The following is a 62,439-nucleotide window of genomic DNA, read 5'->3' on the forward strand; positions in this document are numbered from 1 at the left end:
TCCCACAGGGACAGTTTAAAAGGATCAAAAGAAATTGCACAGAGGACCAGACTTATAGAGATCAAACTGCAGTAATGGCTCAAAAATTTAAGGAAAGCGGATACGACCCAGTGACTATAGATAAGGAGAGAGAAAAAGTGGATAAAATTGAACGTGCTGCTCTACTACAAAACAAAGGGCCTCAAGTCCAGGTAGATAACAAAAAGTATGCCTTTATTACTAATTACAGCCAACAACATAAGCAATTGGAACACTCCATTAAAAAGAACTGGAACCTATTAAGAAGGGATCCCATCATAGGTATGGATCTCCCTGAAAAACCATCTTTCGTCTACAGGAAGGTGGCCAATCTGGGTAATCATTTGACAAAAAGTATGCATCCATCCAATTTGGAGAGACGTCAAATAAGAACCAAGGGATTCCACAGATGTGGAAGTTGTTGTGCATGTATTAATATCAAAGGGGATAGAAAGGTGGAAAAAGTGAACATCAATGGAATGGAACATCAGATTAGTAAATTTATTACGTGCAATACCAAAAACGTGGTATATGCCATTGGGTGTACATGCAACTTATTCTACATTGGTAGAACATCCCGGCCACTTAAGATCCGATTAAGTGAGCACATCAGGAATATCAAGAAGGGAATAGAAACGCATTCCCTCCCTTTACATTTTAAAACACACCACAATAGTTCCCCCAATGAAATCAAGATATTCCTGGGAATCAAATATGTGGAAGGACACTGCCGCGTATCCAACTGGCCAGGATAGAAATGCAAACTATTTACAATTTTAATACTTTAAAACCCAATGGCATTAACTCAGATTTCGAGTTAAAATGGTTTTTATAAATGGTTTTAAATAGATCTTAATCATGTCTTTTATAGTATCTTTATTATGTATTTATTCCATTCTTCATTTCTTTTTATCCAAGGTAAATTGCGTATGCCCACAGTCTGTATGGGTGGAAGTCAAATATGTATTAATGGCATCATCTCCCGATCATGTGAGAGTGGCAGTGATCACATGACCGGGTATAGGAGAAGCCTAGAATAGCGTAGATGAAGGAAGCTATTCGGAGCGTCATCACAGAGTGACGCGGACGCAACTACAAACGTCAGCGCGTTTACGCGAACCCGGAAGTAACGGGATCTCGCGTATCAATGCGTGATGACGGGGACACCGCCACACACATCATCGCGGTGCCGCGAACCCGGAAGTGCCGGGGTTTTCGCGTAACACCGCGAGATTTGAACCACATAAAAAGACTGGACATATGCACACAAGGATAAGCCTTGAAAAAGGACTCAGATCGAGTCTGAAACGCGTCGGCGGGCAGAGGCATTGGACTGGACTGGGGGACTGTTATCCTGCAGCAGCGTGTGATCCTGATTCTGCCCGGGCGATCGTGGAATCATTCTTGCATGCTCACTTTGAACTATATTGATTTATGGTTCACTGGCCATCTGGTAACTACCTCCAAGTTCTTTAACTGATGCACTAGCCACTTTGGAATTTTTTATTGTGTGCAAATTGTATATCGATGTTTTGATGTTTTTATATGTATGTGATATCCCCATGTTATAGATTAAACAGTATACACTATGTCATGTATATGCTCTTTTTTCATGTACAAATGAATACAAGTTGAGCAGAGGAAACGCATGATATATACAAGTGTATACAGAGAAAGTATTATACCCACAGAAGGGAAGTACTATTTTATTTATCCTATGCTGGTGGTGGTTGAACCTTTCTTACTGTCCAACCACGTGCCCAGTGGCGTAACTAGATACATGTGGGCCCCATAGCAAAAGTTTGTAAGGGCCCCTATTTATCACCTAATGCTGAAAAATATATACAGCACGTGTAACTTTGACAGGCAAAGTGGGCCCCTCTCAGCTCTGGGCCCCATAGCAGCTGCACCCCCTGCACTAATGGTAGTTACGCCCTTGCACGTGCCCACTCTGTCCACTCTGGGACTGATGTCACAATATGTTGTTATATATTCTGGCTACGTTTGTAGCAGAACAGGGGTGGTCTCCTGCATGATTCTCCCAATGCAGGGTCTGTACTTAGGATGTGCCAGTGCGCCATTATTGCAGCTCTTACTTTCCCAGATGTAATCGTATATGTGTTGGAAAAGACCATCCTATCCATCTTTTCCTCCTTTTTGGTCGCTTTCTTCAAAAGATCGTCTCTATTCAGAGCCAAACACTTGGATTTAGCCTCATTGATCTCTTTGAGGCCATATCCCTCTATATATATATATATATATATATATATTGGCTCTATGTTTTCATTGTGTTTTGTTTTCTTTTAATATACTTGCATACAACAAAACTATTCACAGTATTCATAAAATGATGTGCTATGTTTATGCAAATATTAAAAGTACTGTATGTGGCCAATGTCACACTTGTCCTTTCTTTATTTTTTCTTTAAACAGTAACAACTCTGACGTGGTCTGGGTCTGACCTAATGTCTTTTGGCAAACTTATATATATGAAGTCAGCAAAATATGATTGATGATTTCCTGGTCTATGATGAAGTCTTAAGCTGAGAATTGTGTATCACAGAGAGAGTTTCTTTCCAGTCAGACCAAACTGTACTAGTTGCCTGGCAATGGGGTGGAAAACATCATACAACCACTGCAATATCAGCATTATATAATTTCTGTATAAAGATGGAGGCGCTCCATCTGACTGGGATGCGCGAGTGTTTCACACTCACGCGTGTCCCAGTTTTTCGGCAGCGGGGGATGGAAACCCTGCCCGTCTCTGTTTCAAGGAGACATGCATGGTTAGGAAGAGGGGGGAAGGCCGCGGGGAGCTCCGTCGGAAGGGGACGCGCAAGTGTCTCTTGTGCCCGCGCATCCCTTTCCGGTGGCTGACAGGGGCTGGTGGGTGGCGATCCGACAGGCAGGGGAAAGGCAGGGGGCTGGCATAGGAAAAATGCAGGGGGATGTATTGGCGGGTGCCCTTCAAAGGTGCACCCACAGGATGCCGATGTCCTAAGATACTTGCAGGGTGAGGCGGCACTCCAGTCATAAAAAAAAAATACTGAAAGCCGAAACTTGGTAGACAACATTTCAGCACCTTGTATGTGGTTACCTAAGTTTACCACACCATATACCCCTTATACAAATCATGCAACACAATATTAACCCCCTTATACTGTACTTGCCTCTTACACATTATGCCACATGAATGAGCCAAAATTCACACCGACTGAGCCAAAATTCACACTATGGCACACAGATTGAGTCAAAATTTACGTTATGCCTCACATATTAAGGCAAAATTCCCATTTTGCCACATGGATTAAGCCAAAATACACACTATACCAAACAGATTGAGCAATAATGCACAATATGATTCATAAAGAGGGGCATTCTGCGCCAAAGGCGCGCATTAAAAATTTACACCATAATGCCCATTACATGTTAAGCCACACACCATAATGTCCATTATGTATTATGCCAAACACCATAATGCCTATTAAAAATTATGCTACATAAGTGCTGCTTACCTACATGCTCATTGCCAGGGGTTCCACATATTCCCTTTAGAATGTAAGCTCTCACGAGCAGGGCCCTCTCCCCCTAAATCAATGTTGGGTTTCAGGAGTAAAACCCACTTTATCTAAAATGTAAATATTACTACCAACTATTGTCTGTAAGTAATTGTGTTTAATCCTGAAAAAAAACATTAATTTATATCACTTTCCATCAATTTTAAATTGATTTAAACTAATGTAAGTAGACCATTAGTAAATAAACCCCTAACAATAATCAGCCATGTGACATAGCATCTGTGAGCTAAAAGCACATTCATGTGATGACAGCATTTTAATCTATGGCAGTTATTTTTAAAACACATCAGTTTATAATTTCCCTGCACAGATTCCAGCCAATTCCTAACTACAGTACTTCAAACTGATATCTATATAGCAGTGTAAAAATAAAGCAGCCAGTATTTACCCTGCACAGAAACAATAAAACACCCGTCTAACTCTCTCTGCACATGTTACATCAGCCCAGGGATGTTGACTTATACAGCCTCCTCTCCGGGAGAAGCCTGAAGAGGAGACTGTCAGCAGCACTACTGGGGGCGAGGCCTGATGGAGACATCATTAGTCCCTGCCCCCAGTAATGCAAATCCCGCAATTCTCGGGTCTCCAGGAGGGGCTAAATTGGCATAATAATTGTGCCACAATTTGCATATTTAACCTCGTCCGAAAAGCCGTGAATCGCGGCAATAACTCTGCCAGTGGGGAAATGTGGGAGTCCACCGGTATCCGGGAGGGTTGCCCAGCTTTCCGGGGGGCCGGGAGGGGGACCCGATTTTCGGGACCCTCCTGGCCATTCAGGGAGGGTAGGCAACCCTGCATCAGCCCCACCAGCAGTGCATATGATTTTGTCCAGGGGGGGGGGGCCAGGAGGAGACCCGATTTTCGGGACCCTCACAGACATGCCGTCTGGGAGGCATCAACCCCACCAGCAGAGCATATGGTTTTGTCCATTAGTGAGTGATTGTGCCTTTCCGAGTGAATCAGAATAACCCCCTGGTGTGCGTTATTAGTATGTGTAGTTTACAATTACTACTTATTGAATCATGTACTGTGAGCACAGGTGAAGTAAATATGAATTGCTGTTAGGAATGACATTTGTGTCTTTGTTTTCATATCTAGATCCACCGCTGTCAGAGTGGGGAAACTCTGGAGGAAGAGCTCATTCCTGAAAGTAAGCTAATAATACGTCCCCTTACATTGCTCAGCACTGTGTAAGACACATCATACATTACAGAGGTTTTATATGGGATGGTATGGGGATCCCAGGACTTGGAATGACGGCAGTCAGAAGACCGACAGCAGCCCCCCGATGGCCAGGATCCTGATACCTTTTAGTTAATTATGCTAACCCTCCCCTTATCCTCCCTACATGCAGCCTAACCCTAGCGCTCCCTCCTTAGTGCCTAACCCTAACCATCGCTCCCCTGCAGCCTAACCCTAGCACTCCCTCCTTAGTGCCTAACCCTAACCATCCCTCCCCTGCAGCCTAACCCTAGCACTCCCTCCTTAGTGCCTAACCCTAACCATCGCTCCCCTGCAGCCTAACCCTAGCACTCCCTCCTTAGTGCCTAACCCTAACCATCTCTCCCCTGCAGCCGAACCCTATCACTCCCTCCTTAGTGTCTAACCCTAACTATCGCTCCCCTGCAGCCTAACCCTAGTGCTCTCTCCTTAGTGCCTAACCCTAACCGTTGCTCCCCTGCAGCCTAACCCTAGCGCTCCCTCCTTAGTGTCTAACCCTAGCCATGCCTCCCCTGCAGCCTAACCCTATCACTCCCTCCTTAGTGTCTACCCCTAACCATTGCTCCCCTGCAGCCTAACCCTAGCGCTCCCTCCTTAGTGCCTAACTCTAACCAACCCTCCCCTGCAGCCTAACCCTAGCGCTCCCTCCTTATTGCCTAACCATAGCTCCCCTGCAGCCTAACCCTAGGCTCCCTCCTTAGTGCCTAACCCTAACCATGCCTCCCTGCAGCCTAACCCTAGCGCTCCCTCCTTATTGCCTAACCCTAACCATCCCTCCCCTGCAGCCCACCTCTAACCATACCCTCTTAATCTTAACTGATCCATCTTCCGCCAAGAGGTCTTCCCCCCTTCTGTCACTACAATGCTCTTTAGGCAAGCAGAATTGGAGTGAGATGGCTTCCTGAAAAAAGAGGGAATTAGAGAAAGAGAGAGCAGAGTGGGGAGGAACAAAAGTGAGAAAGGACTGTGTGTGATCAGGAGTGAGAGAGAATGTCACAGGGTGTCGATGAGAGGTAGAGAATGAGAGAGCGGGTGTTAGGCAGAGATAGGGGGTGGCAGAGAGAGAGAGAGATGAGAGATTGAGAGGGTGTGTCATGGAGAGAATGAGGGACAGGGAGAGATAATTAGATAAAGGGTGTTGGAGGGAAAGGGGGAGAGACAGGGAGAGAGAGAGAAACAGCGCCAGGTAAGGGTGGGGGAGAAATGGGAAAAAGAGAGAGGGGGAGTGTGGGGGAAAAAGGGGAAAGAGGGGGGCAGGAGGTGGGAAGAAATGTGGGGGAGGGGAAGTGAGAGAGAGGAAATTGAAAATTAGTGGACACAGAAAAAGAGGAGAGAGGGGACAGGGTTTGCAATGGTTGAGACAGGCATCATCTTTTAACAACTAACCCCCCCCCCCCTTCCAGGTACATTATATACCTTGCACTGTCCCCTCCTCCAGTGCAAGCAGTGCTCACTGCTTTGTACCTGGTCCTGCAGCAGTGATGGCCGGTGTCTTCCTCATTGCTGGGTCTTCCACGCATCTGTGCCGGGTCTCTGGTCCTCTTGCACATCAGTGTCGGGTCTCTGGTCCTCCCGCACATCGGAGCCATGTCTCTAGTCCTCCCGCTTGTCGGCGTAGGGTCTCACTGTCTTCTGTGATTCCGCCGTGGCCTAGATCCTGCCATCCAGCTCGGCAGCGCCAGAACAGGGTATCCGGTAATTTCTTTACCTTCGAGCCATAAGGAAGCTCTCCATATGGAATTTTAAAGACATTTCACTGTTGAAGAATTGTTGTTTGTGTACGAGTGTTGTACCTTTTGTACTTTAATTGTACTTCACTATATCTGCATTTCTTCCTGCATGGTACCATCCATACAAAACGGCGGAGAGGCATAAATCGTTTGATCCAATCAGCGCCTGATACAAGTTATGCATTATATTTTTCTGCAAAAAATAGCTCCTGATGAAGGCATGTGAACACGCCGAAACGCGTTGAGCAACAGCACCCGTATTCCAGCTCATCTTTGGAGAGAAATCCCATTCCACACCTTTCTCCAACTTTGGAGCCATTATACCAGACCTAATACGGACCAGTTCTCTGCCATCACTTTGGACCTCATTGGTGACTCCACACTGCGGGACTCAAGTTGGGTATAGTTATTCTACAAAACTGCACCATTCCAAATTGGAGTATCATTATTGGCATCCACAACTGGGCAATCCCTGGGACCTTGTATAAGCCCTTATTCAATCAAGGACATCCACCATTTCTGGTAATTATACATTCTATGGTGTTCCTGGGATAGCAATTGACTCTCTCCAACGCATTTGACTCTAGATGGAATTCACTCACAGTTTTATATTCCCCCCATTGTGTTTCTTGAGAATTCTCATATGAAATATACTTTGTGATAATTTTATTGATGTATTGTTTTTAATTTATTTGTAATAAATTTGCTATAATAGAAACCTAGCGCTGTATCATAGATTATTCACTTTTTGCTTTCGTACTTTTTGGGAGCCTCACACCCTCCCAATACAGCTGCTTTAGCAACACCTGTGGTTCACCCTCCTTTGCAATTATATTTTTCTGCACCTATTTCTATGAGGGGATAAGGAAATACCCTCCATACACAACCAGATAGGCTGCTGTGCGCACTGTTGGAGACCACCATACTGTGTCCTTACATCATTATTGTATGCTGCTGCCCCTAGGCACATCCTTATTGGCCCTTGCTGCCCCTAGGCACATCATTATTGGCCTACGACGAAAGAACAAAATTGCTGGCGCTTGACTCCGTGATGTATGTTAAAATATGATCAATATAGATTTTTGTTAATAAATAAAAAAAAGTATGTAAGATACCACAATTTGTATAGATGTAACACAAAGTGGAGGGTGAGGGAGGAAGGTTGATTCTCAGTATGGGTAAAGACCCGTGTATAAAGGTTTCTTTATGTTGGGACACCTTTACCGTTTCTCCAAAGGAAGAGGAGTTGTTAGGTTGCGTACCGTACTCACAATGCTATATGGTTTTCACCTCCCATCAAGGTACTGTATCTTTATATTTGTCCTCCTATTCTTGGAATCAGGTTTGATTAACTCGTTTTTAGGATGTGTTTTAAAAGGAGAAATAAAGCACTTTTAGATTGCAATCCTTAATTGAAAACCATATTGTTCAGGTCTAAGGAACCCATATACTGTAGCATACCAGACTCACAGGTCAATGTTTAACACTGTGTCTATAAAGGTTTCTTTTTTAAAGGATCACCAGCAGTGTGTAGAGGAAATTTATTCACTGGATGCATACCGTACTTACAGTACAAGATGTGTAATAAATCCTATCATGGTATCTTTTTGCAGACAATGTTCCTCAGTCTGCTCCAATAGCTTCATATGTGAGGCAGAGCTGGATTAAGCCTTCGGGGGGCCCGGGGCACTTTAGAAAGGGGGGCCCCCTCCTACTTGTCTTTACCGGCCGCAAACTGCATGGGAGACCTCTGTAGGAGCCCTGACAGGCTCAGCACTGCCTCTAATTAAAAACCCTCCCATGACAAGGCAGCTGCTGCTGCTATCCTACATGGGCCCGAGAAGCATATGATGAGCTCCACCAAGCAGAGCTCAGCACAAGCCTCTCAGCCTCTGACCTCTTGTGCAAAGTGTTATGGGACTTAGTCAACTCCCAGTAATGCATTGTGCAGACAGTGTGCCTTGACTCCTGATGCTCAACATCATTAATCATTGTCACATTGTCAGATAGGTGAAGTTGCAGCACTACCCCACTCCCATGCACAAAACCATTAGCTAAAAAAAAATATATTTTTTAAATACTTGCCAACCACAGGGGGGCCCTAGATAGAGGGGGGCCCAGGGTTACTGACCCCCTGTGCCCCGATTATAATCTGGCCCTGCACACAGTAGTGCAACTTTATTCACACTATATCATGCAATGGTGTCCCTTATTCACGTTGCATCACACAGTAGTACCACTTTACCTTATATACATTACTCCTCACATTATTCACATTATACCCTTAGAAAATAATCCTGAGAAAATATTGTATTTTAAGCACCTCCATGGCCACACTGCAACCCAGCACAAAGCAGTGTGTGCTGGGTAGAGGAGAAGAGCTGCAGCTGCTGCTGTCACTTAAGAGGAGGGGGCCTGGGGCCCCCACTGGGCCCTTCCATCAGACTTTGGCCTGGGTAATTTGTACCCCCTACCCCTTTCTCTCGGCACCCCTGATAATACCACACAATAATGCCCCTTACACATGACACACATTATTAATGTCCTTATAAACATAATGCCCCTTACACATTATGCCAAACTTTATTAATGCCCTTCATACACGTAATGACACACATAATGGCCCTTACACATATGTTGCACATTATTAATGCCCTTATACACATGACACACATAATGCCTGTTACACATATGTCTCACATTTTTAATGCATTTATACATGACACAAATAATGCCCCTTACACATATGCCGAACACTATTGCACAACCAACCCACCCGGAGACAGCACTCGCACAGCCGCTAACACTGTGACCTCTGCCTCTGCTTGGATACAGGTGTTTCCTCATACATCTTGCCTCAATAGGCCATGCAGCTCCTGGCCAGTTCTGCTAACGTTGGGTGCCTTATTTGCATTGTTATGTGACCAAGACACACAAGGAGCTTCTGATGATTAAAATTATATGCGGCATAAATATATTCTGTGTGCGACTGTAGCTGTACCTGCATACGGAATGCTATGTTACAGTGATTTCCATGAATACATTATTTCATATGCAGATACAGCCTCAGTCACACACAGAATATAGGTATGCAGTATATAATTTTAATCTAGGCATTCCAAACTCCCTAGGCATTTGACTAGTTTGCCTATGCCTAGGGCCCGCTCTGCTTGGAAATTCATAATCACAATAACAATCAGATGTGAATATATGTATTTTTGGTAGCTTCCTCCAGCCTGAGGGCTCATACAGTAGACCAACAAGAAATATGTTGAATCATAATGAGTACATATGCTTTCAGTTTTACTTCCAAGAAAACAGTTGATTTAACTAGATGAAAGGTTGTAAAGATGAAGAAGCAATGAACACATTAATACAATGAGGGGGTGCTGTTCCCATTACAACCCCTGTGCTCCCCTTTCGTGGGGTTGCTCTCAGAATGGCCCGTAAGGTATTTTATTGGAATAGATGACATTTTTGAAGTATGATAAGACTCTGGGCATAAATAATACTGTACTTCCATTAGTATTATTTGTCATCACTTTTATTTGTTACATCTGCTTTTAACAAAAGTTTGTGCTCTCGTGAGGATTCGTGGAAGGCTACAAATATGTGTATTTTATTATGAAAGACACCAGCATAATGAAATACTTGAATGCAATACTTTTCCAAGGCTCCATTTCCCATTCATATATACTGTACACATTAGCTATGAAAATAAAAATGACACTGCAGTATTCACTGAGTGTCCACTTCATTAGATAAAAGTGAGGGGGAACTGGGAGGAACTGAGTTCCACCACCTCTAATGGTAGGGGGAACTAGTTCCACCTCCTGCATGGCCCTGCACAGTAATTCCAACAGAAAAGACTGTCCCCTCGGCTTTCTTTTCTGGCACAGCATATGTGATTTCAAGCTGTCGCAAGGTACTTTTGCTGTGGGAATTATGTGTAAGGGGCTGTACTACTATAGGCATTCTGTAGAAGCAGCGCTACTGTGTTACATACATGGTATACAGAGTACTACTGTGCAGTGTAAAGTGAGTAAGGGACACTACATGTGGTGTAATGTGAATGAGGCTTTGGTACTGTGTGAAATAATTAAAATTGGGGATACAATTGTATGAACACTGTCCCTCCATAAAGAATGGGAGGTAGGGCATAAACTTATAGTTTTGAAAGGGGGTACAAAATCCTGGCACTGGCCCAAGTTCGCCTAATTTGAAGGGGGGGGGGGGGGGTGTTGATGACAGTGGAAAGGAGTTCCACCACCTCTCCATGACCACCTTAAGCCCCGGATAAACCTATAAAACTGTATCATTAAGGCAAATTAATAAAAGCATTTAAAAGTGATCAAAAGGTTATTTTGTTGTTCAGATTAAACTGAACTGCATAAAGGGCAAGATGTGATCGCTGTGACTGAAGTTTACAGATAATTGTGTGGAAAGTAAAAAATATACAATACTGGACAATAATATAAAACCTCCAACCTCGCGTTGGCTTGGGTAAGTGCTGCCCCTCACAAGATGGCCACACCCTCACAAATATTGAGGCAATGGCCTCCTTATCATCAGTAATCTGCTGTGAGGGGGCAGCTATTTTGCAAGGGACATTTTCATGGTCACAGGAGGGCACCAGAACTGCAGACAAGTAGATCTGCAGGTCCTGGCTAGAGATGCGGCTGCAGCAGACAGACGGAGGAAGCGGAGTTGGGGGGCTTAACTTTTCTGGTGGTGGGGCGCCCAGTTTTTGTTATGCCACTAATGGGCCTGATTTAGAGTCAGTTGCAGTTTTGCAGCAAGATGCAACTGCAACTGCTTTCTCTAACATGCACAACTATGGTAGCCCCCTGCCTGAGCCAGCCTAGCTTAGAGGGCAGGCACAGGAGCGCCATTTTCCAATGGCTACATGTGATCATCCACTGCAATCCCCCTGCAAAAACGGTCTGGACACACTTGCATTGTCCGGACCTGCCCCCCCCCCCCCCCCCCCCTTCCCCCCACACTGCGTCACTGTCCAGCTAATTGTACAAAAAGTGTGAAATAGTCACATTTACACCATTGTGGGCCAACCTGATTTAACCCTATATCTTGAAGCTTGTAGTGGATGGGCTACAGCATCAGACAACTCCTAGTTCCACTTCTGTCAGCTAAAAACAGGAAAATGAGGCTACAGTGGGCACAGGCTCACCAACACTGGAAAGTTGAAGACTGGAAGCCTGTTGCTTGGTTTAATTTTTGCTATAACAAGCAGATGGTAGGGTCAGAATTTGGAGTAAACACCATGAATCCATAAACACATTTTACCTTGTGTTAACAGTTCAGACTTGTGGTGTTGTAATGGTGCTGGAAATGTTTTCTTGGCACACATAATGTAGAATCTTGCACGTTGTTCTTATTTTGTGGTTTAAATGTGATCTTTGTGGTGGGAATGATGTGTCCAGTAGAGTAGTCCATCTCTCAGAGTATTTCTCAAATCAAAGTGTGCATTAAACATGGCAGAACCATTCCTATAGCATTTGTCTAACAGGAGCTTTGCAGTAGGTACTGCTCTTTCTACTAATCTGCTGGACTATGGCTAGTGAGGTGACATCTTAGATGACCGATTCACTGGTGAAAGAGTTTAACTCCCCTTGGCATGATGTGCAAGTAAACATTGTAGGGGGAACAGACAGAGAAAACCTGCTTAATGTCAACAGCCATAGAGGTCCAAAACAGGGCACCATAGCCCCTGGTAGGCAAATCTCCTTTTCATTTGGGCACACCTTGTATACCATCCGCGGTCCCTGCCGTGTAGTGTGTTTGGGGCTTTAGTCAGAAACAAGGGCTGAAAGCAACAATCCAGGCTAGTGCCCTGTAGGAGAAGAAAGACTTGAGGTCATGAGATAGCAACCTCAAGGAAAAAGAAAACCCATGCAGGACAACACAAGACAACCACTGGCAACTGTCATCAGTCAGTTTTGCATCACATGCAACTCCATGTGACTAGAGTAGAGGACATGCTACTCCATACGACTGGAGTAGAGGACATCAAGCTCCAGGGCATCCAGGTCCACATCTGCATCAGGAATACTACTTCTGGGACGTGAGCACGTGATAAGGTGTCAGCAGCATTGAAATGGTACTAGAGCATAAAACATTGAATTCGTATTAAGCAAATATGCAGAGGTTTGAGGAGAATGGTGATCAGAGGTTAGTGGTCTGTCTTAACCAGCTCTGGATGCCCATAGATAATTATTTTTTTTTGAGGTCATCATAAGTCAATAACAAGCAAAAGGGTGTAGGAGGGAAGACCCCTAACTGCAGCCAGATGAAGTCCTCCTGGGTTTACCACACCCACTACAGAATATTTGGAAACAGGAAACCCAGCTACATGTGATATCTAGCAAAGGCACACAGCACCATTTGAATTACTGAGGAGAGTTCCGGTCCGAATGCTCATATATATATATATATCACAAAGAAGGAATGTGGCCCTTTATGTTGCGCTATAGTATTGGCAGCACCTCGATAGAACCTCGCTGTTAATGAGGGCCAAGTGAATAGATATAAAAGAAAGGTATAGAAGTGCGCTCTAAATGTTCACCCTATAGATGGAGCCAGCTCCATCTTTGCAGTGGATGGCGATTCTGCCGCCATCCACTGCCAGTGGCCGGCTACCAACAGGGGCGTGCACGAGATGCTCACGCGCCCCATGGCAAAGGAGCTTGGCGGGGGTCCCCGCTTACTCCCCACTGGTCCCTCTCGCCGCCCCGACACCCCCCCTTCCCCCGAACCGGGCAGTGTCTCCCTGAATACTGGGATGCGCGTGCTAGTGAGACGCACGCGCATCCCAGTGTCTATCGTCAGCGCGCCAGAGAGGAGTCTCTGGCGAGCGCCGGGCAAAGATAACGCCGGCTACATCTGTATGACCAAAATGAAGGAACATTTTTTTAGTTTTATTTTAGTCTAGTTGACTTCAAATCATAGACGGAATCCAAATTATATATATACACCCGCAACTACTTCCTGTTTATTGGGGAGATTTTTAATCAGAAGCGAGGGTGTGCGATGGGTTCTTGCGTGGCACCGAGCTACGCTAATGCATATATGTTTAGTGTGGAGCAAACTGTCTTTTTCTCCGATCCCGATATTGCGCAGCATCTCACGATGTTTTGTAGGTACATCGATGATATCTGCATTGTGTGGTCAGGAGATAAAACATCGCTTGTTAATATGCTTTCCAAACTTAATGACAAAGACACTGACACGAAATTTACTTTTGAATTTAGTGATAAACAAGTTCATTTTTTGGATGTCAACATTCTACTTGACCAAAACGTAATATCTACATCCCTCTATCATAAAAAAGTGGAACGAAATACCCTCCTACAGGGTGGTAGTTATCACCCACCGGCCTTGAAAAAAGGTTTACCCTTTTCTCAATTTTTACACATTTGGCGTATTTGTACAGACCCCCAGGTAGCCGAAATTGAGATGGATGCACTTCTAATCAGGTTTTTGGAGAGAGGCTACAGTAGATCCAGCCTTCTAGAAGCTAAAAATAAAGCCAAAAATCAACCGAAGATTTGTCCCCCCAAATCAGTGGATCAGGATAGGGTAAAGAATAAAACTATTTCCCTGTCAATTATGCCACACATGCAGAAGATCTGGTAAATAAGGCCAAAACTTTATGGCCGGTAATAAGTGGAGATTCTTCTTTACAAATGTTCAAAGACAAGCAAATCATGCCTGGGTATCGTAGGGGCAAAAATCTTAAACAATGGTTAGTTCATAACGATATTACTGACTTATAATCCAGCCCCACACTTCCTCTCCCGCAAACCAGGCAAATACCGTTGCCTGGGATGCATTACTTGCAGTGCTCTAGAAGTAGGTAATACTTTTTCTCATCCTGCTTCAGGTAAAAAATTTTACATCAGGTACCCTCTCACGTGTACTAGTACCTTTGTTGTTTACTATTTAAAATGCCCGTGCGGGAAATTATATGTAGGCAAAACAATTCGTATGTTTAAAGAGAGATTTGCCCTACATAGATCGCATGTGAGAAAAGCACTTGAAGGCTCGGCGAATGATCAACCAGTGGCACGCCATTGTAAGGATTTTAATCATTCTGTAGCCTCCCTGAGATGTAAAATCATCGATTGGGTCCCCCCGTCTATTAGAGGGGGTGATCGCAACAAAATTCTGCTTCGCAAGGAAGCGCAATGGATAGACAGACTTCAAACTGTCGCACCAGGGGGGATGAATGAAATGCTGAGCCTCCGCTGCTTTCTCTAAACTCTGTCTAACTAAACATTTCTTTTACAGGACTCTGTGTATTTTAGCGTTAGGACAAGTTGCTGCTATGTCTCCATCTGCACTGTTGCACTTTACCATTTGCTGTAAATCTTTATCTGATCGTTTTTTTGTATTTATATGTATTCACGATTGGTTTTGTTATTGGTAACCATAGGAACAAGAAGTTGCTGGCAAACACGCCTACCGGGGCAGTCAGCTGAGGCGCAACAACGTGCTGCACTTTGATGACGTCAGTCTGACGACCGCCGGGATCGGCGCTGCCGCACGAGGGAGGAGACATGGTATGTTTGCTATTTATTCTGTTTTTTTTTACACTGTTGTTGTATGTCCTGACGAAAGAGGTATTAAAGTGACCTCAGAAACGTTGACTGCAGCCGACATGGTGTAGTCTACATTATTATCTTGCGTCAGTCTCTGGAGTGCCGGCCTGGTCTATTATAGACCCATCTGCAATTATTTACATTTATGGCAAGGTCACCACGAGCAGCTGATTATTTATCCTGAGTGCCGGACCCCTGGATCCCCTTTATATATATATATATATATATATATATATATAAAGTGTAATAGGCTGGCACTCCTCTCCTAATAACAACGTTCAGGGCCTGGTGCCTTCGGCAGGGGTGCAGCGTGTGCTGTCCCAAATACAAGCAGGGGGTAGCAGCGGCACTCAGGTCTTATCCAATCAAACAAACGACTCGTAGCCTCTCAAGGTAACATTGACGTTTCAGCCCTTCCGGGCTTTTATCAAAACAGCTTACATAAGTGAACAAGGTAAGCTTACCTCTATATATAGTGCAGTATCAGTGCTGTGAGCAGGGACCGCGGTCACTCGTGGACGCCGGGGGCGCTTCATTAGTGACGTTACTGTCGGATGGACCGTTGCCATAGCAACGCGTCTGTTCGTGAAAAGGAATCAATAAAGTTTTGTTGAAACTAAGAAGAAAAAAATGGTAGAAAGTGCTTTTGAATGCGTGAATGAGTAAGCCGCTGTCATTGCTCAAAACAAAGGTGCCGCATAGTACAAAAAAAACAAATCAACTGTGTTGTAACAAACTAAAGGGACAGCAGGCTACAAAATATACAATGAAAAATAACAATAACTTAAATAAACATACGAAACAGTGATAATGAGCTAATTAGTATAAAACTATAATTATTTTTATTTGTGATGGAGCGCACTATTTGCAAACGAGGGGCGTGGCGATGGGGTCCAGTGTGGCCCCGTCGCTAGCCAACGCCTTTATGTACGAAGTGGAAAAATACCTCTTTTTTAGTGATGTTGATATAGCGAGAAGAATTCTGAAATACTTCCGTTATATCGACGACATTTTGGTCTTCTGGCTAGGCACAGAATCAGATATTCAATTGATTATAGACAGGCATAACCAAACAGATAGCCCTGTCAAATTTACTTATACCACCAATCTCACAACAATCAATTTTCTGGATGTTCAGATTTCCATAGAACAAACCACAATCAAAACAGGCCTAAATAGAAAGCCCACAGACCGGAATAACTTTGTTCTGGCTAACAGCACACACCCCACACATAGTAAGGCATTCTTACCCTATAGTCAATACTGACGAATATTAAGGATTGTCAGTGAGAAAGAAGAGGCACTCAAGGAACTGTCTATTCTGACAGATAAATTCATTGAGCGGGGTTATAAACGCGAAGACCTTATACAACAACAACAGAAGGCCCTACTTAAAACCAGAGAGGAGTTGTTGAACTCAGTCAAAGACCCAGACAAAAAATCAGATAAATTCATATGGGTGAATTTGTTCACCAAAGAATCGCATAATAAGATCCATAAAGTTAAAAAACTCTGGCCGATTGTCAAAACCGATCCAGAACTGAATCTGGGCAACAAAGCCCTGATGCCGGCATACAGAAAAGGGAAGAGCTTACGAGACCACCTGTTAAAAACTGATATAACCAACATGGGCAAAACAGCGGTTAATACATTCCTTGGTAAAACAAGGAAAGGGTGCTAAAAATGCCCCAACTGCACATCGTGCAGTTTTATGCAAACCAGTTCCTACATTTCACACCCATACACAGGTAGACGTTTCCCCATCAAGCATTTCCTTACTTGCACAACAAAATTTGTTGTGTACATTATTTTCTGCCCATGTTCCCTGGCCTACATAGGCAAAACAGAGAGAAAATTTAAGGAGCGAATGTCTCAACACTGCTCCACCATCTTGGCAGCTATCAAAAAGGGCACTAGTGACCAACCACTTGCCCGTCATTATGCTCAAGCCAAGCATCCCTTATCTTCTGTTAAATACATGATCCTAGACCATGTGCCGCCACTAGTGAGAGGGAGAGACAGAGGGAGAAAGCTGTTACAGCTTGAGACCCGCTGGATCCACAAGTTGGGAACTATGGCTCCCAGAGGTCTCAATGAGCAGTTGGGACTACATTGGTTCTTGTGAGTTTAGTATTAAAAGATGCTCATTAGTAGGATTTGGATTGTACCAATAAAGCTGGTGCTGAGTAGTCTGAAGGTTAGGTGCAATATTATTATTTTTTTTTAAAAAGTACATATAGTATATATCACCCTTCATAGGTATAAGCTCAATTTGAGCTCAAAGATATATAACATTGAAAAATATTATCACAAAAGTTAGAATACATAAGATCTCCCTATGGTTAAAGGTTTTTCAGCAGTTATTAGTTTTCAACCAATAGAGTTATCCGCGCTTACATACCTGATCAATTCATTATCAGCAGTGCAGCGTTCTAGATTATGGCTGTCCTACAGTAATAATTATAGTTTTATACTAATTAGCTCATTATCACTGTTTCGTATGTTTATTTAAGTTATTGTTATTTTTCATTGTATATTTTGTAGCCTGCTGTCCCTTTAGTTTGTTACAACACAGTTGATTTGTTTTTTTTTGTACTATGCGGCACCTTTGTTTTGAGCAATGACAGCGGCTTACTCATTCACGCATTCAAAAGCACTTTCTACCATTTTTTTCTTCTTAGTTTTAACAAAACTTTATTGATTCCTTTTCACGAACAGACGCGTTGCTATGGCAATGGTCCATCCGACAGTGACGTCACTAATGAAGCGCCCCCGGCGTCCACGAGTGACCGCGGTCCCTACTCACAGCACTGATACTGCACTATATATAGAGGTAAGCTTACCTTGTTCACTTATGAACGTCAAAGTTACCTTGAGAGGCTACGAGTCGTTTGTTTGATTGGATAAGACCTGAGTGCCGCTGCTTCCCCCTGCTTATATATATAAATAAATTAAGAGCTATCTACCTTGGAGAAACACCACTGAGTGAGACGGCTGAAAATAGTCAGATAGCTGAAGATAGCATAATGATTTATGCACATGTGCAGGGTCCATGTGCAAACTGCTTCGGCGACTTGCACAGTCGCTAAACCATTCATACAGAGCAACAGACCGGTGTCGCCCATGGGAACGCCCATCTTTTCATGGTCGTCCCCATGAAAACGCTGGGTGTTCCCATGGGATTGTGGGTGAGACGAGGTGGACCTGGGGCGGGTGGCTGACGTCACCTGCAGTGCACATGGTTTTGCCCATTTTGAGAACAAATTTGTCCTGTGATCAGCTCTGAATTAGGCCCTTTGTGACTGACAACAAGTAAAGTGATTTGTGTGCAAATCACCACAGGACTTTAGTAACTGAAAGTCATGCTAAACATGGTATAAATATTCAGGCTAGACAGTTATTGAGGATAAAGATTAACAGGTACTTCAGGGATAATGGATGACATAATCATTTTCAACTGTAGTCATTAAACTCCCTTTACTTAGAAATAAAATGAGCTGTTGTCACAGCACATACTACAATCCAACAAATTACTCAGTGTTCCAGAAAATATGGTTGATATCAATGTCAGAAATTATCCCATTTGAGAGCTACTTCTTAAATAAAATGTTTTCTATTGCAGAAATTTAAGTTATTGCAATTGCGATTGTACCTGCCCCCTTCATCAGAAGCGTTTAACATTGTTTATTTAAAATCAGGGTAATCCCCTCATACCAATTCTGCACAAAGCAAGCTTACTTTTTTATGGCAGCCCAATTTGTGGGCTCACTACAACTTTAAGCAGCTCACAGAGCCGGCCCTAGGCATAGGTAAAGTATGTCTGGCTACCCCTAGCAAATATGGCTGCTGGTGCTGGATAGGGCTGTTGCGCATGTCCAGCTGAAGCAGCTCCTCCTCTCATGTGCCTTTGTGGATTCCCTGCTAGCCAACCCCATAAAGCAAAGTAAAAAAGAGCAGCAAAAACATTGCAAGGGTGGATGCACAGGCAACCAGACAGCTTTTAAATGTAAGCTTTCTAAAAAATAATTTTATTAAAGTCAGCTCAGCATGTACAAACATATAACTTTATCACCTCCTGGGACGCCCAGAAATTTGGTTGCGTGGCCTGGTGACAAGGGGGCTTGGCCTACAAATCCCATCTTTCCATGAGGCCACTCCCCCATTTTGCCGCTGTGGGGGTATGACCAGAGGCTCTGTAAGCTTCTAGCCATGCCCCCATCCCTGATGGCTGTGGGAATAGATGCAAAAGACAGGACATTCCCTCAGAATGCGGGAAAGTTGGGAGGTATGGCATGTATGAGTGAGGGGTGCTGAGCTGACTGCTTTGAGGGATTCTGGCGCAGTGTGCTGGCCAGGTGATGAGCGATGGGTAATTAATCAGTGTTGGGCATTGCTGGCTGCTGCACCCTGTGCTGCTGGGTGCAGGTGCTGTGTAAAAGAGGGCAAATGGCTTCTGTATAAGGGGTGCTGTACTGGGTGAGGGGTTCTGCATGAGTATTTCCTTGGGTGTGGGATGCTGGATGTTGCTGTTCTGATATGTGCTTCTGGATCGTGAGTGCTGTACTGTACTGGGCGAGGAGTGCTGGGTCAGAAGTGGAACTGGCAGCTGTGCAGCTGGTGCATTGTCCTGGGGGTTCACCACAATGTGATTCTGACTCATTATACTCTGGCAGCTCACCTTGTGGACTCATTAATACTTTAGGGCAGCTTGCTCTGTGGGCTCAGTTTTCCAGCATTTCCAAGCAAATGGTCAACTTTCATCCGTAACCATGGATTTATCTGAAGATAAATCTGCGTGTGTATGGCCACCTTTAGACTCACAAGGTTGAGCTGTCTGTAGAATGAACCAGCATTCACCGATGGGTCCCATCTCACAGTAGAGGCTGAGCAGTAACAGGCAGGAGCCATCCTTTCCTCTATTGCATATGGTAGCAGGGCTCCTGAACTGTTTAACCCTGCAGTGAGAGCTCTGCAGATCTCCAATGGGATTCCGCTGTGAACCAGCAGATGCCCCTTTAGGGCTTAGAGCCCAGAGACAGGAGTCTCTGTTGCCTCTGGGAGTTATACCTTGCATGTCAAGTTTTATTCATGTCCTGTCTTTTTGACTGTCAACCTAGACACTGTCAACCTAAGGACCACAGCGGGCAGTATCCTGTGCAGCTATACACAGTAACATTGGGCTGTGACAGTTGTTGCAGAGGAGACTGGGACACACAGCCTCAAAGTGTGCGTCCGGTTGCTCCACATCCATCTCTGTGAGACCATTTGCACCAATGCATACAGAGGCAGTGAGCCTACACATTTGGGAACTTTATATCCTTATATCCTATACCAGAGTTGCATACGTTTGCGCTGCCCTCTCTGGGAGAGGGCAGCCAGTTCATTGAGGCAGGGGGGTGGGGCCACTGATGTGAAGGGGAAAGGGGCAGGACATGGGTGGGGCTATAGAGATAAGATACATTTTGGGCTAGTGCAAGCGTGTCCTCATGGCCCGGCCCACCCTTGCAATGCCGGTATTTCAGGAATTGCATGGTGGGGGGCAGGGCCACAATGACGCAAAAGTGTAATTTGGTCCCACCGACCCCCTGCTGATGGGAGGGGTTCGGGAGAGTATCAGAAATATGGGAGGCTTACCCCCCCTTTCCGGGGGGCCCAGAGGGGGTCCCGATTTCCTGTTATATACCATGAACAGTAGACAGAGCAGACTGTTGGAATCTGAGTACATCTGCCATTTGGAAATGTATCCATCAGGATATTTGCCATCTTTTCACCTGATTGATTTCAGTGACATGAGCCTAGTACTCAGGTACTTAGTTGTTTGGCACTTTTAATTGATATATTGATTATACTGCCTCCTATTCATAGAATATCCAGTGCACAGCTGTTTTATGTATTTATGTCTATGAAATTGTACTGTGTAACCCCGGGAGGCTTATTACAGTGTATTTTTATGTAATAAATATCATGTAATAATGAATATTGTGTTATATATACTGTATGTATTATTAAGCACCATCTGAGTTGTATGGTTTTTTCTTACTTTGGTTTTGCCTTGTAAATGTAAATTACCGCTTTATAAATACCGGCAGACTCGATGGAAATTCCACACAGCTTGCAGGTCTTTATGTTAATTTTAAGTAATTTTGTGAAATTTCGGAATTGCATTTTGTCTATAATGATCAACATTGTTACTTGGGATGAGGTCACATAGGATATTATTGGTACACAATGCAGGGGTTTTAATGAACTGCGGTGCAGTAGCACATTTTCATTTAACTTTTTCTCTAATTCCCATTTGAAGCCATGTGGGTTAAAAGAAAGTTGTGTTTATAGTAAAATGCTGCCTCTCAGTGTTGAATCTGGCAACTGCAAGAAATGTCAACGGAAAAAAACATCCACAAGTTGAGTATTCCTTATCCAATATACTCGGGACCCGAAGCATTTTGGATAATGGATTATTCCATATTTCAGAAAATGTTTAGATTTCAATGAGCTATCTTGCAGACAGGACCCATGTGTGAACACAAAATAAATGTATGGGTACTTGTGTATTATCACGGCGCCCATCGCATTGCATCGTATACCACTACTTAAGGTATGCGATGGCATGCGATGGGACCGATTTTAGCCTTTCCCCGGGCTGAGTGTACAATTTTAATATTGCGTTGCATCGCATGCCATTATAATGGCATGCGATGCGATGCGATGCGATTTTGGATAATTCCCATGTTAAATGCCCACGCAGACCCGATTTTTAATTGTATACCCACCCTGATGGGTACTGCGATGCGATTTTTGGTTGTACAATGCCCTGCGATGGAAATCGGGGGCGCCGTGATAATACACAAGTACCAATGTATGTTGCACAAACAAATCAAATACATGAAATACAATATTTTATTTGGGTACTTATGTATTATCTGGGCTCCCATGTTAAATGCACCCCATTTTTTCATACCCCTACTATCCAACTACGCATGGAGTTGATTTTATATAGTGTGGCGAGCGCAGCGAGCCACCGTGCCCCGCGAGGGGACACGGTCTCATAAGAAAAACGGGAGTCCAGATATTACATAAGTACCTTTATTTGTGCATGAAACAAGGTTTTGAAATATGAAACAAAATGTGTGTACAATCTCAGGTACTGAATTTGAATGCTAAGCAATCATTTTCATGCACATATTTAGTGCCAGTTACATATCATGTCTCCAGTAATGCCATGTACAGATGTCCCCAATAGTGCTGTTACAGATGTCTCCAGTAGTGCTAGTTACATATCATGTAATCAGTAGAGCTAGTTACATATCATGTTTCCAGTAGTGCCATGTAAAGTTGTCCCTAACAGGGCCGGTAAAAGCCTCCCCCCGCCCCAGCAAATCCCCCGCCCGCCGCACGATGAGCGGCGTCCTACATCTCTGCACTTGCTGTGTCTCTGATCTCTGCAGGAAGCTGCTGTGAACTCCGCGCTCCTCTGCCCTCCTGTGCTGCTGGCTCCATCTTCAATCCCGGCGGTGGGTGAGTTTGTGCCAGTACAGAGTTGAGATGCTGTGACTCCCTGTGCAGCATCCTCCTCGCTCTTCCAGGTCGCCCTTTGGCCAGCATTCACCACTGATGCGCGCTGCCACGGGCTGCGTGGAGGTGGCAGCTCAATCTGATTTCATGGCCTGTATGCTGCACTTGGTGGCTGCTGTTCTCCTCAGTGGCCTGGCATCTTTGGAGCTTAGATCCTTGGTGGTTGTCCACTTGCTTTGCATCTCTACCTGACGTGCTGACTGGAATTCGCAGCCATTTTACAATCTCCTGCCCTGCAATAGTGGTGAGCTCTGGTGGTGTGCTAGCCACTGCCATGTTACTGCTACAGGGGATAGAGAGGTGGAGGGAGTGAGGTGTGATGGGGATGGGGATGGAGGGGGACATATATATGTACACTCACTGTATATAATGTGTATGTGTGTTGTTACTGTGCAGGGGAGAGCAGCCTGTGGTGTTCTGTTATTGTGCAGGGGGAGCAGCCTGTTGTTTCCTGTTATTATACAGGTGGAGGAGCCTGTGGTGTTCTGTCATTATATAGGGGGAGCAGCCTGTTGTGTCCTGTTATTATACAGGGGGAGCAGCCTGTGGGATCCCAGTATGTGTCATATTCTGTAATGTGCATTGGGGTGTGTTCCATAATGTGTAATGTCTCATTTTTGTGATGCCACGCCTCCTTTCCATGAGACCACGCCCCTTTTTCACCGTAGCTACAGATGTAAAGGAGAGTTTTTTCTTCTCTTTTTCCTTTACTTATTGTCATTAAATAATTCCTTTACTATTGTGTTCATACAATTATCTACAACCTCTAAAAAAACTCTTACCATGTGCTAATTAACAGTATTATTACTGTCCTACTGTGGTTCTATGTGAAAGAGAACAGTCTATTGACTTATAGCCATCAGGGTGTAATTATGTTTATTGAAGTCTCAGATACCAAGCCATCGGGTTGGGAAACTATTTAATTCACTGACCCATTAGTACCTTAGGGTCCTTTAAAAATTAATATTTGAAATCATAAGAAATGCTTACTGCCTAAACAATTCTCTCTGTTAAGAGTGGTCACTAGAAGAATATTAAGCAAACATACTTTCTGGTTATAATGCAACACAATCCATCTGGCTAATTGTAGCGAAGTGCTTGTTACCTAGAGCACAACAGATGGACTCAATTGTTGCTTACTGTAACAGAATTTTGTGCTATCTATTGTGATACTCCTAACCATATCTTCAGAGGAGCACAATAGATATCCAGAATATATAAGAAGATATTTCGCTAAACCCTCAAAATTAAGATCAAGCCCACCTGCCCAAGACCAATTTGGAGGCAGAGTGGTGTCATTGTTCTTTAGTTTTTTCTTTTTTTGACCCTGTTCTGCCTAGGGAGATATATTCACCCTGGCAAAACCTTGCATGTTTCATGTTTTGTATGTGACAATGTTTGTGTGATAATAGTTGGCTCATATATTTTAACTTAAATCAATAAAAGTTAATTTTTAAACTACATTCATATTATTCAAAAGTTGTGCCCCAAAAAAAGAGAGAGTCCTTTTCTGTCTTCCCCATGAGGCTATATATGAACAGAAGTATACATTACAGCCATGACATCCCTTTTATAGAATAGACCAGGGTTCAATGATCTTCACAGTAACTCCACTTATTGAAAGATACATGGTCAACTCCATGGGCAGATTTCTAGTTTGAGTGATTTGAGTTTATCAGGTGGTTTTTTGGCCACATAGCTGGAGCCTTAGTGCAAGTAAAAGTTATGTTGCTCCTGTGTTGATAATAATGTAAAATAAATTATAGAAATTTATCCTGACATCATTTTAAACCTATTTGCATGTTATGCATTGCATGTAGTTATAATAACTGGATCAACTCTGTAACTATGGTGACTGCCACCCCCCATCCCCCTTCATTATGTTTTTGACATACATGTACTGTATATATTTGTATCAGAATACATTTCCTTTATATATATATGTTGTGAAAACACTGTGCGCCTCTTACATCCGTTTTATATAAAATATTCCATTGGTGTGAGGGACACCACAGTGTAGGCACCAAGGCAACACAAAAAGGAGTGCTAGGAGGTATATTCAAATTAGACAAAACAAATTCCAGTATAAACTACTTGTATCACAAGTTCCAATAGTTGAGCTGGCCATACATTTATAGGATTTGGGCCCTTTTCACCCAATTCCGAGGTATTGGGCTGAGAAATCGGGTGAAAAGTGCCCAAATCATATGTGCCTTATCTATTCCAATCTGCTGCATTGTCTTTTGCGCATCAGACCCGATCCAGATATGGCAAGTGCTGCACATAACATTTATCGTATAGAGCAGGATCCGGCAGTACTTGCTGGGGGTCACAAACAATCAGGGCAGGCGACGGGGGGTCAAAGGGGACACCTGTACCGGGCCTCAAGCTTGTTAGGGCCCCCAAGGTTCTGAGGTGCTCATGGGCTGTTAGCATAGCTGCAGCAGTGCAGTGTCTAGCAATGGTTTATAAAGGCACCCCCCTGGTTCCTGTAAGGGTACTTACTCGAACCCTCCTCTGGAATTAGTGAAATATTGTAACAATTTTTTTTTTAAAACATTAAATTCGCAGTATACTAAAAAAAATTTGCTCAAGGGGGCGGGATTAGGGGGGCCCGCTAGAGATATTAGTGTACCGGGCCCCAAGATTTCTGTTGCCGGCCCTGTATACAATACATAGTATGCTAAAGGAACGCATGCAATGTATCGTATGCGTCCCAGCCAACGGCCAACCTGGTGGGCTCCCTGGCAGCAGTTGCCAAGATATCTCTTGTAAGGCTGCATGCGATACCTCGGAGTAGTGTATGAGGGCCTTTAGATTCCTTCTAACTGTGATGTGTGAAATTATAACTTTAGTACATATTTTTTGTTTTAAATGATGTTATGTTCTGTCATGTGACACTTGCCAATGACATCTGAAGGGCAAGTCCAAGAAGAGGAAAATGTATACAAATAAATCTTGTTTATGAGATACATTTATTTTGCTTTTTAGTGTCAAATGGAGCTTCTGACAATGACTTTCTTAACAATAGATTAAAATAAGCACATCTTTCTCCTACTCATTCATTGACTTCTTGTAACCCATAATTGTATCTGACAATGGAGAGTAATTTAGAGAAGTTATGTCAGGCTAAATGTATAATTAACGCTCTTGGATGTCATTATGACTAGCTGTTGCCAGGATTCCAGACAACACTTGGGGAGGATTATAATTGTATAATGCAAAGTGTGTCAAAGGCCCTTGCATTAAAGGGCACATACTGTAATGTATCCTTTATTTGATTACAATGAACTAACCAATCAGAATCTAATATTTATTTATTAAGATAATAAATAGAATCTGATTGGTTGCCCATAGCAACATCACATCTTCAATAGATCTCCCATCTTAGTAAATAAACCCTGCAGAGGTGGCAAGTAGTCCTAGACTTCATGGGCACATGTTAATTTGTATTTGATTTTGACAAGGAAACACCTTCCAATCTTTTTTCTAGCAGAACACATTGTTAAAGATCAATAAAATATCAGTCAAATTAATCAATTGAATAACTTAAAGAAATAGTTTTCCTTGTGTGTTAACACAATTGTATTTCATCAGCAGCACTAACCATAACATGTTACAGCAAATGAGGTCCCATGTGGTTGCTTTGTAATGGTGAGATGTAACCGCTTGTTGAATTAAAATCAGTGTATTCCCATAAAGACTCATAGTACAATTGGATATGTCTGATTATTGAAAGAAGTCTGAGATCAATGAGAGTTGCTTAGTCACAATCAATGCCAATGCAATACTCATTTTATACATTAGATATACAGAACTTAAGTTATCCCAATACTTAGGGGGTCTTCAATCTCCCGCCGCTATTCCCGATAGATTTATAGATAAAATATCTATAGAATTTTAGACTGTGGAGATAACATCTATTCTGTTGCATTCATCTAGGAATTGTACGCTATATCCTCACCAATTAATAATTTTTCCTAGATGAATGCAATAGAATAGATGTTATCTCCACAGATATTTAATTCTATGTGGAGTTTTCTTTAGCTCCCTGAACATGAACGAATAGCTAGATTCACCAAATAGAAACTATATACAGTAGCACAAATGAAAAACAATTTATTACTGCTCCATAGTAATCTCATATCATCGTATAAGCACTTTATAGCAATACCTTAGTAAATATGACTTTGTTAATTCTTTACTTATATTTTTTTCTAAATTATTTTTTATTATATTATTTTCTATTTGTCATTGGTGTATATGTGTCACGTGATCCGGTGACGTGCGGTGAGGTCAGTCACTGGTGAGGCTCTGTATTTTGTATATGAGGAGAAATTGTCTCAGTCTATGAAGGCATACTAATGAATATATTATATATATATGTCGGTAAGTTCTGGCACTCACTAATACAGCTTATCGGCGTCCGTTGCCTTCCGTTCAATTAGGAGTGTAGGACCTCCACAGGTAGCAGCAAAGGTACGGCGGCACTCGGACACTGGCCCTTATTCTGATTCGGTCGGTACGGCCCGCGTGCGGCCGTACCGCCGATGTTTGGACTCTGCACATGCGCAGAGGTCAATCTGCGCATGTGCAGCCCCCTTCGCCGCAGACGTATTTCGTCCGCCGCAAAGGGGGCGTATAGGGGCGTGAGAGGCTTCATGCCCTCATTTCCCTATGTGTACGCCCCGCGTTTCATGGGCGTTCCCATGCAAACGCGGGGCGGATGCATGGTAATGAGGGCTTGACGCCCTCATTACCATGACATGGGGGCGGAAAGCTGACGTCGCCGGATGTCAGCTTTCAGCCCCCATACAAGCTACCACACGGACGATTGTCCGTGTGGTCTTAGCTTGCGGGAGCTGCCGCGGCGTGCGGGCCTGCCTTCGATGGTCGACGACCATCGAATGCAGGGGGCAGCTCCCACCATGGTGGAGGCGTAGCCTCCACCATTTTAATGCGGATCGCCAGCCGTCCGTGTACGGACGGCCGTGGCGATCCGTCTGGTGGGCGGCCCTTGGTTTGTGCGGTCGGAGCCCCGTGTGCGGCTCTGACCGCACCAACCAGAATAAGGGCCAATGAAACAGTCAGACACAAAGCGTAGATGCCAACGTTTCAAAGAGGTTTACTGATGAAAAAGAGTAAACCTCTTTGAAACGTTGGCATCTACGCTTTGTGTCTGACTGTTTCATTGTCCGAGTGCCGCCGTACCTTTGCTGCTATATATATATATATATATATATATATATATATATATACATACACATTTGGTTCTGTGCTGTCAGGACTGTCTGACTGGTGTTCTGGAAGATCCGCTGTGTCACTACCCAGAGGGACATGATATGTGTGTGGTGTAAGGCACCTTCTAAAGGCCATGCAACTACACTACTGCTCATTGCACAGTGGGGTTAGTCCAACACCATGATGTAATGTGCATAGATACACAAGGCTGAAGTTAGCTATACAGTATACATACTGGGAGGAGCAATACTGCAGAGTCCTATAGGAGGAGGCTGAGCCATACCTGGGCTCACAGAGGCCGGTTCTCCTCCTGGTGCATTGTTACTCCTTCCTCGGTCTCCTGCAATCACCTTTCAGGAACAGCGGTTACCAGTGATCAGCTTAATGCACCCGGCAAACGCATGCTGTGCTCCCCCAAGCTGCTAGCACAAAGGACGAGGAGTGCTACCATCTTGGCCCCCGCTCTGTGTGTAGACTGTGATGTGCTGCCCTGCGCTGTGAATGAATCCCGCTGCCACTACCCACCGCCGCCGGTGCTCCGACGTTGCAGGTCATACCTTCTGGGGGGGGGGTGTCTGGTGATGTGTCACCTCTGGCTGGTCCAGCAGCTGCAGGCTCTGATCAAGGCAAATAGGGCCACCTCTGACCGAATACAGGCTGTCTGTGCGTGACAGACTGTATCCGCTGTCCAATCACATCTGTCTCAGTGACAGCCCTGTCACTGATGCAAATGTGTCGGTGCCGCCTTCCCCGTTGGTTTCTAATGGGCTTTTCAGACACTTTTTTTTGCCCGTCCTAAGCTCTGCCCCCTGCTGCTGACAATTTTCAATTGTCAGCAAAAGGCACAGCTCCCGCTGCCTCCCAGACTCCCTAAAGTGTCCCACCACATAAATTAAGATATTTATTACACAGTATACTGTATGTGTCTTAAATATCTTCGTATTTCTTTTTAATCATTTATTTATTTATTTACAGTTTCTTATATAGTGCAGCAGATTCCGATGCGCTTTACAATAGTAGACAGTGATAAAACAAACTAGGTATGCCTCCCCTGACTGCACATCCCTGACGTGATCAGACATAATATCTAAGTCCTTTCCTCTAAACATGCCCCACTTCCTACTCAATACTCAGGTGACCGGATAAATAGTTTCATTTATTCCATTGCGGCCTCACTGTTAGAGGGGCCTCTCTTTTGGGTGCTACTCTTCCGGTCATGTGACCGGGCTGCGTTGTGCTTACTGGCTCCATCGCTACTGCAATGTACAGCGGCGCCTTTCTGCCACGCTTCCGGGCATGTGTTCGGCCAGTTGCTCTCTGCCGTACTTCTGATCACATGACCGGACGGTCCGTCCAATGCTCCGCCTCATTGGGCCGCGGGATGGTGATTGCTATAGCATTCTCAATCTATGTAGTTCTGCCACTTGTTGTGGAGATGCCCCACCTCCGTGATTTGTAGCCTAATGTAGAAGCGCCCCACTTCCAGGCACGATCCTAATAGAGCCAATAGTAATGTTCCTTACTTAGGCTATGTCTATATTTAGAGCATTATTTAGCCAATGAGCTATTAGTTCATTTAGATAGAGTCACTGACCAATGAAAATTATTCATATCCCCTGACATGTGACCATTACCCACCAATGAATGAACTTAAACAATGAATTACATTTATTTTTTTGCTTAATGTTTTTCATGATATTCAATTCTGTTATAATATAATTAAACTCCTAACTATAGATTCTGCCTCCTCCTCCTATTTTTTATATATTTTTTATTTTGATTTCCCCACTCTGTGTAGTCTCTGAGTAGCCCAGGGCTTACTCAGCGGCTGTGATGGAATCAGCCTGATCGGGGCCGGAGCTGACATCACACGCCTTCCCATAAAATGCATGGGCACATCTGTGTTTTTCCTAACAGTCCCTGAAACCGGTAGGTTACCACCCAGAAAAGGCAACTTCCTTTCAATCAGCTTGCGAACAGTCTGCAATGAAATGAAGTAGCAGGATTTCATTGCACATGTGTACTCGACCCATATGCACGCACAGTCCATCGATAAGTAGTCACCACGCAAATTTGCACAGCAGCGATCTAAACCAGGCCCTATACACAGATGTGCATATGCAATTCTTGATAACTAGGCCCCTAATAGAGGGAGAGTTCTTCCCTCAGAATAATGATGGTGGAATTGGTCACATGTGCTCCAATGCAGTTCCAACAACAGATTCTCCCTCAACTTTATCTATGTGAGACGCACTTAATCCGTAAGTAGAGATGTGCTTGGTACGCCCATTCTTATGTGGCTGTGCACATGTAGAAATGTCATGGCAATTTGCATGGGTACTTGTATACTATCATGGCTCCCATCGCATGCCATCGCATGCCATATGTAGTGGCATGCGATGGCATGCGATGCGATTTTTCCGGGTTTTTTATGCATTTGTTGTAAAAATCGCATGCCATGTGATGCCATGCGATGCGATGCTATGAGATGGCATGCGATTTTGATCACAAATGCATCCAAATGCATTTCAATTAGTAGCAAACATGTTATATGCACCCCACATGTCTTTTTTCACACTGTACCACCTCAACTATCAACGCCAACCCGAAGTGTGGCGAGCGGCGGCGGTACGCGTCCTACGACCTTTTCATACCCCCACTATCCACGTCGGCGTGGAGTCGAGAATAGAAAGTGTGGCGAGTGCAGCGAGCCACCGAGCCCGAAGCGTGGCGAGGGGACGCGGATACCTTCACAGGTATCCGTGTCCCCTCGCGGGATTCACAGCTATCTGTGTCCGCTCGCCACGCTTCGGGCTCGGTGGCTCGCTGCGCTCGCCACACTTTCTATTCTCAACTCCATGCCGACGTGGATAGTGGGGGTATGAAAAGGTCGTAGGATGCATACCGCCGCCCCTCGCGGGCTCGCTGCACTCGCCACGCTTTGGGTTGGGGTTCATAGTGGGGGTGGCACAGTAACAAATGCCCTTTGGGGTGCATTTAACATGATTTTAACACATGTCAATGATTTCTATGAAAATGGCATCGCATCGCATCACATCGCATGTGATGGCATGCGATGCGATTTTTTCCTATACGATGCCCATCGTGGGAGCCGTGATACTACACAAGTACCTTTGCATGTATTTGCAGCAGCTCCGTCCGAGCAGGCACAGCAACTTGATTATGCGCCATCCCCTTCACACGGATCCGATACGTAATGCCGGCGGTCGGAATCCCGGCGGTCGGAATCCCGACACTGGAATCCCGACCGCCGAAATCCCGACATGGGGGGGACGTGGAGCGCCCCCCCCTTGCGGGCTCGCTGCGCTCGCCACGCAGCGGGCCCGGTGCCTCGCTACGCTCGGCACGCTATTTTATTCTCCCTCTATGGGTGTCGTGGACACCCACGGAGGGAGAAAGTTTCGGGATTTCGGCGGTCGGGATTCCAGTGTCGGGATTCCGACCGCCGGGATCCCGACCGCCGGCAAATTGACTGCATCCCCTTCACACCTAGCTGTGTGGGTGAGGTGCGTGGGGCTGGCAGGGAGGGGCTAAGCCCATGGGAATGTCTAGCGTTTCTTGGGCGTTCCCATGAAAACGATGTGTGTTTCTATGTAAAAGCGCCGGCATTGCGTGTCAACCCGAATCACCCCTCCCCTATGACATTTGGCCCAAGGTTTCCATTTACATGATAAAGTATATAGTTTTTTTGACAATACAGCATTTAGGTTAATCAGCATAAAACATTTCAATACAATAGTGTAATATTTCAATCCATCATGTAACAAAGGAAGGAATGTTAGAGTAACAGAAATGAGGTCGAATGACCTTGGGCACAGCTATAACACATTGAGTGTTCAATTGTGCTGCCCTTGACAACAGCTAAACAGGAATAGGCTCGTGCTTAATCTGACAGCCCTGGAATGTGAAACATTAGTCTATGCTTTGAATGCAGACACTGTACCTTGCATCTTCCAAGCTGCACTTGTGGAATAACTATTTCAATGGCTGAGCACATGCAAATTGCATGGAAACTGCTGGAATTACATGATTCCATTTCACTTTCTAAGTCTGAGAGACAAGTCCGGAGGACCGGGAAGCTGAAGCAATGGCAGCTGGATAGATGTCCACACTTAAACTCATCCTTGATGCACTCACTGGAAAACAAAAAGACCTTGTTGTATGAGGCTGCCTGGAGAGGAGATCTAGAGCAAGTGAAGACCTTACTCAACTATGGGATATCCATAAACTGTCAGTAAGTTTATCTGAATAATACTGTATATGTCGTGGATAACATTGAAAATGTTATCACTAAATAATGATCATCCAAGCAGTGATATTACTGAAGTGGTTTTATTTTTGATTTGTTCTTTAAAACATTCATCGGGATACGGTCAGTAGGTCTACAAGCATTAGGTCGACACCACTAAGTAGACATGCATGAAGGTCAACATTGGGTCATTAGGTTGACACAAGTATTAGGTCGACATGGGGAAGGTTGACAGTGAAAAGGTCGCTATAAGGTTTTTCACTTTTTCTTGAGCCGAGATGTGACGACTGGCAGTATTTCATACCCTACCATCCACTAGGGCATGGTGGGAGAATAAAATAGTGTGCCGAGCGTAGCCCGAAGCATGGGGAGCCATGCGAGGGGACGTGGTGCTGCATTTCGGTGTCCATGTCAACATCTGGATAAAAAAGTGAAAAACCCCATGTCGACTCTCCCTATGTCGACCTAATGATCCTGTCAACCTAACTGCATGTCGACCTAACCGCATGTTGACCTAGTGGTGTCGACCTAGTGCTTGTTGACCTAGTTGTTTCCTATCCAATGATCCATACCGAGTGCCTGAACATCATCATGAAAGTATGCTGTGTTATTGTAAGATTATTTGCTTTATACTGACCAGAAAATGTTCCAGCACTGTAATACACATAATAGGTGGCTAAGATGACAAAAGACGCAGTTGAATACTGAGCGAGCTATTAGTGATGTCATACTTGCCACTGAGAAGAAGCAGTGATTAGTGCGTGCACTAACCGAGACCTATCATTTCAACACTGTAAACAAAAACCAAAGTAACCAATTTATTACATGGTAACATTATTGTAATATTCTATTCTACTCATAACTGCAAATACAGCTTTGTTTGGATGACTATTATATATTGTTGTGAGTCCTTGAGCGTACAATGTTGTGACTTTGTATAGAAAATAAGCATACAAAGGAACATGATGGGAACATTTACAAAGCAAACAAGTTTTTAAAGGCTGTGATTTAATCAGACAATAATGTCTACAATAAAAATATGTTTATACAAGCTTACACAGAAGTACTGTATACGTGACTTGTCAAATCACAAAGCTAAGACTGGCAGCAAGTCAATACAGTAAAGGAAATCTAATTTAATGTACATTATATAATACAACATTTATTACAGAACCAAGTAAAAAGGAATCCTACTTCTAGGTAATAAGTCAGATATACTACACATTCCTTTAGAGACTTGGCAGATTGATTTGCCAAATGTGGATAATGATTTCGGCCCTTATTCAGATCTGATCGCTGTACAAATTTGTTCTCAAAATGGGCAAAACCATGTGCACTGCAGGTGGGGCAGATGTAACATGTGCAGAGAGAGTTAGATTTGGCGGAGTTATTTTGTTTCCGTGCAGGGTAAATACTGGCTGCATTATTCTTACACTGCAATTTAGATTTCAGTTTCAACACACCCCACCCAAATGTAACTCTCTCTGCATATGTTAGATCTGCCCCACCTGCAGTGCACATGGTTTTGCCCATTTTGAGATCAAACTTGTACTGCGATCAGATATGAATAAGGGCCTTCATTATATAAGAAAAATATTTAAAGGCTGTATACAGGTATTAGTTAAGCCGTGTACACACGGCAGCGATATGGGCTATAATCGCTGGAAATATGGTCGCTGGCAAACATATTGCCAGTGATGGGAGTGTGCCCCATCGCCGGGTGCGCGCTCCTGGTTTCAGCCCCATTTTAATCGCTGGTCGCAGGAGCTTGCTCCTGCGACCAGCTGATTACCTCTGCGGCTCCCCCGGCAGAGGTTCCTTTTCATCAGCGACCATCTCTGGTCGCTGCTGAAAAGGAGACACTGAGCAATATATTGCTGAGCAACATATCTCCCCCGTGTGTACACAGCTTGAGTGATGCCTCCTATCAGCATTTCAGATCCATGGCCAAGGTCCATAGAAGCAGGACTGGATTTATATCATGGCTGTCGCTATCAGGCCTGAATGCACAATCTTGATGGGTCCTGCGATCGATTGTGTGCACTTGGTGCTGCATGTATGATCAGTCAGCATGGCTTGCGGTCGTAAGCAGATCATATGCGTTTTATAGCACATAGGATGTGTGTGAGGTTTGCCACTTTAACCTTCCTGCACCTGAATGGGGGAAACAAGAAGGTGAGCATTCTAACGTAGGCCAGGTAGACAAAGAAAAAGATGAATATACTCCTAGGGCTCCTAGTGGATGGTCAGGGGCATTTGCAATTGCATATTCTTTCTGTAGATATAAGACATGGAGGGGATGTTCTTTAGAACAAACCTTCTCAGAACCAGACCCTCTAATTTTGATTTATTTTTCTCCCAACTCAGAATCATCCCCAGCACGTCTTTACAGCTACAAAACAACTAGATTCTTACTGTGTATTAATAAGTTCAGTAAGAACCATCACCAGAACAACTGGCTATGTTGTTAGGGCTGTTTCTTGTACAAATCAGGGTATCTTGGTGTCATTGCCAATCCCAATTGTCCCGCTTTTCTGCAAGAGAGTCCCATTTTTGGGGGAACGTTCCTGAGTTCCACCCGGGGCCAGCAGTGTCCTGTTTTGGGGGCAGTTGAGAGTCCCTGCTGCCACCCGCTGGGCAGTAGTGAATAGACACTGTGCGCATGCACACAGCATCAATTCCCGCAGGCAGAACGGAAGCAGCGGCAAAACCGGGGGCATGACCCCGCACAAGTGAAGCAATTTGAAGGCCATGCCCTTCATCGCGATGCCACGCCCCAAAATTTCAGTGTGCAAAGGTCCCGCTACAGCAGACTACAAATTTAGGAGGTATGTCTGGGATACGGTCATTTGGTCGACATATGGGGTCAACATATTGGGTCAACACCATGAGGTCAACATGGGGATAGGTCGACATGGTTCTAGGTCGACATATGTCAAGTTCAACATGGGTCTAGGTCAACATGGGATTAGGTGGACAGTGTCTAGGTCGACATGGGGGTTTTCACTGTTTTTTGGGACAACATGTGCTGACAGGTGGTATTTCATGCCCTAGTGGTTGGAGAATAAAATAGAGTGCCGAGCGCAGCGTGGAACCATGCCTGAAGCATGGCGAGCTATGTGAGGGGATGCGGTGCACTTTAAACTGTGTCCATGTCAACGGTGTTGACATTCGGGTAAAAAAACTGTGCAAAACCCCATGTCAACCTTTTGACTGTTGACCTAGACACTGTTGACCTACAGCTTGTGTCGACCTAATGTCCTGTCGACCTGAGCCCATGTCGACCTAGAACCATGTCGACCTTTCCCCATGTTGACCTAGTGTCGTCAACCTAATGCTTGTCGACCAAGATACTGTAGACCAAACGATCCCAACTCGTTTGTCTGTATACTTCACTCTGCTACCGTACATGTAGAATTCAACAGTTATACAATGTTTAATGTACTATTTATGTAAAAGCTTGGCCAACAACGGAGGGCTCATTCCTTGCAAAATAAAAAAACAAACTTTCAGCTAAAAACATAATATAAGTACAGTGCTTTTTATAATAAAATACCCAAACTTAAATACCTAAACATAATTACCCCACTTATTTCTCTCCAATGTCTTTTACCACCATCATAGTCATGCATGAAGTCCACGTGTGGTTCAACATAATACAAAGGCAAGCCCTTAGGTACAGAGCTAATTACAGAGAAGAGCACGTTGCACATATATCCACATAATTACATAGAGAATGGTTTGCAATCTGATCACTATAAGCAGAGCAGGAAAAGAGTGAGCAAAACACCACAGAGCTGTTCTTTATCCAACATGATCAGATCATTCCTCTGCATATACATTTCCATCACGTGACTAGAACAGTAGACTTCACAACCAAGGTGTAATATATACAGAGAGGTGGAAACTGGTAAAATGCTGTATATCAGGCATGTCCAACCTGCGGCCCTCCAGCTGTTGTGAAACTACACATCCCAGCATGCCTTGCCATAGTTTTAGCATTCCCTAATATCAAAAGTGTGGCATGGCATTCTGGGATGTGTAGTTTCACAACAGCTGGAGGGCCGCAGGTTGGACATGCCTGCTGTATATCATATCCATACAAAACACACAGAAAAAAGTCAAGTCCGTACTAACCGCCAATTCAGACCGGCTCGTAAATTTTCCCGCCAGCCGATTATCGATAGGCTGCGCATGGGTATGAGCACCAATCCGTGTGCACAAAGCCTTCCAGCAATTAAATCCTGCTACTTTTTCTAACTGAAAACCATTGGTAAGGTGATTGATAGGAACTAGGCATCTGCAAGGCAGGATATCACCATATTAGGGCAACTTCTACCTGATCGCTGGCCGATGCACATTCGCGGCCGTGGGATCATGTCTGAATCACCCCTGTAGTTTACTGTATTGAAATGTGAATTAAAAATATGTTTTGGCTATTTGTGGTAGATTTTGCTTGCCATGTCTGCAGGACCTTATTAACATTGGGTGGATGGGACTACAGCTACAGGCCTCTATAAAAACATAGGTCCTTCAGATACCTCCTAATGTTTAAATTTGCATACCCAAAAAAGGGGCATGGCCACGTGGGGAAAACGAAAAAAAAGGCATTGCGGCACCGCCCTGTTTCCATCATTCTGTGGGCATGCCCAGTTTCCCCAGAGATGTGGGCTGCCCGCATTCTCTTCCTGCACTCTGGGCAGGTGGTGTGTGTATGGGAAAAACTGTAAAGTGCAACAGTCATGCTCTCTTTGTTCTAGAGAATAGGATTGCCACCTAGCAACAGCTGGTGGGTTAGGGTGCAAGCCCCCTGACATACGCTGGGACGGTATAGTGAAAGCTAGATCTTGTCACATCCTCCAACCCCCAATCCACCGAGGGTTGCTTTTCCTGTATGAGTTAGATGGGGACTGTGGCCCTTATTCTGATCGGTGCGGATATATCCGCGTGCGTTCGGCCCGCCGATGTTTTGTGTCTGCGCATGTGCAGAGGCGTCTCTGCGCATGTGCGAGCGGGGCGTACGGCCAAATCCCGCATGATATGTGAACACTCCAAACAGGGGGTGGAGAGGGGCGTGAAGGGCTATTTGGGCTCATTAACATATGCATACGCCCCGCGTTTCATGGGCGTTCCCATGAAAACGCTGGGCGTACGTATGGTAATGCGGCCGTGACGCACGTGTAAGGGGCGGACATATGACATCGCCGGATGTCAGCTGCCCGCCCAGATCCCTGCTTTTGCACGGAAAAATGTCCGTGTGGTCTGAGGTTGCGGGTGCTGGTGGAGCATTCGGTCCTGCATTCGATGGTCTGCGACCATCGAATGATGGGGGAGGTTCCCTTAGATGGAGGAGGCGTATTCCGTGAAAAATACACGTGCGGTCCGTTCGGACAGCTTCTTACCGCATACGGACGGAGTTGGCGATCCGTATGGAAGGCGGGGTTTCGCACGCACGGTCCTGGCCGCATAATCGGCTCCGACCGCACCGATCAGAATAAGGGCCTGTATATTGTGACACTACTACTCTGGCAGAAAAATTTGCCGATCATGGGCAAGAGAGGACTGTCTGCTACAGACCTCTGAGGTATGCCTACTGGTAAAGAGATGTTTTTACAGCATCTCTTGAAGAAACATGAACTGTTTGTTTTTTAATTTTGCCTTTTCACAACACACTGTGAGAATAGGCATGGGGATGAGGAGACTCTGCCTGACTGGGCTTTCCTTTCTCCACAGAAATATCCCTGCTGCCTTCTGATCTGACAGGGTTAAATAACTTTCTCCTCTTAAATAATACCTCATGCTGAGAGGAAGAGCAGGTATAAGCAGCCACAGCCATTTAATGTTTGGAGGGCTGTCTGTTTTGCTGAGGGATTTGCTGAGCTTCCTCCATCCTGCAGCGCCGAGGTAAAATCTGACCTCAGGGGGAGGGGCTTAGCCTTATATACAGCAGATGCATGTGACCAGTGGGCACGTGCATTACCTGTCATGCACTGCCAGTGCACACTAGTCATGCACCTGTGGCTAAGCTCCCTGCTCCCCTGGCTGTGGGAAGGTAAATGAAAGCGTATGTTGGGAGGCACCCTAACCCACCAGCTGTTGCTAGGTGGCAAGCCTTCTGACGAACAAAGAAGATATGCCTTCATCATAACAGTTTAATGATGACCAGCAGCCCAGTTGCCCACATGGTCAACCATGGAAATAAAGGTACATTGATTTTCCAGCACCTGATGATCCGGAACCTCTTTTAATTGGGTACCGCATGACTTTAGGCGTATGAAAAGTTTAGAGGCTGCAGGACTGTTAATAGTGGCAGGAGGAGTCGCCCTGCAGGTAGGGGAGCCACTGGCACAGGAACGCTCTACGCGGACGAACGGTCAGAAGACCGGGGGGGGAGGGGTGTTGCGCATTAAGAAGACTGCTTTGGGGGGTTGGTTGAGATGGCTGCAGAGAGTGAAATTGTTTGTGTGTGTGTGTGTTTGTGTATGTGGTGGGGGGGGGGGGGGGCGATGCGCTGTAGGGAGCAATTGTACTGCAGGGAATACCACTGATAATCCAGCAAAATGGATAATACAACACACTGATAGAACCGTTATCGGTACTTGTGAGTTATCTGGGCGCCCGATTTTGGGTACTTGCGATTTGCATGCGATATCGCATGCGATATCGCATGCGATATCGCATGCGATTTGCATAAGATTTGCTATTCATTTCATTACCCCACTATCCCCAAAGTGTGTCTATAAACGTGAACCCGAAGCGTGGCGAGCGCAGCGGTACGCGTCCTCCGACCTTTTCATGCCCTACTATCCACTAGGGCGTGGAGTGAGAATAGAATAGTGTGGCGAGGGCAGCGAGCCTCCGAGCCCGAAGCGTGGCGAGCGCAGCGAGCCCCACGAGGGGACGCGGACACCTTCACAGGTATCCGCGTGCCCTTGCGGGCTTCACAGGTGTCTGCGTCCGCTCGCCACGCTTCGGGCTCGGTGGCTCGCCATACTATTCTATTCTCACTCCACGCCCTAGTGGATAGTAGGGCATGAAAAGGTCGGTGGACGCGTACCGCCGCCCCTCGCGGGCTCGCTGCGCTCGCCACGCTTCGGGTTCACGTTGATAGACACACTTTGGGGATAGTGGGGTAATGAAATGAATAGCAAATCTTATGCAAATCGCATGCTAAATCGCATGCAAATCGCAAATCGAATGCGATATCGCATGCGATATCGCATGCGATCTAGTACCAAAATCGGGCGCCCAGATAACTCACAAGTACCCTGTTATCTACTTTTACATATTTAGGGAGACACTGGGGCTTATTGTGTAGGAGGTGTATATAATTACATTATTATTATTTATTAACAGTTTATTATATAGCGCAGCATATTCCGTTGCGACCACATGTACTGGCCACACCCTCACAGCACTGGTCTTTCTGGACATTTCACAATAGGTTCTTCCTGACTCAGTCAGGAGAAATAAGCCAACCAAAAAAAAATAGTTTGAGCACAGGAATAACAAGCTTTAGGAGTGAATGAGTTAAACCTTTGTCCATATCTTTGAGGTTAAAGAACCAACATGGGCTTATGAGCAATATATTATAATACTGATCCCAGACATCTGACTTATTGAAAGATTAATTTGATAAACCTTTGCTGTGCCTTTCAGAGCTGCTGCTTGTTTGCGGTTATGGCCATAGGTTTAAAAATATACCTTAAATTAAGGTTGTACTTAAAAGAATGCATACTTAAGGATGCTTCAATTCATATGAGGGATTAACCTTTTCACCACTGTACTACTAAGGATCTGTACCTTGGTATGAATTTGAAAGCAGTTACCAACCTTGTTCCTAGTTATTATAGAGCCATGCTTCCTCCTGGTGGATCATTGAGCCATGACAAGCAAGAAAAAAAGACTGATGTAACATATCATATGAAGTCATCTATACATACACCATCAGTCACACTGACACAAATCACATAATACACCATATCTTTGGTTGAAGCTGAGGATAGATAAATGGCAATGCTGAACTTTCCCAGTTTTAGTAAACATATATTGGGGTATGTGTAATAGCGTGTAAACTGCAGGCATTGGAGAGTTCGTGTAAGTCAGCTGATGTTTTATAGTAACAATCATTTAATGATTAAATGTCTTTTTTAGGAGTGCTTCTTCAAAACATTGGGCAGACTCGTACTGAGCCTTCCAATGCCTGCACTTCACACATTATTACATTTAACCAATACAGTAGTCTGATAAGGATAAACTTATTTTGCAGGAAAATTTTTGCTTAGTTATTCATTGGATTATATATATATATATATATATATATATATATATATATATATATAATGAACAACAGGGGTCCGGCACTCCACTGTAACATGCACACAACAACCAGGGTGCCATCCACATAAAATGTATAAGTCCAGGTGTACCAGACGGTACACGGGCGGCACTCAATGGATTTTCACAAAAAGCAATAAGAAACTGCAGACCACTCCACAGTTAAGGTGCGACGTTTCGATAATTTAATATCGTTTTCAAGGACACAGTACATACAAAATACACTTACCTATATAGAAAGAGAGAGACACCCATGTGGGCGCCAGCTGCGTCGCCCGGCCCGTGCTGCTGCGGCGCTGAGGACGTGACGTCATCCACTGTCGTTCCGCCCAGCCCGCTGTCTCCGTTCCCAGGGAGACGCGCTGACGCTGAAAAAAAGTAAACAAAAGAGTGAAAAAGAGTCGGACACATCTACTACATCTAATGTGGTTAGCCCCCCTCTGACATATAAGAGAAAAAGGCAATCATACAAGAGGAGTGATAACGGATGAGATTAGAGGAGTAAAAAATGCATCAATGAGCTATATGCGCAAAGTCATAAAGATACAATATGCCGTGTCACACAAGATTATGTGTCTGTATTGCCGACACCAAATAATCACAAAAAACAGCCCAATGATAGATATTCATTCAGTCCAGCAGGATGGATGGTGTTTAATCTGAATATCCATCTCGCTTCAAGCTGAAGCAGTTTCTTGTCGCGGTCGCCACCACGAATATTAGTAGGGATTTGATCAATCATTTTATATTTCAGAGTGGGGAGTGGATGGTTATAATCCTTAAAATGGCGGGCTACTGGCTGATCGGATGTTGCCCCCTCCAAAGCTGATTTGATAGCCGAGCGGTGTGCCGCCATCCGCTCTTTAAAAGATCTTGTAGTTTTCCCTACATATAACAGCCCGCAAGGGCATCGAATAATGTATATAATGTAGCGACTGGAACAAGTCAATACTTGTTTGATTTTGAGAACCTGACCTGTATGGGGATGAACAAAGGAATTTCCAATTTCAAGGTACCCACAGGTTACACAACCCGTGCACCTGTAGTTCCCTGGTTTGCGTGACAGAAAATGTTTATTACAACTTTTGCCCAGATTGGTGACATCTGTCTTCACAATCCTGTCGCGGATATTGGTCCCTCTTCTGTAGCAGGGCATCACATCGACATTGGTCAATGCTGGTAGGTCGGGATCATGGCTAACCATTGGCCAGAATTTTTTGAGAGTCCCGATAGTGCTGGCACTTGTAGTGGAATAAGTATTGATGAATGGTATTTTTTTATTGGCTGATTTCTTTGAGGTTAGCCCTGTAAGGGTATCCTTTCTTGGGATGGCCAAAGCTTTTTGTTTGGCTTCCAACAGGCTCTGATGATCATATCCCCGTTGTTCGAATTTTGTCACCATCTCATCCATCTGGGTGACAGTGGTTGCTTCATCACTACAAATGCGTCTGACACGCAGCATTTGTGAGAATGGTAAACTTCTCTTGGCTGCACTAGGGTGATGACTCCTTGCATCGAGCAGGGTGTTCCTGTCGGTTTCTTTATGGAACAACGATGTAATAATCTGATTTCCCTGTCTGGAGATCTGGACATCGAGGAAGTTGATGGTCGATTCATCGATGGTAGAGGTAAACTTAATGTATGGGTCACCAGCATTAGCCTGTAGTAGCATCGCATCAAGACTGTCCCGTGTCCCAGTCCAGATAAGTAGGATATCATCGATAAACCTTACATAGAAGGCAATCGACTCTGCAGCTGAGGATTGTGATAGAATGAGCTTTTCCTCCATCCAAAACATAAAGGCATTGGCGTACGTCGGAGCTACGCAACTGCCCATTGCGCAGCCCCGGCGCTGCAGATAGAAGGCCCCATCAAAATAGAAATAGTTTCGAGTCAAGGTTAACTCCAAAAGGCGTATGTAAAAGTCGACGTTCGGACCTACATAGAGAGGGTTGTCAGATATCAGCAATCGGGTGGCAGATAGTCCATTGGAGTGCTGTATGTTAGTGTACAGACTAACGATGTCTAATGAGCAAAAGATGAACTCTTCTGGTAAATTCCTGAGAGCTTGTAATTTCAATATCAGGTCTGTTGTGTCTTTCAAAAAAGTTTTCTGAGCTTGCACTGCTGATTGTAAATGCTGATCAAGGTACTGCGAAATAGTGTAGTATAATGAGCCCCGCGCCGAAATAATCGGGCGCCCTGGGGGATTGGTCGGGTTTTTGTGTAGTTTGGGCAGGGTGTATAATATTGGAGTGATTGGAAATTTGGTGGATAGACTTTCGGCACATTTCTTTGAGATGATCGAGTCCTTCACCGCATTGTTGAGAATGATGTCAATCTCAGATTTATATTGATTGGTGGGATCACTCTGTAGCTTTAAATATGTGAATTCATCTCCAAGTTGTTTATAAATGTCCTGTTTGTACATGTCCACACTCATAATCACCACTGCTCCGCCTTTGTCGGCTGCCCGAACTACAATATCCTCATAGGTGCTCAAGTTCTTTAAGGCTATACGCTCATTTTTAGTAAGATTATTGCGTATCATGGGTTTAGAAGATGCAGCTTCATGGTTAGTTTGATCCATTACCCTTGACAAAACTTTGATACTCGGGTTAATTGAATGTGGGTCAAAACTAGAAGTGGTTCAAGTTGGTAAGCGCTCCTGAGAAATATTCTCGGTTTGAGGACCAAAAAATTCTTTCAGCCGTAGACTGCGGCTGAATCGATAATTGTCCACTTTATTTGTAAAACTGTCATGGAAGTTGGTGGGGACGAAGGAGAGACCCTTATTAAGCACAGACATTTCATCAGTGGACAGGGTTCTTGTGGATAGATTAAACACTACCTCTTCCCTTTTTTGGAGCTTTTTTCTAATTCTATCCCACTGATGACCTCTTCTGGTGTAAGGCCTAGGGCTCCTAGCTTGGCCCTGGTGTGTACCCCTAAAGGGGGTCTACTCTGTGAGGAGGTTTTTGAGGTGCCTGGCCTGCCCATTTATAAACAACTTGGAGATGAATTCACATATTTAAAGCTACAGAGTGATCCCACCAATCAATATAAATCTGAGATTGACATCATTCTCAACAATGCGGTGAAGGACTCGATCATCTCAAAGAAATGTGCCGAAAGTCTATCCACCAAATTTCCAATCACTCCAATATTATACACCCTCCCCAAACTACACAAAAACCCGACCAATCCCCCAGGGCGCCCGATTATTTCGGCGCGGGGCTCTTTATACTACACTATTTCGCAGTACCTTGATCAGCATTTACAATCAGCAGTGCAAGCTCAGAAAACTTTTTTGAAAGACACAACAGACCTGATATTGAAATTACAAGCTCTCAGGAATTTACCAGAAGAGTTCATCTTTTGCTCATTAGACATCGTTAGTCTGTACACTAACATACAGCACTCCAATGGACTATCTGCCACCCGATTGCTGATATCTGACAACCCTCTCTATGTAGGTCCGAACGTCGACTTTTACATACGCCTTTTGGAGTTAACCTTGACTCGAAACTATTTCTATTTTGATGGGGCCTTCTATCTGCAGCGCCCGGGCTGCGCAATGGGCAGTTGCGTAGCTCCGACGTACGCCAATGCCTTTATGTTTTGGATGGAGGAAAAGCTCATTCTATCACAATCCTCAGCTGCAGAGTCGATTGCCTTCTATGTAAGGTTTATTGATGATATCCTACTTATCTGGACTGGGACACGGGACAGTCTTGATGCGATGCTACTACAGGCTAATGCTGGTGACCCATACATTAAGTTTACCTCTACCATCGATGAATCGACCATCAACTTCCTCGATGTCCAGATCTCCAGACAGGGAAATCAGATTATTACATTGTTGTTCCATAAAGAAACCGACAGGAACACCCTGCTCGATGCAAGGAGTCATCACCCTAGTGCAGCCAAGAGAAGTTTACCGTTCTCCCAAATGCTGCGTGTCAGACGCATTTGTAGTGATGAAGCAACCACTGTCACCCAGATGGATGAGATGGTGACAAAATTCGAACAACGGGGATATGATCATCAGAGCCTGTTGGAAGCCAAACAAAAAGCTTTGGCCATCCCAAGAAAGGATACCCTTACAGGGCTAACCTCAAAGAAATCAGCCAATAAGAAAATACCATTCATCAATACTTATTCCACTACAAGTGCCAGCACTATCGGGACTCTCAAAAAATTCTGGCCAATGGTTAGCCATGATCCCGACCTACCAGCATTGACCAATGTCGATGTGATGCCCTGCTACAGAAGAGGGACCAATATCTGCGACAGGATTGTGAAGACAGATGTCACCAATCTGGGCAAAAGTTGTAATAAACATTTTCTGTCACGCAAACCAGGGAACTACAGGTGCACGGGTTGTGTAACCTGTGGGTACCTTGAAATTGGAAATTCCTTTGTTCATCCCCATACAGGTCAGGTTCTCAAAATCAAACAAGTATTGACTTGTTCCAGTCACTACATTATATACATTATTCGATGCCCTTGCGGGCTGTTATATGTAGGGAAAACTACAAGATCTTTTAAAGAGCGGATGGCGGCACACCGCTCGGCTATCAAATCAGCTTTGGAGGGGGCAACATCCGATCAGCCAGTAGCCCGCCATTTTAAGGATTATAACCATCCACTCCCCACTCTGAAATATAAAATGATTGATCAAATCCCTACTAATATTCGTGGTGGCGACCGCGACAAGAAACTGCTTCAGCTTGAAGCGAGATGGATATTCAGATTAAACACCATCCATCCTGCTGGACTGAATGAATATCTATCATTGGGCTGTTTTTTGTGATTATTTGGTGTCGGCAATACAGACACATAATCTTGTGTGACACGGCATATTGTATCTTTATGACTTTGCGCATATAGCTCATTGATGCATTTTTTACTCCTCTAATCTCATCCGTTATCACTCCTCTTGTATGATTGCCTTTTTCTCTTATATGTCAGAGAGGGGCTAACCACATTAGATGTAGTAGATGTGTCCGACTCTTTTTCACTCTTTTGTTTACTTTTTTTCAGCGTCAGCGCGTCTCCCTGGGAACGGAGGCAGCGGGCTGGGCGGAACGACAGTGGATGACGTCACGTCCTCAGCGCCGCAGCAGCACGGGCCGGGCGACGCAGCTGGCGCCCACATGGGTGTCTCTCTCTTTCTATATAGGTAAGTGTATTTTGTATGTACTGTGTCCTTGAAAACGATATTAAATTATCGAAACGTCGCACCTTAACTGTGGAGTGGTCTGCAGTTTCTTATTGCTTTTTGTGAAAATCCATTGAGTGCCGCCCGTGTACCGTCTGGTACACCTGGACTTATATATATATATATATATATATACACAATATTACGGGCTATGTAATTTTTATATTAGTAAACCTGTACATCACTTTGATATACTCTGTGAATGAAATGTGTTTTATTATGATTTATATATTGCGATTTACAATGATGTATTATGATTTACAGTAAACTTTCTGCCAAATCGCAGTTTTACTGCCCCTGATGAAGTCAATGAAATACTGAAACTCGTTGGGCCTTGTATGCTAACTCGGTGATTGTTACCGTCAAACTTCCTAAAGAATTCCATGCTGATGTATTGCTGAATTTTTATTAAATACTCTGTACATAGTGTCTATATTTACTAATTCTCAGCACACTCTGAACCTTTCTCTCTTTTAATTTTTAAATGTTGGATTCTGTCTAACAGGGAATCCCTCGGAGGTGCTGCCTTATAAATACTTAGCGCGGATTGGGGTACCTTACACACACACACATATATATATATATATATATATATATATATATATATACTGTATAGTGATCTGTTACTGCCATGTCACAGGCTGGGTTTGAAAATGACAGTTGGGAGCTGATTGGCTGGTTATTTATCACTCTCTATTTTATCACTTTTGAAGCTTCATACATCTGGCCCTCAATGAGGACTGGAGTTAGGAACACTACTCTTCGGGGTTGTTTTGTGCCCCTGTCCATCTTCATGTAATTAGAAAAACAATCAACACAAAAATGGGTTAGGGAAATCTAGGCATGTGGCAGGAGTTTAGGTGGTCTGGCAATGGGTTACTCTAATGGAGCACCATCATCACTGAGAGAGTAGGTGGGAGTAAATCCTTTCTGGGATACACATTTATTTATATGATTTGGATTTCTGGGCAAGAAATGGTTTATATTTTATCTATCATATTGCATTTGGCAGGGATTACAGAGGATGGTCTCCACTTCACGTGGCTTCATGCTGTGGGAATCTTTCTCTAGCAAAATACCTTGTCCTTAAAGGAGCGTCTGTCGATGTGAGGGATCTTTGGAATTATACTCCCCTGCATCGCGCTGCATGGAATGGACATACAGAGCTGGCAGAGTACCTCCTACAGTGCGGCGCATCACCCAATGCCTTGACCTCTTCTGGAGAAACAGCAATGCATTTAGCTGCAGCAAATGGCCACCTGCTTTGTGTCAAAACACTGGTCGAATACAACGCTTCACCCAGTATCAAAGACAACAACAAGTGGACCCCGCTACACTGGTGCTCCATTAATGATCACATGGATGTGCTGGATTACTTAATGTCTCTCAGAGTCTCCCTGGAAGGCGAAAGCGACATAGACATGTCCATGCTACACCTGTCTGTACTGGCTGGGAACATACAAGTTACAAACTATATATTAAAGAGAAACATAGATGTGAATGGGAAGGACACAAGGGGGAGTACTGCTCTGCATCTAGCAGCGGAAAATGGTAACAATGAGGTAAGTGGTTAAGAAGGAAACGGAAGTCTTCCCAATTTAAGGGCGGGATGTATTAATATACATCGCCGCCCCGATGCTACCGCATATGTACTAACATATGCGGCTAGCCTTGGGGTGCGGTGACGGAGACCCCCGCGATACCTGTAATGTGGTGTGCGGGGGTCTCCGTCACATCCCGGCGGCTGTCAGTGTCCCTGGCGTCTCCTCCTCCCCCCTGCTGCCGGATGTCCTCTAGGCTGTGACACCTGCTGGGGGAGGAGGAGATTGATGGAGGACAGGAGGGGGGTCGTGCGGACGGCGGGCAGCGATAGAAGCCCACAGGCTTCTATAGGGTATTTCCACCCAGAGGCCATACCCTGCCCGGCGGAGACGGGGCAGACGGGTAATGGTACATAGGGAAATGCGGTAAAACCCCCGTTTTACCGCATTTTTCCCTTTAGTACATCCCACCCTAATACTGAAAGGAAGTTATTCCTAACTATACTAACATCCCCCTCCGCATATCACCGGCATTCGCATTGTTAATAATCTGATATGCACTAACATATGCGATTATTAACGCAAAGGACAGCTCTTGCATTAAGAGCTGCCCTTTGCGATGGGGTTATACCAGCTAGAGCTTGTGTAACTACCCGCACCGAAGACCCGGCGGTGCGGCTTTACTGCATATGAAAATGCGGTAAAAACCCCGAAAACTGGGTTTTTACCACATTTTTTGTTTATTGCATTTCGCCCTTAAAATCTATATGATTTATCATGCCCATCATGCCCTGGAAGTCATCACCTCTATAGAAATGACCACAAGATTTTGAAGCTGGTTCAACTTTATTATACCAGACATGCCAGATTCTGCCATACTTGACCCAAGCTCTTGTCTTACAAGGATCTGACAGGACTGGATACTATTTACAGTCATTCCTCACTTAACGACCGGGTTCCGTTCCTACGACTCGGACGTTAAACAAATTGGTTGTTAAATGAATGTGTATAAAAATACATAATACAAGTACAGTACACTTCTAAATAAAGAAAAGTCATACTCCTCCTATCCTCCTATCCTCTGACATGTCGGGGAGATTCTGAAAAACGTGCACAGCCCGGGTCAATAAACAGTCTGGGCGGGGTAGGTGGGACACAAGGGCGGGTCGTAAATCCGAGCGGACGGGCTCGTAAGTCTGAGCAGTCGCAGTGTGGTCGATAAAAGAAGGTCTGGTCGTAAGTCTGAGTGGTTGTTAAACAGGTAGTTCGTTAAGTGAGGCATGTCTATATTTATTTATTAACAGTTTCTTATATAGCTCAGCATATTCCGTTGCACAATAGGATATGATATTAATAAGAACATTTGAGAAAGTATTGCATCACTATAATCCGCTGCTTGAGTGGATTTGTGACAGTATGGCCATCCATATGTGTTGGTAGTCATGTGATTTCCAAACTCGGTGCCCCAGGCCACTTGCACGGGTTTAGCGTTCGGGACTAAATGAAATTATTTATGATAAATGTGATTGGTAAAACCAGTGCTGCTAATGTTAAAATATGCAGACAAACAAGCATAACCCTGTCCATCACCACATAACTGACCCTAAGGATGACCTCCTACTGTAGCACAATTTACTTAATGTAATCAAGTTTGCTGAATTTCTCAATAAGATATTTGAAACTGAGCATTGCTGTAAAAACAATGTAAGGTTGCTGTGTTTCAATAAAATGTGGGAACCACTGGTGTAGTGTATGTAAATTTGGCTCCGTAGTGTATCCAAAATGCTTGGGCATATGGTTTTCCAGATTTTTCCATCATGCCAATATTACCTAAAACACAAAATATATTTTTAGCCACTTTATCAGCATTTAATATTATATTATATATAATAAAAATATAATATAATATATATAATATTATGTAAAATGTATCACTAGTGATTGGATTGTGTAAGTGTTTTGAAATTTTGTTAAGAAAAAAAAAACGACTTCTCCTGCTTTGATCTGTTCTGTTCTCTGTAAGCTAGGAAACATAAACATGTCTGCATAAAAGTCATTTACAAAGTTCATAGGCTGAGAACATTTGGTTATGTGCCTAGATGTTGAAGGACACATTGTGTTATTCTTTGAGTAATGTAGGTACACATTGTGTCCCTCTAATGCTGCACTGTCCTATTTGTGTGGTGCCAACATAAATGATAAATGAATCGTTAGAGGTATTGAAATAATCAAGCATGGCCAGTAGGTGGCAACATAAATCCATAATATACCTACTGAAGTTTCACCTCACAAGTGTGAACATGACTGACCCACAAAATCCTATATGAATAAGGCAGCATTAACTACGTAAAATCAAAGTTTATCCAGGGCCAGGAAACAGGGGATAGGAGATGCCACTCATAGCAATATTAAGGTGACCAACCATCCTCTTTTAGGGAGGACAGTCCTTCTTTTATAAGTTCTGTCCTACCTCGAAGAGTGTCCTCCTTTATTGCCCATAATAATATTGCTGACCTCTCTGATCTAGCAGTGCTGTTTGAAACAGTAGCTTCTGCACATCCACAGAAGCACTGTATGAGGCCATAATATCAGTGGCGTAACTATCGCCCCGCAGCCTCTGCAGTGGCGGGGAGGCGCTTGGAAGGTGAGGGTGCCAGGGGGGCTGCGGGGCTATTGTTACCCGCTGCATCTGCCCGGGACCTTTCGCAGGCGAATCAGTCTGCGGTCCGGCTCTCCGTCTCCCTGTACTCCCGGCTCCTGCTGCCATAACAAATGTGTCACACAGAAAATGGCTGCCTCCATACTGCAGACCGTTTTTGAGGATGCTAGAGGAGGTGGGGGTTCCTCTAGCATCCTTAAAAATGGTCTGCTGTATGTATGGGGGCAGGAGCCGGGAGTGACACATTTTTTATGGCAGCAGGAGCCGGGAGAGTAGGGAGACGGAGAGCCGGACCGCAGACTGATTCGCCTGCGAAAGGGCCCGGGCAGACACAACGGCACTATATGGAGGGGTAAGGAGGTTGGGGGGTCAGGGTTGAGGTGGGGGGGGGGGCGCAAAAGATTTGTGGCAGGGGGGAGAATTTTTCATAGTTACGCCACTGCATAATATAATAGCCACGTGGGAGCTGCTGCGCACACCCGTCCGCCTGCAGCAGCACCCTGCGACTCTAAGTCCAGACTCCAGCTAGCTGCACAGCACGCCCAGCCCTGTCTCAGATGAGGAGGTAAGAGACAGCTCAAGGCACAGTGAACATAGTGGAGATTGGGGCAGCAGAGAATGGGGAAGGTGGGAAGGGGTGGGGGCAGATGTCAGTGCTGATATGTGTACAAAATGAGGTTGTCTTTTATTTTTTACTGTCTGGGCATTTCGGAGATGCACTGATGTGTCTTCTGCCGTGGATTAAAAGTTGGGAGGTATGGGTTGCTGGGGGCCCAAAGCATATCCTTGCTCCTGGGCCTACAAGTCGCTATTCCCACCACTGCCCACAGTGCTAGTCTATTTAGGTTTGCTCCTTGTTTCTTTTATTTATGATATTTTTTTTCTTCAATTTATTTGTATACTCCTTTTCATTGTAAAAAAGCAAAAGCAATATGTAACACAGACTGATAAGTAACAGTAATATAAGAAGCTGTTGGTCACAAAACCTAGGGATGCCAGTTATGCTCTTTAGACTTTAGTTTAAATAAAGCATACTATTTCATAGCAAATATCACTCCACATTCAGATCCAGTTGGACCTGCTTACTGATGTGTAGGACCCGCTCGGCGCTTGTGCGAACAGGTCCAGAGATGTAGGAAGAACACTGGCATCAGACTGTTAGTGACTGACACTCTGAAGCCATTTTGGCGGTGGTGATGGCCACTGTTTGTGATAACAGAGGCATGTTGCCACTGTTTAGATGAAGGGGAGAAGCAAGGGATCCCTGTTGATGGATGGAGATTTCCTTGTCTCTGCGACAGGTGGCTTGCCCGTTCCCATGAGTGCTACAAGCTGTCTGATGTTCAATATACGTGATTCAGTGCTGCATCTTAGGAGGCAGATCGGATCACTACTGCAGTAGTAGGAATCTACGTATTCTAGAAGCCTCCTGCTGTGTTAACATACAGATCTGTTAGCCACTCCATCAACAACTGAATTAGTCCCATACTTCTGCATATAAATTTATGTTAATTTATGCTCGACAGAAAATTCATCCAATCATTTTCTCTTGTTTATTCTCTTGTTTCAGATGTCTGAGTTCCTGCTGAAGAAAGGTGGCTCCTTGTATTCATTAGATAAAAACCATCTCACACCATTGCACCGTGCTACAGGACAAGGACATGCTGAGACAGTGAAACTGTTACTGAAGGAAGGAGCTCTTGTAAACTGCACCGACTTGCTAAATCTAACACCTCTACACCATGCAGCCTACAGGGGCCATAGTACAGTATGTTTGTGTCTCCTACAACATGGTGCAGATGTTCATGCAAATGACTGGCTTGGGAAGACAGCACTGCACCTGGCTGTAGAGAGGGGGCATGTTAGTGTGGTTAAAATTCTGAAGGATTGGGGAGCTGATCCTTGTGCTAAAAGCAAGTGGAATGAGACTGCTGCAGATATGGCTGTGCAAGGCAGTTACAGGGAAATTATCAATATTTTAAACATGGGGGGTATGAACTTATGTTAAAGTAACCGTCAATGCAATCATTCCAGTTCTACAAATAACATTTACTGTATTATATATGTATATGACATTATAATTTACTCTCCTAACACCAATATTAAGACAGTTATCATATGACAAACTAACAATGCATGCTATATTATTAAATATACTGAACTTTAAAAGTAACTTTCCATTGGTCATCATCTCCTTGATCTCCAAACACACACCACAGCCTGATATTCCCAACAACTCAACAAGCCATTTGCTCTCAAACACTTGGAAAAGGACATAAACTGCCATTTCACCTCTTATGTGCCTCTCGGGGACATAGGCGTGCGCAGGGGGGGTGGGGGGGTGCGCAGGCACCTTGTAATGACTCAGGGCCATTTTTACAGGCGAGGTGCTGTGCAATTGCATGGTGTGCTGCACGGCTCCTCCCACTGTTGCTTTTGCCTATGGAGGATAGGTCTCCTCCTACAATTCAGCTCAGCTCACCTGCCTGTGCAGAGCATACAGTCTGGGAGGGATTTGCGTTACCGTCCGGTGCCATCCTCCATACACACACACACATCAGTTGCCGCCTACGGACAGCTTTTCCTCCTGCAGTTCGCGCCCACACTTCTGGCGTAGAGAAGCCGCTGGAGACACCGCTCAGCAAGTGAAGAGTACCGGGGGGTCTCTGAAGCTATGGAGATCCCACAGCCTCCTTCACACAAGACGGGGTGGCACAGCCGAACAGTTCAGGTACTGCTTGAATGCCTTCAGCAGCGCAGCTCCTATACTCAGCAGCCAGTGTCCTCTCCACTCCACCTCTACTTGTCTGATGCAGCGTGGAACCTAAAGCGGCTCCACCAGCTGTGGTCCCTTCTGTGAGGCCGCTGTCAGACAATAGAACTTGCCAGTACAGCCCAGTCCCTCAACACTGGCCAGTCCCTCTGTGCTCACTGTACCTATTTTACTAAACTTTGTCAAGCCCTGGCATAATGTATAATGAGCATTACGGTGTGTGGCATTATGTGGATTTGGCATTCTTGTGTGTGGCATTATGTGTAATGGCCATTACTTTGTGTGGCATTATGTGTGATAGGCATTATGGTGTGTGGCATTAGCTGTAATGGGCATTACTGTGCATGGCATTATGTGGAATGGGCATTACAGTGCGTGGCATTATGTGCAATGGGCATTACAGTGTAAATTTCTAGTATGTTTGGGGGGAATGATTCATTCTGAAGTGCATATACAGTACATAAATAAGTCACCTTCTATTTAGTTTGCGTTGATGCCCAGTAGGCGATGGTGGACACGCACAGTAGGCGGTGATGGACATGCCCCTCCAATGGTGCACCCCCTAAAAAAATGGGCTGCACACACCTATGCTCGAAGAGATGTATTATTAGGTGTTATGGGTTATTAAAGTGGTATCAGCGAACATTATGTGTGCTGATACCCCTTCTTCCCCATGTATGAATGCAGAAATGTGTGCTACATGAAAGAAGCACTATGCGTTCCTGTCATTATCAGCGTTGCTACATAGAAGATGTACCAGCCCATGTCAGTGGCTCTAACGGTTCCAAAACCTGCAGCTATCAATTTCTTCAGCTGCAAAATGCACTGTAGTGGCTGATGAGGCTGCATAGGACATCCTGTGAGCCTAGTGAGATCTCACACATCCCTAGTGGAGCCAGTCAAGAGAAGAGCCACAATGCATCATAACTAGACTGTTGTGGGCTCTAAGAGGGTTCACTTGAGGGGGAGTTTTAACATCATGTTTAAACATCTTATCAGTAGTGCCTCCTGCACCGCAACAAGAGCTATAACAGCACAGTACCCCTCAATTACATGAGCACAGCCTTCCTGTACTTGCCCTAGTACTGCACACATCTTCTGCCCCATGTTGCATCTTACTAACCATAAGGAGGCACATGCTTAAAGTGTGGCTGATTCTATACATGGATGCAAGTGTACATATTTTTGGAGCACATGTACAGGGAAAACGCTTATTTGCTTATTTATTATTATTATCTAGACATATCGCTTAGAGAATAGGCAAAATTCACCCTGTGTGTATGCCAAATTTGGCTGTGTATTATGATCCCTACACATGGAGCGATATTCAGGCATTTCCTGAGTGATTTGACATGATTTCACTAAATTGCTCAGAAATGCCTGAATATTGCTGTGTGTTGAATACACAGTGATGTAAATGCGCAGCCCGCGGGTCTGTATATGGCGCAGATTAATTACCCGCAGGCAGGTTATTATTCAGTTGGGGCCAGTGTTCTCACCAGAACACTGTCCCTGACACCTCGCTCAGCAGCGATGTGTCCAGCATCGCTCAGAACACTCTCCCTACACACGTCGCTACATGTGTAGGGCCAGGGCTGGATTAAGCCTCCGGGGGGGGGGGCGGTCACTTCAGACAGGGGGGCCCCCTCCCACTTGTCATTACGTTTCGTCACTGATGACTTCGTCAAACGCGTTGGGGCGTGGTCACCCGACGTATCAGATCCTGGTCACAGAGTTACCTGTCCGTCTTGAGTCCGTGTGTGGAGAACGCCGCCGCCGCTGTCCTGATTTCCATTCTGCCGGTCCTCTGGATGTCCTCCGGTGTCCGTGCTATGTACTGGTGTGCTGACGGTGATTACCACATATGCTGACTGCTGCTATCCTTAATGTATGTGAGCCTGCACTTTTTTTCAGTAAACGCTGTTCAATCTTGCTCACCTGTGCGCTCCTCTTTTCTCTTGTGATAAATATATATATATATATATATATATATATATAAAATACCACATGAAAAGCCTGTGTTTGTCCCTCTATACCTTACCCTGTAGGAGCCCTGACAGGCTCAGCGCTGCCTCTAATTAAAAACCCTCCCATGACAAGGCCGCTGCTGCTGTCCTCCATGGGCCTGCGAAGCATATGATGAGCTCCACCAAGCAGAGCTCAGCACAAGCCTCTCAGCCTCTGACCTCTTGTGCAAAGTCTCATGGGACAACTTAGTCAACTCTCAGTAATACACTGCACACTTGTGCAGTCAGTGTGCACTGGCTCCTGATGCTCAGCACCGTTAATCCTTGTCACATTGGCAGATAGGTGAAGCTGCAGCACTACTCCACTGCCATGCACAAAACCTTTAGCTAAAAAAAAATATATATATATAAAAAAAAAAATACATGCCAAAGACAGGGAGCCCCTAGAAGGGGGCCCAGGGGTACTGCCCCCCCCCCCTTTAATCCGGCCCTGTGTAGGGCCCATTTGTTTTGCTTATTATATATGTGGGTATTGAGTTATTCATACTTATTATAGCTGCACAAATTAAATAGATTTATTTCTTCACCTAACACTAGACTAAATTTCCAAACCTCGCTGGAGTACTCCCTCATGGGTTACTGCAACACAACCATAATCACAATTGCTAGTATCATTTTATGGAAATTTTTGCGATATGTCATATTTTATTTTTTAAATTGGAATGACCTATGGGCCTGGTCACTCGGTGTTTACCGGCAATTTCAGTGTGAAGAACATCAAACCTAATGATAATGTAGTGTTCCCTCTAGAAATGAGGGCGGGCAGGGCGCCACTGCACGGGGGCAGCACAAGGGGGGCGGACAGGGCCCGCCGACGTCACAATTGTGGGCGGTCCCGGGCCGCGACGTCACGAAAAGGGGCATGCCCGGGCCGCATTTTGCACTGTAAAAATCGGGCAGGGTGCCTTTGCCGCTGCACACTGTAAAAATCGGGCAGGGTGCAGCGGCAAAGGCAGTATAAACTTGGTCAATGGGTTTAATATAAACATAAATATATATATATATATATATATAATACCACATGAAAAGCCTGTGTTTGTCCCTCTATACCTTACTCTGTAGGAGCCCTGACAGGCTCAGCGCTGCCTCTAATTAAAAACCCTCCCATGACAAGGCCGCTGCTGCTGTCCTCCATGGGCCTGCGAAGCATACAGTATGATGAGCTCCACCAAGCAGAGCTCAGCACAAGCCTCTCAGCTAGGGTTGCCAATCCCGGGGCATTTTTTCAATCCCGGGATTTCGGGATTGAAAAATGCTCAATCCCGGGATTCCCGGGATCCCGGGATTGGCCTCCCTGATACAAAAAAACCAAAAAAACACAGCTGTCCCCATCCCCCCCAAACTGCCCACACCGTAAATCAATTAAAGGCAGAATAATCCCAAACCACTATCCCCCTGCCTGCTCTGCACTGTCACTTACATGGAGGTGGTGACAGGCAGTAGCAGGAACATCTCCAGCAAGTGGGTGGCTAGGTAGGACGAGCTGCACAGCGGGCGGCCAGGTAGGACGAGCTGCACAGCAGGCGGCCAGGTAGGACGAGCTGCACAGCGGACGGCCAGGTAGGACGAGCTGCACAGCGGACGGCCAGGTAGGACGAGCTGCACAGCGGGCGGCCAGGGAGGATGAGCTGCACAGCGGGCAGGTGTGTGGCCAGGCAACCTAGTACAGAACAGTGTGCTATAGCGGTATGACGGCGGCCGGGCTGTGCAGCGTGACGTGATGTCAGGGGTCACGCTGCGCAGCCCGGCCACCACCATGATGCCGCTACAGCACACTGTTCCTATCAGCCACGCTGCTGTCTGCCGGTATTTTACTATCGGGCACTAATCCTGCATTCCCGGGATTGGAAGGCTCAATCCCGGGATTGAAATCCCGCCTTTTTTAGGCCAAAATCCCGGGATCCCGCCGATCCCGATCCCGGGATTGGCCTCCCTACTCTCAGCCTCTGACCTCTTGTGCAAAGTCTCATGGGACAACTAAAGCTGGGTACACATATGTACAATCGTCGGGCCGTTCTTCCGATCTGCGGACGAACGGCCGTTCGATTGTATATATGTGTACGCTGTCCCGATCCCTTCGTTGCGATCGATAAACGGCCAAAAACGCTCTTGGCCGTCCACGGTCGGTCGGTCGCAGGTTCTTTGCTGCTTAATATTCTTCCGACAGGACGGCTCCATATCGAAAGAAAAGTGACATGTGTACGCACGTTCGATCGATATGCAGCCCGTTCCTGCGATCATTCCTCCCAAAAGCAGCACGCCCATGTGGGTGTTGACTAGCTGCGTCATCCCTCCATCAGCGCAGCATGTAAACAACAGGAAGTCTTCTCCCCCGTACTTTCCGCGCCATGCTGTTAAAGAATATTCGTTGTGTGTGCATTCCTTTTGAAATAAATAATCGTTGTGTGTGCATTCCTGACAGATATAGTTATAGAAGATAGATAGATAGATAGATATGTGATGTTCATTGTTCTGCATAAACACTTAACATTTATTAAGAAATACTGACAAAAAATACTGTGAACACTTTGTTTATTTGGGTGGTCGGACCTGAACAGAGTATCACATACAGGTGCTTGCGTGAAGGTGTAGCAGGAACGCCCACCCACCCAAAAAACATAAAAACACATTTGAAGATGGTGGTGTATGTAGTGAAAAGCGGTCCCACGGCAGCAACGCATCACATGGGAACATCCCGGCCTGCTCACATGTGATGCATTGCTGCCGTGGGACTGCTTGCCATGACATGCACCATTTTAAGGTGCATGCTGCTGGCCTCCAAATAAACAAGAAGGAGAAAAAAGTAAAATAAAGTACACAAACTATTTTTTGACTTTATAATGCAAACCGTTATAATTTTTTTCATATAAAGAGTGTACTACTGCTACGCCTTTTTGGATTTTCGTAATTTTTTGGGCTACGGTATGGACTTTTCCGCTTAGTTCTTGTAGACATTTATGGACTTGTGTCATGTTTTCTTGAATTGTGCTTTCGTCGCTGGACGTGTCAGGTGATGGTGTGTTCTTCTCCCCCTCTGCACTGACATCTGAAATCTCGATGATATCTATAATAAGTACAGATAAAGAAATGTTTACCTTTCCACAAATGATACGTCACTATCCCATAAAGATGATTTGCAGTATACACTCACCATCTACACTGCTGGTGATCGCAATCACTTGGTGGCCCTCTGTGGTCCCTTCCATCGGCTGCGCAGCCTGGATATCATCTATAGTGACAAGGTAAAGTGACATATTACTACCCCTTGTTTTGTATACATGTGTTGTTCTGTTGGTGTGCTGGTACAAAACCTTACCTGTTGTACTCTCCTTCTTTATTTTCAGGTTGGAGGCCCTGTCTCTGCCTTCCTCATGTCTTCTCCTGGATTGGATTTCCTCTGAGTCAAAACAAGCAACATGTCAGCAAAACACACAAAATGTAATGGATCAAGACAGTATATTAATAAAGCCACCTAGGGCATTGTACTCACTTCTTTTAATAATTCCACGAATTTTCTTGAGCTTGGCCTGCTCCTTGTGCTTCAGGTCCGACCACCGTTTTTGTAGCTGGTATTTGGACCTTCTTTTCCCAAACTTCTCCTTTATCTCCTTGCATACACGCTGCATAATAATTTCTTTTCTATAATTTGTCTTGGGGTATGTTTTTCGCGAACAATCGTAGTCCCTTCTATCCAGCATTTTGACCATCAGTTCCACCTCTGCAGATGACATGGCGGAGGCGCGCTTCACTTTTTTCTCCTTGTTGTCCTGTCTCTCAGCGATTTCTTTATCTGTTGTTATCAGTGCTGAATTGTAAAACAAAGGTGCTGTACTGGCCTCCCCCATATGCGGTGGCGCCAGACCCTCCGACATGGCTCCTCGATGTCCCGTGTCTGTGTGACGCGAAGCACGTGAGTGGGGCGGAGATTCCTGCGCTCATCCAATCACTGTGTTTCAAGCCACGTTCAGCACGAAAGAATATTCCGTCCTTGCTGTTTGAGTGATCGGAGCTGCGCTGCGAATTTTCCGGACTATTTATCGACATTTCTTTCGGTGAGTATTAAAACAAAATGTGTAGTTTTCTATGACAGGGACTTCAATCTGTGGGCCATGGGTATGCTGGGGCTTGTAGTGACCGTGTATCCTATGTCCCACAGAGTTTCAACTCCTGTACTATAGCTACAGTATATCTAGTGGCCCACAGACTGAACACCTGTACATTAAATGGTTTATGGTGTGCTTTGTGTATCAAGAAAATAATATGCCTTTTTATTTTATTTTTTGGAACAGAAATTCAACCATGGCAGAAAAAAATGTCGAATTTATGAAGGACTTCATTGAGGCCTACAGGGATCAGAATTGTCTCTGGAATACCAAATCCAAAGACCATTCGAATCGGCAGAAGAGGCTATCTGCTCTGGAGGAGCTGGTGAGGGTGAGCCAGACCTACTACCCCACAGCAAATGTAGAGTGGGTCCGGACTCGGATCGCTAATATGAGGACCGTATTTAAAAAGGAACTAAATAAGGTGGAGTCCTCAAAGCGGTCTGGGGCAGGGGCAGACCAAGTCTATGTGCCCAGGCTGTGGTACTACGACCTGCTGGCCTTCACGGTGGACCAGGAGCTGCCCAGGGATTCGGTCAGCAACACTACAAGGAACCAGCCTGCCCCCTCCACCTCCGCGTGCAACCAAGAGGTTTCTGATGACACCATTTGCGGCACAGTAAGTAGACGGATTTTATTTTAAATTTTTTTTTTTAAACCAGATAAATATAACAGCAAGTACAGTATAAAAATTGTGAACATGTAAAATGAAAAGGGGGGGTATCGCCCCCTGCAACTGACCTCTCTGTTGGGCACAACAGAGAGGTCAGTTGCAGGGGGCGATACCCCCCCTTTTGGTTATACATCGTCAATTTGACCTTCTCTGTGGCCCTAATTCTGGTTCTTCTCAGTGGTGGAGGTATACTGTTATCCGCCTGAGAACACAGTGATCAATATTCAGACATCGCAAGTGCATTTACCACATTTTTTGTATTTGGAACTTTTGGTTGGCATTGGTAATCCCTGGTATCTACACTGTTGTAGTCTTTCTGGCGCGGATTATTGTAATATTTTTTTGTTGTCTAAAATTAACGAAATAATATCATTCTGCCAATCCACAGCGCCAACACCAATAAAATACTGCATGTATTCATCCCTGGTTAATTTAGCACGCATAGATGCATTTCTGGTATTTAAATTAGTATTTGGTATGTCTGGTATCTAAATAATTAGTTTCCAGAGATGCCAGTCATAACGCCTCTTCAACTACCTCACTTTCATCCATGGCAGCAACATGGTGGTGTGTGGGCTGCGTTCTTCTGCGTAGATATAAAAATATATGGAAGTCTTAAAAATCGATAGTGATACATCATCTTGTTTTGTTACAGCCATCGCTATTTGCCGAGGAGGAATCTTCGGCATCGCTGGAGGTGGCATCACAGCTGCCTTCACCGGCCCTCTGCTCCACCCCCACACCAACCGCCACGACCAGCGCTGAACCTCTAGCAAGCGCTCAAACTACAGCAGAAGCACCATCAAGAAGAGGGCGCAAAAGGCCGAGGCAGACTCCAGATGCTGCGGACGTGGCAACCACCAAGATCCTGGAGTCTGCCAACAGATTGATGACCATGGAGGAGGATGATGCGGACCGGGTGGGGAGTGTATTGGCTGACAATTTGCGAAAGTTGGACCCGGCTACAAGGGTGGAGGTAGAGCGCATATTTTATGAGACGCTGTACCGGGCCCGTGTGGGGACTCTGTCCCGGCACACACGGCTCACCGATGAGACCCCTCTGCCTAGGGTTGAATTTCAACCCATCAGCCCAGCTCCTATACCCCAACAAGCGGTATTTCACCCGGTGCAATATCCCCAGTACCAACATTTCCAGCCACCAACTGGGCAAAGGCAGCACCAACCGGCAACGTCGGCTAATACGCTCCCACCAGGTCCACCTGGTGGCCCCTTCCAGAGTTTAGTGGAAAGTCCATCTCCCTCCCAACCACCGATGGATACAGGGGATTATGGGGTGGGACAAGTTTACCACCATATGTAAATATTTTATATAGTTTATTTAAGTGCATTATTGTTTTAATAATATAGTTTAAATATTTTTATGTTTAAGTATTTCTTTATTATTTATTTACTTGTTATTTATGTTATATTTGTTATAAGTTTATAAGTTAATAATTTATATAAAAATTCTCTAATCTAGTTGGTGTCCGTGTGAAAATATCATTTACCATGCAGGGTGACTATAGGGCACAGATATACATATGGGGTACATGCATATTGTTTCAATATTTACCTTCATGTATGTGGTGGAGCAACTACTTGCTAGTACATAAACACCAGTACTGGGTACAGTCTGCACTCCCGGTGTCGTGGCATTGTGCCCTCCAGGAATGCCTGGCACCTGAGTACTACCACTCACTTGCCGTGATTCGGCCTCCACCTCCCCCTCCTTGCTGCAAGAAGACGCAGAGGACAACTTGTGCGGAACTGTGAGTATACAAATTTTATTGGCAAAATATTGATTAGTACACACCAAAAAACAATATATTTACAATGACAAAAACGTATATTTTCAAGCAATCATGTCATTCTGCCACTCCACAGCCCCAACACCATTGAAATAATTCAAGTACTCGTCTCTTGACAACTTTGCTTGCGTTGATGCATTTCTGGTGTTTAAATTATTTGCCAAAGCTGTCAGACCAATAGGCTCGTCAACAACTTGGCTGTCGTCCACTGTAGCCCCCAGTTGTTGTGTGTGCACCGCTTTTCTGCGCATGTAGTTGTGCAGCACACAACAGGCCAGCACCACTTTGTCAATCTTATCTAGGCGCAGATTGATGGCACTGTGAAAAATTCTGAATTTATTACTCAGAATCCCAAACGCATTTTCAACCACTCGCCTGGCACGTGACAGGCGATAGTTAAAAATGCGTCGTTCCCTGTTCAGTGCCCTTTGTGGGTAGGGTTTAAGGACATTAGGGTGCAATGCAAAGGCCTCATCCGCCACAAAAACAAAGTTCAAACCGTGCTCATTTTCAGTCCGCTCTGGCAGATTCAGTTCATTTATTTTCAGTTTATCATGGAAAAATGTATTCTCCAGGGCTCCTCCATCTGAAACTCTACCATTTTTCCCAATGTCCACAAATACAAACTCGTATCGAGCATTAGCGATGGCCATTAGAACAATGCTGAAGAACCCCTTATAGTTATAATAAAAAGAGCCACTCTTTGCAGGGGGCATGATTCTGACGTGTTTGCCATCGATAGATCCACCACAATTAGGGAAATTCCAAAGATCACGGAAATCACGTGCAATATTTTGCCACTCCTCCTTGGTCGATGGAAACTGCAATATAAAAGTATATGCGTATTAATAATCTGTTGGGTTGATTTTAGACCCATCAGCCCTCCCCCATTGCAGCCTCAAAGCTATTACCCGCCTTATCAAAATGACCCCCCACCCACTGGTGTAAAAGATTAAATTAACAGGCATTGTAAAGATATACATATAGGGTACAGGTATGTGCACAGCTATACATATGGGGGACATGTATGTAATTTCCATATTTAC

The 62,439-nt window shown here is 44.8% G+C and overlaps 2 protein-coding genes across 2 annotated transcripts in view; both read left to right on the plus strand.

Moving 5' to 3' along the window:
• LOC146062703 (uncharacterized) overlaps positions 1-7,149 on the plus strand; it is a 44,142-nt gene extending 36,993 nt beyond the window's left edge. Inside the window, exons 3-4 of the mRNA XM_083174757.1 lie at positions 4,695-4,746; positions 6,754-7,149. Coding sequence (XP_083030883.1) covers positions 4,695-4,746; positions 6,754-6,773 — 72 coding nt within the window. The 3' untranslated portion in view covers positions 6,774-7,149. The remainder of the gene's footprint in view (positions 1-4,694; positions 4,747-6,753) is intronic.
• Positions 7,150-31,842: 24,693 nt separating this feature from the next.
• Positions 31,843-52,182, plus strand: LOC146064416 (uncharacterized). Its single transcript, XM_083177883.1, has 3 exons — positions 31,843-32,233; positions 46,822-47,371; positions 51,580-52,182. Exons 1-3 carry the CDS (start codon positions 31,983-31,985, stop codon positions 52,015-52,017), a joined length of 1,239 nt encoding a protein of 412 aa, XP_083034009.1. The 5' UTR covers positions 31,843-31,982; the 3' UTR covers positions 52,018-52,182.
• Positions 52,183-62,439: the final 10,257 nt, after the last annotated feature.

This window comes from Crinia signifera, chromosome 3, assembly GCF_055691185.1.
Source record: "Crinia signifera chromosome 3, ASM5569118v1, whole genome shotgun sequence".
Classification (NCBI taxonomy): domain Eukaryota; kingdom Metazoa; phylum Chordata; class Amphibia; order Anura; family Myobatrachidae; genus Crinia; species Crinia signifera.

What these genes read in the sequence shown, in the direction of transcription:
- LOC146064416 (XM_083177883.1), top strand. Translation starts at nt 31,983, where the DNA reads ATGGCTGAGCACATGCAAATTGCATGGAAACTGCTGGAATTACATGAT. An exon ending in GGGATATCCATAAACTGTCA is followed by an intron (nt 32,234 to 46,821) that starts GTAAGTTTATCT and finishes TGCATTTGGCAG; the next exon opens with GGATTACAGAGGATGGTCTC. An exon ending in CGGAAAATGGTAACAATGAG is followed by an intron (nt 47,372 to 51,579) that starts GTAAGTGGTTAA and finishes CTCTTGTTTCAG; the next exon opens with ATGTCTGAGTTCCTGCTGAA.